Source organism: Mobula hypostoma, chromosome 16 (assembly GCF_963921235.1).
Source record: "Mobula hypostoma chromosome 16, sMobHyp1.1, whole genome shotgun sequence".
Classification (NCBI taxonomy): domain Eukaryota; kingdom Metazoa; phylum Chordata; class Chondrichthyes; order Myliobatiformes; family Myliobatidae; genus Mobula; species Mobula hypostoma.
The window spans coordinates 7,484,624-7,556,712 of record NC_086112.1 but is presented as its reverse complement, the minus strand read 5'-3'; positions in this window follow the sequence as shown (position 1 = coordinate 7,556,712).

The window sequence follows — 72,089 nt, the reverse complement described above, 5'->3', positions numbered from 1 at the left end:
TTACAACATTGGAAAGAGCTTAACGCTCCAACCACCTTTTTTTGGTTTTCTCAGACGATATTATGCTTGAATTTGGAGAAAATTAGAAGTAATCTTTATGATTCCTCACTTAAATTTGAACAGACCTGGAGATCTTTTATTCAATATTTTCATTTAATGTAATTTTTTTTTCTTCTCTTCTTTGTTCCATATTTATATACCCTTCTTGTTTTTTTTTACTGTTTTTAATGGAGGTCGGGTTTGAGGACGTGATTTTAAGTTCTTTAACTCTATTTGGTTTCAATTTAGCCCATTGCTTTGCTTTGCTTTTAGTTAGCTGCACGGTGGGTTTTTTTTGGGTTTTTTTTTTCCTTTTCTCTATTGATATATATATATAAATTAGTATACTATTATGTTACCTTAGTATGTTATGTTTAAATTACATTGTTTGTATCACTTCTTTTCTGTATTAATATTTCCTGTAATTTTATTATATTCTAACAGTGTGTTAGTGCCTATATGGCTTACCCTTTTGTATACTTATTCAATAAAGAGATTTAAAAAGAAAGAAAGATTTTATCTCCTGACTTGCACTTTTCAATGAGCTTTTTGCAGAGTTGCTTGGAGTGTTCTTTTGTCTTCATGGTGTAGTTTTTGCCAGGATACTGACTCACCAGCAGTTCGACCTTCCAGATACAGGTGTATTTTAACTACAATCAATTGAAACACCTTGACTGCACATGGTAATCTCCATTTAACTAATTACATGACTTGTAAGACCAATATGCTGCACCAGGGATGATTTATTGTGTCATACAAAAGGGATGAAAACTTATGCAATCAATTATTTTGTGTTTTATATTTGTAATTATTTCAGATCACTTTGCAGAGATCTGTTTTCACTTTGACATGAAAGAGTATTTTTCTGTTGATCAGAGTCAAAAAAGCCAAATTAAATCCTCTGTGATTTAATGCTTTAAAACAGTAAAACATGAAAACTTCCAAGTGGAGTGAATACTTTTTTGTCACGATCTACCATTGAAGTTAGAAGTTTACATACACCTTAGCCAAATACATTTAAACTCAGTCTTTCACAGTTCCTGACATTTAATCCTAGAAAACATTCCCTGTCTTAGGTCAGTTAGGATCATTACTTTATTTTAAGAATGTAAGATGTCAGAATAATAGTAGAGAGAATGATTTATTTCAGCTTTTATTTCTATCATCACTTTCCCAGTAGTTCAGAAGTTTACATACACTTTGTTAGTATTTGGTAACATTGCCTTTAAATTATTTAACTTGGTCAAACATTTTGGGTTGCCTTCCACAAGCTTCTCACAGTAAGTTGCTGGAATTTTGTTCCATTCCTCCAGACAGAACTGATGAAACTGAGTCAGGTTTGTAGGCCTCCTTGCTTGCACACACTTTTTCAGTTCTGCCCACAAATTTTCTATCGGATTGAGGTCAGGGCTTTGTGATGGCCACTCCAATACCTTGACTTTGTTGTCCTTAAGCAATTTTGCCACAACTTTGGAGGTATGCTTGGGGTCATTGGCCATTTGGAAGATCCATTTGCGACCGAGCTTTAACTTCCTGGCTGATGTCTTGAGATGTTGCTTCAATATATCCACATAATATTCCTTCCTCATGATACCATCTATTTTGTGAGGTGCACCAGTCCCTCCTGCAGCAAAGCAGCCCCACAACATGATGCTGATACCCCCCTGCTTCACGGTTGGGAGGATGTTCTTCAGCTTGCAAGCCTCACCCTTTTTCCTCCAAACATAACGATGGTCATTATGGCCAAACAGTTCAATTTTTGCTTCATCAGACCAGAGGACTTTTCTCCAAAAAGTAAGATCTTTGTCCCCATGTGCACTTGCAAACTGTAGTCTGGCTTTTTTTATGGCAGTTTTGGAGCAGTGGCTTCTTCCTTGCTGAGCGGCCTTTCAGGTTATGTCGATATAGGACTCACTTTACTGTGGATATAGATACTTGTCCACCTGTCTCCTCCAGCATCTTCACAAGGACCTTTGCTGTTGTTCTGAGATTGATTTGCACTTTTTGCGCCAAAGTATGTTCATGTCTAGGAGACAGAATGTGTCTCCTTCCTGAGCGGTATGACGGCTGCGTGGTCCCATGGTGTTTATACTTGCGTACTATTGTTTGTACAGATGAACGTGGTACCTTCAGATGTTTGGAAATTGCTCCCAAGGATGAACCAGACTTGACATCATTTTCTGACCTCAATCCGATAGAAAATTTGTGGGCAGAACTGAAAAAGCGTGTGAGAGCAAGGAGGCCTACAAACCTGATTCAGTTACACCAGTTCTTTTTCTTGCAGGGATTCACAGTAGATCAAAGAAATACAATAGTATCGGTAAATGCTATATAATCAATAAAACAATAGAATCAATAAATACAAATGATCAATAGCTTAATTAGCTTAAGGTGCAGCTGGAACAGTATAAGGCAAATCTGCTTACTCAAAAATTAATGAAAAATAGACCTATCTAATTATGGCTTTTATACTATCTAAAAATTATTGACAATATTAAATTAATTATGGCCTTTTGCTAACTTACAAAATGATAATAATTCTTGGCAAATGCCCAGTAATTACTGCTCATTTGAGCTATTTAAATCGCCAAGAGGGATTTGACCTCTTGTTAAAATTTTACAGAATAAACAATTGTGTTCAACTGTAAAAAAAACCCTCTATCATTATGTGTATTAACCTATTCAAAACAGTAAATAAATATCTGCATGACAGAAGTTTATTGTAGCTTAATGTTTTTGTAGATAAATCCTATTTATGATTTTATTGCTTCTCTATATATCAATGGACTTAAAACAGCAAAATTAAACACATCTGAACCGCATTGTTTAATCAATTAGAAGTACACATAAATATTCATTGAGAGCTTACTGTGATGGCATTTAAAAATTCTTCAACAGGGAATCTTGACATGCACTCTTTCGTTCATTCTTTGAATTATCTCTCAGAGGAAGAGGGCAGGGGCTATATTGAAAAGACGAATCGCATGGTTCTATAGAGCAGACGTACTTTGCTAATAAATGTACTTTGCATCTTGAAGTTGAAAACAATGATTACTAGAATTTCATATTTAAGCCCGGCAACGGACAAGGCAAAGTACTTGCAATATTATTCTCTGGCACATAATATCTCCGTCTAGCCCAGACCCATATCTTGCACAGATTGAATACTCTTTTCCAAAATTTCCAAAATCTGAAACTTTCCAAAGACTGAATTTTTTTGAGCGATGACATTACGTTACCAATGGAAAATTTTGTAAGTTGCTGGTGATGTGCGGGTCTCTGCACACCACAGACAGTTCTGAGAAGTGATCTCACATCTGTAGTGAACAGAAGTGAATGAAACACAGAAAAACACTGTCTAAAATGAAAAAAATGAAGATCGCTATCGTGTATTGAAAGATTCATCAGCGTCGGAGTGAACATATGCCCCTTAATGGAATGCCTACGATGAAACAAGCAAAGATCTATTACAACAGATGAAAGTTGAAGGCAATTGTTTCATGCCAAAAATTATTAAACATATTATATAAAATTAGTGCCTCCCTGATTGTGGTTGTTGTGGAATGTGTGGCTGTTTGAAATCAGTGACGGACATGAAGCCAATTGCAGCGCTGGAACCCAGTAACAGACACTGTCTTGACTGGTCGTTCCATTCTGACAGTCTGCAGAGGACCCAGCTCCATCATGTCAACCTGTGGCCTGACTGTAGATTGGTCACCCTGTGAACCTCACACCGGTTGTACATAAGCTGTATATGTAATGTAAGTGGACTTTGTGTTTAGACTTGGGTCTCATCCCCAGGGTAACTCATTACAAAGATACAGATATTCGAAAATCCTGAAAATCCAAAATCTGAAAAACTTCCAGCACCAAGGGGCACTCAACCTGTACCCTGAAGGATTCTCAGAGCTTTTCCTGTATGGTACAACATTAGAGGATTCAACTTTGATGTTCAGACAATTTCCTGAAATTATTCAAAGTGCCAGGAGTAACACAAAAAGACTAAAATAATTGTTTAATTTGAAATTTCCACCTTGTCTTTACATAGGGATGTGCCCATCTCTCCTTGATCAATTCATAATGTTTAAATGCTCCAATTTTACTCTCCCAAGTACGATGAGAGTTTAGCATTTGATAATTTACTTACTTAGAGATACAGCACAGTAACTGGTCCTTCTAGCCCAATAAGCCCGTGCTGTCCAACTACACCCATGTGAGTAAATAACCCACTAACCTGTACCTCTTTGGAATGAGGGAGGAAACCGGGGCAGCAGAGGAAACCTACACACTGATGGGCTGAACATACAAACTCATTACAGTGGCAGGGTCACTGGCGGTGTAATGTTGCACTGAATGCTAGAGTACAGGGCTGCCCCATCACAAGGTTAAATGTGGGGGAAAATCATCAATGCTACCAGACAGCAAAGAGTTAAATTGACATTATTTCTTTTGTCTTATTGGTGCAAAACATAAATAGGACAGTAAATTTTAATCCACTGCTGATGCCGGAGAAAACATTTTAAATACTATACTTACGTACTGCCTGTAAAGCCACTTGTGTGTAGGGGAGCAATGAAGGTCCTCCATCTCTGGCGATGTTCAGGGCTTCCTTCATCATGTCAGTAGCTTCCTCTCGGTTTTCAGTACTGTCAGTCATGCAAGTCCGGGTGGAGTTTCAGGAATACCGTCACACTCAGATGTAGAAGAATTCCTCATTTCTGTTTCCATTTTACCAGTCAGGTTTGTTACCCCTGAGCTGAAACCCCAAGCTTGAAGGACTGGTAGACCATTCTTAGTCTGGCCTCTACCATTTGACCTGTTTGGCATGGGTGATCGTAACAAGAGCCACAACATAAAGCCCTGACTCCACCCAATGTAGTTCTCCGGGTCACTGAGGCACGCAGGCTTCCAACCATGGCAAGATTGTTGCCCTCTCGGAGGGTTAAATACTATAGTAATACCATATTTTCACTTCAGTCTGTAGCAATCGAGTTGTGCCAAAATCCATGAGAACGTGTCAGATATTGCACATTAATTAAATACAACTAAAGAATTTGAACAATAAGGCAGGTCAAATGTACTGCATGTTGAAGGATCATTATATTCCAAAACATCCTACAATCTACTAACTCTTGTTTGCATGTTTTATTATTCAATGCTATCAATTTATTTCGTAATTGATTTAATTTTTCATCCAACCATTATGAACAGTAGATTTATGAAGTAATATATATATTTGTCAGATGTGTGTTTTTGGCAAGTCAAAAGCGTTAGTTTGCTTGTTGACTGCACAGAGAACATTTATTTATTGCTGGCAAACACTGATTCAGTGCAAAAAAAAAGCCCTACAAATTGCACTTCACTATTAGTTTTCAAGAAATGACCCATAAAACTTGCTGAAAATTGTGAGACGCTGGACCAGTCATGGTGTGAAAGCTGCAGATTGCATCAAAGATCTAATCTAAGTAAACAATCTTTCTACCCAGTGCTTTCTGTAGAATTAAAATAACTAATTGCCCAAGGATAGCAATGGCAATGTGCTCCTAATGAACAAATTAACAAATCAGGTAATGAAATTACTTGAAGCAAATATCCTCAGGTGAATGATCTGTGTTGTTAAAGGAAAATATGAAACAAGAAGAAAGGGAAAATTTTAAATTGCTTCACTTCTTAGCCTTGTTTCTATGAGATGAGATTAAATTGTGCAGAAACTCCATATCCTTGTTTTCTCCAAAACCATTTACACATTTAGATTGCCATCCAGTTTTGATTTAGTTGAGCTGCCTCTCCGACCTGGCATTTTTGCAATGTGAACTGAAGTCTCAAAGATGCAGTACATTTGCAGCGTGGCGTATATGGGCTGTAATGAGGTGGCAGCACCCAGGCCCGAGAGTGACGAATGAGCCAATGTTTGCCTATTGTTGGAACAGGCTTGGAGCCAATTCAAAGCGGTAGGTCCGAGGTGAGTCAGAGTTGAGGTGGCGGGGCCTGGGCCCGAGAGCGAGGTACAAGCTGATGTTTGACAACTTTCATCACTGGGCCAGATTGTAAAGGTCAGTTTGTGAGCCAAATCTAAGTGGTGGGCCCCAGGCCTGGGACTGTATCAAAGCAAAGGACCCAGGTCCGAGATCAAGGATCAACCGGCTGTTTGGCTGATCTAAGCACCAGGCGAGACTGAAAAGGTCAGGGTGTTGGGCCGGAGATGAGGGATGGGCCAGTGCTCAACTTGCAGCCAGTTGAGGTTTACTCATCTCTGTGCCAAACTGAGGCTGTGGTCTGAAGCTAATGGGCTCTTGGAATGGCTGCAATGATGACTGGCTTCACGGCTGTGAACTCACTTGCATCATCTTTAGTTCTGAATGTTTTTGCTTACTTCTTATTCTTTGGAAAATTTGTTCTTTTTTTCTGCACATTGCGTGTTTGATGGACTTTTTTAATGAGTTTTATTGGTTCCTTTGCTTTGTGGCTGCCTGTAAGAGATGAATCTCAAGGTTGTATATAGTATACGTACTTTGATGTGCCTTGAACTTTGAAATTTAATGGTTGAGCTTAATTTACCATTTGTGAATAAATTTCTACCAGCTTTTGGATCTAAAAATGTTTCCCAATTTCACTCTTGAGAGACCTGAGTTGAAAGCTTAGTCACGAACCAAAAACAATACAACAGAACAATAAAGCAGTTTTTTCAGGAACTGTTTTATCACATCCTTTTAAAGCCTTAAACTTTGTGTTGCACCTACTCAAACAACCAACACTGCTTAAAGACTAGGCATGGGGGCAGGGTGTGGTGGGTTAGTCCTGGTTGACACATCTTCCACAGAATCCAAAAATAATGACGTTCAAAGTATACTTCCGATCCTTTATTAAGAAACTAGCAAAATAAACAGTGTTGAAGCAATAAAACTAATAAAACCAAAACTAATGAAATGAAGCGAAGTTAAATGCAAATGGTTAAACAAAATCTAACAGTCAACAAAAAGATGGCACCCTGACCTACTCCTTAGTTCTCACCTAACCAGGGTGACTCTAAAAAACATAAATGCGTAATTAAAACTCTTCATTTCTACCACACCCCCAGCCATGTGAACAACTACCGTAATAAATATAATAAACGCAGAACGGACAATACAAAGCAAAGAGCAAACAACTGCATGGCTCCTATATTTTGAGCATATCACCCACCGACATACAAAATTCATAGAATACAATTATAGTTTAATTAATCTTTCTTTCTTATTAATTCTTGGAGTTCAATATTATTATTACAATGACTTAAAGTTAATGATGACACAAGCTGACGCAGATGCTGAAGAAACAATTCAAACTTTTTCTCTGGCAACATATAAAAAATTAATACAAGTTACAATAGAAAATAATTCCACCATGGATGGTATCAAACTCAGCTGCAAAAGAAGGAGGGTTGGACATGGGGCCAGCAACCCCATCCCTTTAAAAACCCAGAGCTACGAACCTGCCAACAGAAGCTACAAAGTCCTTATCCCTGGGAAAGAAAGGAGAAGATGGGCTACACTTGAGATAACTTGAGAGAATGGCCCAGAACAGAGGACTCTGGCAAGCTGCCGTTGGCAGCCTATGTCCCAGTAGGGGTGATGGGATTAATTAACAACCAACAACAGAAACAGGAGGAATTCTGCAGATGCTGGAATTTCAAGCAACACACATCAAAGTTGCTGGTGAACGCAGCAGGCCAGGCAGCATCTCTAGGAAGAGGTACAGTCGATGTTTTGGGCTGAGACCCTTCGTCAGGACGACAACAGATGTGGGATATCCAGGATGAACGAATGTCAGTTGTGGGACTTCCAGGAGACTTATAGCGCCCCCGATGGTCACATCTGCATTAGGTGCATCGAGATGCAGCTCCTTAGTGACCATGTTAAAGAACTGCAGCTCGATGACTTTTGGCTCGTTAGGGAAAGTGAAGTGGTGATAGACAGGAGCTACAGGGAGGTAGTCACTCCAAGGCTGCAGGAGACAGATAAATGGGTGACTGTCAGGAGAGGGAAGGGAGAACATCAGATAGTGGAGATCACCCCTGTGACCATTCCTCTCAACAATAAGTACTCCATTTTGAGTACTGTTGTGGAGACGACTTACCTGGGGGAAGCAACCGTGGCCCTGTGGCTCAGAAGGGTAGGGAAGTGAAAAGGATGGCAGCAGTAATAGAGACTCTATAGTCAGGAGGACAGATAGGTGACTCTGTGGATGTGAAAAGGAAACACGGATGGTTGTTTGCCTTTCAGGTGCCAGCGTCTGCGACGTTTCTGAACGCGTGCACAATATTCCTGAAAAGGGAGGGTGAGCAGCCAGAAGTCGTGGTACATATTGGTACCGATGACATAAGTAGAAAAAGGGAGGAGGTCCAGAAAACAGAATACAGGGAGTTAGGAAGGAAACTGAGAAGCAGGACCTCGAGGGCAGTAATCTTGGGATTGACACCTGTGCCACATGACAGTGAGTATAGAATGACGAGGTGGATAAATGTGCGGCTGAAGGATTGGAGCAGGGGGCAGGGTTTCAGATTTCTGGATCATTGGAACCTCACCTGGGGCAGGTGTGACCTGTACAAAAGGGATGCATTGTACTTTAATCCGAGAGGGACCAATATCCTTGCCGGCAGGTTTACTCGAGCTGTTAGGAGTGGTTTAAACTAACATGGCAGTGGGATGGGAACCAGTATGATAGAGCTGAGGATGAGCCAGCAAGTTTACAAATAGATGCTGTAATATGTAATATGAATGTAAGGAGAGACAAGCCAATTATTGGGTACAACAGCAGACTGAGCAAAGAGTTAGCTTGTACCACAGAGGCAAAATTCAAAAGTGCAAAGAATGCAGAACAGAAAGTGCTGTATTTAAATACACGTAGCATTCGGAATAAGGTGGACAAACTCATGGCACAATTAGAGTTTGGTCAGTATGACGTGGGCGTAACTGAGTTGTGGCTGAAACAAAGTCATAGTTGGGAGTTTAACATCAAAGGATAGATATTTTATCAAAAGGACAGGCAGGAAGGCATAAGTGGCGGTATGCCTCTGTTGGTAAGAGATGGAATTACATCTTTAGAAAGAAGTGACGTAGTGTCAGAGAATGTTGAATCTTTGTGCAAGGGTGAAAAGAACCATTAAAAAAGAATTATATATAGGACTCCAAATAGTAACCAAGATATGGGATTGAGATAGCAAAGGGAGCTGGAAAAGGCATGTAATAAGGGTAATGTCACAATTGTAATGGGGACCTCAATATGCAATGGGATTGGGAAAATCAGATTGATGTTGGATCGCAAGAGAGGGAATTCATTGAATGCTTATGAGATAGCTTTTTAGAGCAACTTGTGCTTGACCCTATTAGGGGAAAGGCTATCTTAGATTGGGAGTTGTGTAATAACCCAGATTTTATTCGTCCCTTAATGTAAAGGAACCCTTAGGGGACAGTGATCATAATATGATTGAATTTATACTGCAATCTGAGAGAGAGAAGCATGTATCAGAATCACAATAGAATAAAGGGAATTACAAACACATGAGTGAGGAGCTTGCCTAGGTGGAGTGGAGGGGGATACTGGCAGCGATGATGGCAGAACAGAGATGGCTGAAGTTTCTGGGAATAGATCACAAGGCATAGGATAGATATGTCCCACAGGTTTTTGGATACTTGGAGACTAATGATAAAATAATTCAAAGTTAGCATGATTTCTTTAAAGGCAAATCTTGCCTGACAAATCTGTTAGAGCTTTGTGAGGAAGTAACAAACAGGGTGGACAAAGGAGAGGTAGTGGACGTCATTTACTTAGATTTTCAGAAGGCATTTGATATGGTGCCTCACATGAGGCTGCTTAACAAGATAAAATCCTATGGTGTTACAGGAAAGATACTGGCAAGGATAGAGGAATGGCGGACAAGCAGGAAGCAGCGAGTGGGAATAAAGGGGACCTTTTCTGGTTGGCTGCCATTGACTAGTGGTGTTCCTCAGGGGTCAGTATTGGGACCGCTACTTTTCACATTGTTTGTCAATAATTTGGATAGTGGAATTGATGGCTTTGTGGCAAAGTTTGTGGATGATACAAAGGTAGCTGGAGGGGTAGATAGTGCTGAGGAAGCAATGCAATTACAGCAGGACTTACACAAATTGAAAGAATGGGCAAAAAATTGGCAGATGGAATACAGTGTTGGGAAATTTATGATAATGCATTTTGTCAGAAGGAACAATAGTGCAGACTATTATCTAAATGGGGAGAATATTCAAACATCTGAGGTGCAAAGGGACTTAGGAGCACTGGTGAAAGATGCCCAGAAGGTTAATTCACAGGTTGAGTCTATGGTAAAGAAGGCAAATGCAATGTTGGCATTTATTTTAAGGAGAACAGAATATAAAAACAAGGAGATAATGCTGAAGCTTTATAAGACACGAGTCAGGCTGCACTTGGAGTATTGTCAACAGTTTTGGTCCCTTATCTCAGAATGGATGTATTGTCATTGATGAGAGTACAGGGGAGGTTCACGAGGATGAAGTAGTTAACAGATGAGGAGCTTTTGGCAGTTTTGGGCCTGCGCTCATTGGAATTTAGAAGAATGCTGGGGGGATCTCATTGAATGTTGAAAAGACTAGATAAGGTGGATGTGGAGAGGATGTTTCCTCTGGTGGAAGCATTCATAACTGGAGGGCTCAGCCTCAAAACTGAGGGGTATCCTTTAAGATGTTATCATTTAAAGTTAAATTGGATAGCTATATGGACAGGGAAGGAATGGAGGGTTATGGGCTGAGTGCAGGTCGGTGGGACTAGGTGAGAGTAAACGTTCGGCATGGACTAGAAGGGCCGAGATGGCCTGTTTCCGTGCTGTAATTGTGATATGATATAAGAAGTAAAGAGGAATTTTTTTAGCCAAAGAGTAGTTGATATGTGGAATTCTCTGCTATAGACCATGGTGGAGGCCAAGTTTGTGCGTATATTTAAAGCAGAAGTTGATAGATTCCTGAGTGGTCACCTATAAAGGAATATGGTGAGAGGGCAGATGTATGGGGTTGAATTGGATTTGGGATCAGTCATGATAAAATAGTGGAGTGGACTCGACAGCCTAATTCTGCTCCTATGTCTTATGGTTTCATGGTTTAGCAGGAAATATAAACATATAAACAATAAATAAGTGGTCCAAAAAAAGAACAAATTAGTGAGGTAGTGTTCAATGTTCATGGACTCTTCAGAAGTCTGAAGGTGGGGGGCGGGGTGGTCGGAAGAAGCTGTTAACCTTGAGTGTGTGTATTCAGGGTCCTGTACTTTGTCCCTGATGGTAGCAATAAAAGAGGACACATCGTGGGTGGTGATGATCTTTTATGATGGATGTCATTTTCTTGAGTCATTGTCTTTTGAAAGTGTGCTCAGTGGCGGGGAAGCTAGTGCTCACGGTGGAGCGGGCTATGTTTGCATTCCTCTGCAGCTTTTCCAATTCCATGCATTGGTGCTGCCGTACCAGACAGTGATGCAACCAGTTAGAATGCTCTCCGTGCTACACCTGTAGAAATTGGCTCAAGTGTTTGGTGGCGTAACAAATCTCCTCAAACTGATAATGAAATATAGCCACTGATGCGCTTTCTTCATAATTTCATCAATGTGTTGGGCCCAGGATAGATCTTCAGAGATGTTAACACCCTCGAAATAGAAGCTCTCATCCTTTCCACTGCTAACCTCTCGATGAGGACCAATGGTCCTGACTTCCCCTTCTTGAAGTCCACAATGAATCCTTTGATCTTACTGACATTAGGATCCTTGTTGTGACACCACTAAACTAGAAAATTAATCTCACTCCTGGACGCCTCTCTTCACCATTTGAGATCTGTCAACAGTGGTTGTATCATCGGCAAATTTACAGATGGTGTTTGAGCTGTGCCTAGCCACACAGTCATGGATGTAGAGAGAATTGAGCAGTGGACTAAACATGCATCCTTGAGGTGCACCAGTGTTGATTGGTAGTGGAGAGGTGTTACGGTCTGTGGTCTCCTGATAAGGATGCTGTTGCAGAGAGGGGTACAGAGGCCCAGGTTTTGGAGCTTATTGGTTAATACTGAGAATATGATGGTGTCGAACGCTGAGCTGTAATCAATAAGCAGCAGCCTGACAAAGGTATCAGCGTTCTAAGGCCAAGTGGAGATTCAGTGAAACTGCATCTGCTGTAGAGCTATTGTAGCGGAAGGGAAATTGCTGCAGAATCAGGCCCTTGCTTAGGCCAAGTTAATTCTAGCTATGGCTAACCACTCAAAGTACTTCAGCAGAGCTGATGTGAGTGCAGCTGGACAATACATGCTGAGGTAGCTCACCCCTCTCTACTTGAGCTTCCAGGAACAGTGTGTAACTTTCTCAGCAGCTCACTTGCCTACCCACCTAAAATTTAACCCCTATTTTTATTCCGTTCCAGTCCTTGAAGGCAAAGCAGAAACTGATCATGATGTCGTTAAGAGTATTTTTTTAACCATTTGTTCATTTTAAATCCTTTTGAGTTGTTTCATTCAACACAGGAATTTTTCAAGTGCTTAGTTCACAAAAAAATAAGCTGTCCAATTTGACAAATATAAGTGAAGTCATCCCAGATTAATTGATCATTGCAAATTTTTTCGTGATTAGTCGAGGGTTAAATCAGGGGTTGCTGGACAGCACGGCTTGAAGGGATGGAAGGGCCTATTCCAGGCGGTATCGCTGACTAAACTACTAAATAAATAAATAATTTCATTTGTGTATGAGGTAACTCTAAGATGTCTCATTATTCTCTTAAAGAAACCTATCAACATCTTTAATGGATGAATTTTAAAATAGTTTGTCTCTGAATCTTGCATTGAAGTGGTATCTGGAGTTGCAACCTGCATTAGCCTTCGCCTCTCTCTTTGTAAAATATCATGCTGACTAAAAATAAACACTTGGAGACTGAGTTTTCAGTATGCTGACCAGCAGCGTGTAAGCGGAGTGTGATTTTGTTTTGGTTATGGGTGCAAGGTCGGCGCTAGCTGGTGTGTTCAGTCCTGCTGATAACATTCTTGGCAAAGTAGTTGCTAAGGAACATTTGTTGTTTAGTTTGTGTTTGGAGTTCTCTTTTGAAGAATGTGGAAAGAAAATAATACCGAATAAAAATGCAGTGAATGCCAAAAATCTGAAATAAAAACAGAAAGTGTTGGAAATATTTACAGTGTGATGCAGGATCGTATTAACACGCTAAAAAAAATCATGTCTTAACTACTGTATTTGTTTCAAACAGCCAAGTTACACCATGTACAGAATTTATTTTGAGCAATTTGCTCACCTAGAAAATATTTCTTCTTCACACTTTCCTGCATTTTCATGCGAAAAAAACCCACATTTTCTGAGCACTTTGTGTGAGGGAATATGAGACGAGTAATCACCATATACAGAATCAGTATCAGCTTCAATTTCACTGGCTGCCGTGTGTCAGGAAATGTTGTTTTGACGCAGCAGTACCTTTCGATACATGATAATAAAAACTGTAAATTACTGTAAGAACTATATCTATATATATATATATATAAGAGTGCAGAGACAATTCAAAAGGATGTTGCCGGGATTTGAGGACCTGTGTTATAGTGAAAGGTTAGGACTTTATTCCTTAGAACACAGAAGATTGAGAGAAGATTTAAGAGAGGTATACAAAATTATGAGGGGTATCCAATGAAAGCAGGATCTTTTTCCACTGAGACTGGGTGAGACTAGAACTACAGGTCATGAGTTAAGGATGAACAGTGAAATGTTTAAGGGGAACATGAGGAAAAGCTTCTTCACTCAGAGCATGGTGAGAGTGTGGAGTGAGCTGTCAGTTCAAGTGGTAGAGGTGGGTTCAATGTCACCATTTAAGAAAATGAATGGGAGAGTTATGGAGGGCTAGGAGCTGGGTGCAGGTCAGTGGACCTAGACAGAATAATTTACCATGGACTAGATGGGCTGAAGAGCTTATTTCTGTGCTGTAGTATTCTCTGGCTTTATGTTTTATACTGCAACTTATAATATGCAAATGATACCGATATTGAAAAGGGTTGTAATGAACATGAACAGTACCGGCCTTTTGACCCACAATGTTGTGCTGACCCTCTAATCTACTCTAAGATCAATCTAACCCTTCCCTCCTACATAGTCCTCCAGTTTTTCTATCATCCATGAGTCTATCTAAAGTTTCTTAAATGTCCGTAATGTATCTGCTTCAACTGGCGCCCATGGCAGGGTGTTCCACACACCCGCCACTCCCTGTGTAAAGAGCTTACCTCTGACTATGATTTCATCCAATCAACTTAACATTATGCACTCTTGTTTTAGCCTTTTCCACACTGGGGAAAAGAGTCTCTGGCTGCCCACTCGTACTATATCTCTTACCATCTTGTAAACCTCTGTCGAGTCATATTTTCTCCTCCAAAGAGAAAAGCCTTAGCTAGCTCAACCCATCTTCATAGAGTGTGTGCTTGCTCAGAAAGCAATGTAAAATGTCAAGAAACATCTTGCAACAAGAAGTGAAAAGCAAAGGTGTTAACTGGCTGTTGCTAAGTTTTTGTAATTCATCGTTAACTTTCTGCCCTATTTAGAGATTAATTTTATTACTCAGATAACACCAAGACAACACTGGAGGACAGTGCCTTCAAGTGCAGTTGCTGCAGCCAAGACCGTTGCTCCCGTGTGGGCCTCTACAGCCACAACAGACGCTGCTCTAATGCAGACTGAAGCAAGACTTCCCAGGTGCAGATCCATGGTCTCGCGAGACTCACGGATGACACCACATTATTATTCAGATGTACACTGAAACATACAGTGAAATATGTTGTTTGTGTCCAAGGATTGTGCTGGGGCAGCCTACAAGTGTCACCACACTTCTGGCACCAATATAGTATGCCCAAGACTCACTAACCCTAACCCATACATCTTTGGAACATGGGAGGAAACCAGGGCATCTGAAGGAAACCCCCAGGGGGAATATACAAACTCCTTATAGACTGCCGCAGGAACTGAACACAGAGAGCTGTAGATGGTGCAGCAAAGCAATGCATTACCCACTACGATACCATTTTGATGATGTGGTTCAGCAATTCAAGCCCGCCCATTTTGGCCATGACACCTGAGCCTGAAGGGGTGAGGCCAAAGCTTCCGGAAATACATGCTTCTTACCTGCCATATAGCTGCAATAACCAAAATCTGGTCTGAAACTAATATGCTTCTACAAACGCTTGGGTCCTAATATTTATTTATGTTTGAGTTTGCGGCTATATTTCATTAGGAGTTTGAGGAGATTTGGTGTGTCACCAAAGATATCAAAGACAGAATGATGCATCTACACAGAAGGTATGACAGCAGCTATATTTCATTAACAGTTTGAGGAGATTCGGTATGTCACCAAAGACACTTGCAAATTTCTACAGGTGAACTGTGGAGAGCATTCTAAATGGCTGCATACCATCTGGTATTGAGGGGTGGGGGGGGGGGTTACTGCTGCACAGGATCAAAATAAGCCATAGAGAGTTATAAATTTAGTCAGCTCCATCATGGGCACTAGCCTCCGTAGCATCCAGGTCATCTTCAGGGACACAATCCTGATTGAGAAGTTACAAAACCTGGGCCTCTGTGCCTCCCTCTGCAACTGGATCCTCAACTTCCTAGCCAAAAGACCACAATCTGTGCAGTTTGGTGATAATATCTCCTTCTTGCTGACAATCAACACTGGTACACCTCAGGGGTGTGTGTTCATCCCACTGCTCTACTCTCTGCAGTTTCAAGTTCCTGGGTACCAAGATCTCCGAGGACCTAACCTGGTCCCAACACTCAAAAACTTCTATAGATGTACCGTGGAGAGCATTCTGACAGGCTGCATCACTGTCTGGTATGGGGGGTGTGGGCTACTGCACAGGACTGAAAGAAGCTGCAGAGGGCTGTGAATCTAGTCAGCTCCATCTTGGGCACTAGCTTACAAAATACTTAGGACATCTTCAGGGAGTGGTGTCTCAGAAAGGCAGCACCCATTATTAAGGACCTCCAGCACCCAGAGCATGCCCTTTTCTCACTGTTACCATCAGATAGAAGGTACAGAAACTTAAAAGCAAACACTCGGCGATTCAGGAACAGTTTCTTCCCCTCTGCCATCCAATTCCTAAATGGACATTGAACCCGTGAACACTACCTCACTTGTTTAATTATACAATTATTTCTGTTTTTGCATGTTTTTAATCTATTCAGTGTACATATGTTGTAAATTGATTTACTCTTTTATTTATTATTATTATTTTTCTTTCTTCTTGTTCTAGATCATGTATTGCATTGAACCACTGCTGCTAAGTTAACAAATCTCACGACACATGCTGGTGATAATAAACCTGATTCTGATTAAAAAAGGTGGCATCCATCATTGAGGACCCCATCACCCGGGACGTTCCCTGTTCTCATGCTGTCACAAGGAAGGAGGTACAGGAGCCTGAAGGCACACAGTCAATGATTCAGGAACAGCTTCTTCCCCTCTGCCATCAGATTTCTGAATGGGTGTTGAACCCATAAGTGCTATTTATTTATTTAATTTAACTATTTTATATATATATATAAACTTACTGTAATTCACAGTTTTTTAATATTATGTATTGCGATGTACTGCTGCTGCAAAGACAACAAATTTCATGACATACAGTATGCTGGTGATATTAATTAAACATGATTCTGATTCTGTTTTGTTTAATTGTATAGCCACATGAAATCAGCCAAATCAAACCATGTTTCTCTGCTGTCAAGGTGTAAAACACATACCAACAGCACGCAGCAGATACAACATACATAATCATGATAGTAGACAAAGCATAGTTTGAAAAAATAATGTTAAAAATATTATAATGTAGCCCATGTCTCTGAGTGTCATGGCCTGTAGGTTGATGGTGTCTGGATGTTGTCCTGGAGTCATGTTTCTGCAAGAACATATCGCAACGGGTCCTCATATTGTGTCAGGCTGCCGCAGACGAACACGAACGAGCTTGTCTCCCACCGAGTGAGCAGTGGAGGGACCAGCCTCCAATCCAGTGTGAAATCCAGAGAGCACAGCCACCTCTGGATTGTCCTTCCCCGTGGTCCCAACAGGTGGCTCTGAGGCATGAATGCGGGCGCGGACTGTGCCACGACTGAGGCCCTCCACTGTCAGTCTCGCCAGTGAAGCTATGAATCAGACTTACAGTTTTCTACATTACCAATGTCCAGCAGGGTCTTGCAATCACAACAAAGACATCCAAGATAATCACTCACTCCATTCTTTGGGTTGCGTACTGCTGTCGTGCACCACCACCACTACTCATGGTGCCTTCTTCCCTGGTGGCTGAATCACCCTGCAGGATGGTGTGCAATGAATCCAACTCTGTCGCTATCCAGAATCTCGCTAGTGGTGTAGACCTGCAGTACTGGATGCTCTGGACAACCAGCAGTGTCTTGCGACTATGAAAAAGAAATGAAAGATGAACAATGACACCTTTTGTTGGACCCAGAGTAAATGTTGCACCCAAGCTCACCACCATCTTTCTGGAAGCCTAAGAGGTTGGTTCCAAAAGGCCTCCGCTGCAAGGTTCATTTACCTGTGTTAGGTGATGTTTGAATTATGAAATCCAGGGGTCCCAAAGTATCCTCAAAGAGATTGTTTGATAGATGTTACAATACATTTCTTGAGCCACAAGGGTTTCTCATTCAGAGATCATGAGCTTTGTTACATCTCAATTATCATGCATCTTAATAAATGGCTTAGCCAGCCGGTGGTGCAGTGGACTTCGAGGCGAGTGGTCCTGGGTTTGAATCCTGCCAGCTCCTTGCACGCTTTTCACCTGTGATGTATTGAGCGTTGAGCTAGCAATGCAGCCTTGTAAAAAACAAGACAAAAACCCTAAAGTAATGGCAAGTTTGCCGTCTGATGCGCTACAAGGTGCCGAGAGGAGAATATATATATTAATGGTTAACTTGCAAATTAAAAGTGAATACATAAGATCTGTGGATGACGCTACACAGTTTCATTTAGATACTAATAGCCAGAACATTCAGAAGTATTGTGAATTATGTATTATGATCCACTTGGCATAGATCTCTGATCTGTACTCAAATAAAATCTATTTCCAGCTCAGCATGTCACCTTGTAATATTGCTGTATAAGTGTCTCTTTTGTAGGTGGAAGATATGTCGATGAGGATTAAGGAACACACTTCGTTTAATCCTGATTAATATGTTAGACTGAAGATGAAATGTGAATGTATTTATTTTCCCTATAATCTACTTGACAATTCTCCTTCACGAGTGTTATCGCAGATGGTGAAAAATATAGCTCTTGCTTTGAAATTTACAATTCACTACAATTTTAAGCATGCAGTTATTATTTCTGGGAAGTGAGTTTATCTGCACTAGGTCCTGGAGAGCAGCCAGTTCGTATTGATGTAATGCACAGCAATAAATAGGCACAGACAGCTCAGATGAGCATTTATAAATAAGTGAACTAACCCCATGAATTTTCGGTAATAATAATTTGGACTGCTGTCAGAAGTGGGGTGACATGCTAGTGCAACGGTTAGCATAATGCTTTACAGTGGCAGCGACCCAGGTTCAATTCCCACCACTGACTGGAAGGAGTTTGTATGTCCTCGCCGTGATCTCGTGAGTTTTCCTCTGGGTGCTTCAGATTCTTCCTACATCCGCAAGACATGCAAGCTAGTAGGTTAGTTGGTCACCTGGGCTATGAAGGCTCATTCAGCCAGAAGGGCCTGTTACTGTGCTGTTTGACTAAATTAATAAATATTTAAATGAGAAGCAAGGAGAGGATGCTTCACAATTCCTTCAAGGGCAATGCCTCAAAAAGGTGGCATCCATCATTAAGGAGCCCCATTACCCAGGACATGCCCTCTTCTCATTGCTACCATCAGGGAGCAGGTACAGGAGCCTGAAGACACACACTCAATTTCTTCCCCTCTGCCATCAGATCTCTGAATGAACAATGTACCCATGGACACTACCTCACTACTCTTCTTTTCTCCTTTTGAACTATTTATTTAATTTAACTTTCTAATTATATATATACTGTAACTTACAATTTTTTAGTATTATGTATTGCCCCATACCAACAAATTTCACAACCTATGCTGATGATATTAAACCTGATTCTCCTTCTGATTCTGGATTTCAGAATACAGTAAAACACTGACAATTATGGTCCATTAACTAAATTTGCTGGAAATCCTGGTAATCAGTACCTAGTCTATCAGAACTCAGACATCCCACCTCTCTCGGAAGTTCCGGGAGTCTCCCGCAAATTAATAGTGGCTCCCTGATGCCCGCAAATTATATACAATGTCCCGGAAATTGATTTTTTTTGAGAGCGAGCGTGAGAAAACGCACGAGAGAGAGGAAGAGAGCAAGCGCAAGAGTGAGAGAGTTCAAAAAAAGGTAAGAGTGGCAGAGTGTTCCAAAAAAAGAAAATATAAAACTTACGTCACCCCAGACTACACTAAAGTGTACCCCTGCCTAATAGGGGTCAAAAATAATGACAGTGTTGCTCGCTGCACTGTTTGCCACAGTGACTTTTCTATTGCCCACGATGGGTTAAGACTGTAAAGGACATGTTGAGGTGAGTTTAACAGGTGTCATTCGTTCATTAGCGTAGCTAACGTTATTTAAACTAGCTGGCTAGCTGCTAAGGAGCTACTCTATTGCAGACATCCCACCTCTCCCGGAAGTCTCCCGCAAATTGATGGTGCTGCCTCCCTGAAATGAGTTTTTGCAGGGTGGGATGTCTGAGAACTCCTTTCCAATTCTCCTTTTAAACTTGCCAGGGCCTTATTTTCCATACTACCTAACTCCACTGTACCTTACTCCAGTGATTTGATCTGTTCTTGTTAGATACTGAACAGCCAATCAGAAAATCATCTAAAATAATAATCTCTTAACTCTTCAGTTGGCATGCAAAAGTTTACTTCGTTGCAACCACGGAGAATTAAAAATCCAAAGATAAAATACAGTGAAGGATGGGTAATTGGTATTGGTTTATTCTTGTCAAATGTACCAAGGTACAGTGATAAGTTTGAACTGCATACTGATTACACATTGCATTGCGATAGAACAATCTAAAATGATAGCAATGCAGAATAAAGTGATAACAACAGCTATAGAGGATGTGCATACAGGTCAACGATAAAGTGCAAAATAATGACTTGGGGTCAATAGTCCATCTTCTCGTATGGGGAACTATTTAATAGTCCTAATACCTTGAAACATTAGGACTGAAGCTGTCCTAAAGCCTGGTTGTATGTGCTTTCAAGCTTTGGCAACTTTTGCCCAATGAGAGCGGAGAGAAGAGAGAATGTTTGTGGTGGGTCCCATCCTTGTTCATGCTGCATGCTTTACTTAGACGTGAGAAGCATAGACCAGAGTCCATAGAAGGAAGGTTGGTTTCCGTGACGTGCTGAGCAGTGTCGATATCTCTCTGCAATTTCTTGTGGCCATGTGCAGAGCAGTTGCTGTACCAAACTGTGATACATCAAGATAAGATGCTTGCAGTAAAAATTGGTAAGGGCCAATAGGGACTTGCCATTTTTTTTTAGCCTCCTGGAGAAGTAAAGGTTTTGATCTGTAATAAAAACAGAAAACATTTGTCATCTTCAGATCTCGCCGCATCTGAGATGTTTAGAGGAAAGGTCATTAACTCAGTGACCTTCAGAAGATGTTACCTGTCCTGAGAAGAATTTCCAGCATTTTCTATTTTATTTACAGAGTAGAGAAATGAGTGAATTTATCAAGAGAGTGAACCATAGAGATCCACTTTATTGCCTCTTTGTTCATATTATCGATGTTTATTTATTATTTTGGTACTATATAAGGGATATTGTAAATATATTGTTTGACCAAGCTTCTTTGTTTGTTTCAAGAAGAATGAGTCTGTCAGGATCTGTGGTAATTTTAACATCACCATCAACCCAGTACTGAAAGTAGATCAATACCCTCTGCCCAGGATAGAGGATATCTTTGCAAACCTTTCTGGTGGAAAATACTTCAGCAAAATGGACAGTTGAGGCCTTTCTACAGATGGAGAAGGAAGAAGAGTCCTAAGTGTTTCTCACCATGAAAACTCGCAAGGGCTTTATCACTATAATAGGAGTAACATCTGCACCTGCATTCTGGCAGAAAGCTATGGACCAAGTGCCACAAGGCTGTCATGTACTCAGTGTTACCGAGATGACAACATTGTTACTGGTAAGGATGGCAAGGGATATCTCCAAAATCTCAAAGCAGCGGTAAAAAGATTAGAAGATTATGGATTCAGAGCACAACGCAACAAGTGTCAATTCTTTAAACCAGGCATCACTTAGTGTGGTCACATCATTGACACACAAGCATTACACAAGTGTACTGAGAAAGTTCAAGCAATGGCGGATTCCCCATATCACAGTTGCAGGCCTTTTTAGGATTTGTGAATTACTATAGCAGGTTCCTGCCAAACCTGGCCTTTGTGCTCCCCCCTTGAACTCTTTACTACAGATCAGGAATAAATGGCAATCTACAAAGCAGTGTGAGATGGCTTTCCAAAAGGCAAAGGAAATGGTGAAGGTAGATACATGCTAACACATTATCCAGTAAAGGTTGCCTGTGATGCCTTGTCTTATGGGATATGTGCAGTCATGTGACATGTTATAAGACCATAAGACATAGGAGCAGAATTAGGCCATTCAGCCAATCAAGTCTGCCCTGCCATTCCATCATGGCTGATCCCAGATCCCACTCAACCCCATACACTTGTCTTCTTGCAATATTCTTCGATGCCCTGACTAATCAGGAAACTATCAACTTTCCCTTTAAATATACCTATACATGGACTTAGCCTCCACCCGCAGTCTGTGGCAGAGCATTCCACAGACTCACTACTCTCTGGCTAAAGAAAATCCTCTTTACCTCTGTTCTAAAAGTTTGCCCCTCAGTTTTGAGGCTGTGCTCCCTAGTTCTGGATACCCCCCACCACAGGAAATATCCTGTCCACATCCACCCTATCTAGTTCTTTCAACATTTGGTATGTTTCAGTGAGATTCCTTCCACATTCTTCTAAGTTCCAGTCATACAGCCCCAAAGCTGCCAAACACTCCTCATATGTTAACCCCTTCATTTCCCGAATCATCCTCATGAACTTCCTCAGGACTCTTCCAATGACTCTTCCTTTCTGAGATATTTGACCCAAAACTGTTGACAATACTCCAGGGCCTGACTAGTGTCTTATAAAGCTTCAGCATTATCTTCTTGCTTTTATATTCTATTCCCCATGAAATAAATGCCAACATTGTATTTGCCTTTTTACCACAGGCTCAACCCATAAATTCACCTTTTGGGAGTCTTGCACGAGGATTCCCAAGTCCCTCTGCACCTCTGATGTTTGAATTTTCTCCCCATTTAGATAATATTCCACACTATTGTTCCTTTTACCAAAATGCTTTATCATATATTTTCCAACACTGTATTCCGTCTGCCAGTTTTTTGCCCAGTCTTCCAATTTGTCTAAGTCCTGCTCAATTCTTCCTCAGCACTACCTACCCCTCCACCTGTCTTTGTTTCCTCCACAAACCCATCAATTTCACTATCTAATCATTGACAAATCACGTGAAAAATAGTGATCCCAATACTGGCCCTTGAGGAACACCACTATTCATTGGCAGCCAACCTGAAAAGCCCCCTTTTTCCCCACTTACTGCCTTCTGCCTGCCAGCCATTTCTTAATCCATGCCAGTATCTCTGCTGAAATACCATAGGACTTTATCTTGTTAAGCAGCCTCTTGTGTGATAACTTATCAAATGCCTTCTGAAAATCCAAGAAAATGACATCGACTGCCTCGCTGCTTGTTATTTTCTTGAAGAACTCTAACAGATTTGTCAGGTAAGATTTCCCTTCACAGAAACCATGCTGATTTTGACTTATTTTATCATTAATCTACAAGTACCCTGGAACCTCAACCTTAATATTAGACTCCAACACTTCCCCAACCACTGAGGTTGGGCTAACTGGCCTCTAATTTCCCTTCTTTTGCTTTCCTCTCTTTTTAAAGAGTGGAGTGACATTTGCAATCTTCCAGTCCTCCGGGACCATGCCAGAATCAAGTGATTCTGGAAAGATGATGACCAATGCATCCGTTATCTCTTCAGCAACCTCTCTCAGGACTCTGGGATATAGTCCTTTGGGTCCTGGTGACTTATCCACCTTAAGACCTTTCAGTTTGCCAGCACTTTTTCCTTTCTAATAGCAATGGCACTCATGCCTACTCCCTGTCATTCACGGACCTCTGGCGACTGCTGGTGTCTTCCACAGTGAAGACTAATGCAAGGTACCCATTAAGTTCATCTACTATTTCTTTGTCCCCCATTACTACCTCACCAGCATCATTTTCCAGTGGTCCAATATCAACTCTCACCTCCCTTTTACCCTTTATATAACAGAAAAATCTTTCACTATCCTGCTTTATATTATTGGCTAGTTTGTCCTCATATTTCACCTTTTCCCTTCTCATAGCTTTTTTAGTTGCATTTTGTTGGATTTTAAAGGCTTCCTAATCATCCAACTTCCCACTCACTTTTTGCTACCTATATACCCTCTTCTCGACTTTTATGCAATTCTTTAACAAAGTAGACATGTTATTCCCCGCTCCATGTTTTACTTTCGATTAATTTTACATTTTGGAGTTACATGAAATAACAATTATCAAGGGATAATGAGACTGGGTCTCAGGATTAGATGTTTGTTCAGGCAGGAATCACAAAGCTCAGTTAGTCAACGGGCCTGGAGTTTGGAGTCCCACCATCGGCCCCTACCTGAGATGGCGCTGGTGAAACACAGCAACACTTGGCAGGAAGCGAGTAAGTTCATTCTGAATTTTGATACCAAAGATCAAAGCCATAGATTGATTGGAAGACCTGGAGTCAGAAACTTGTGGCTCGGAGGCTTGGTGCTGGAGTTGGAGGACAGTTCCTGTGGGTGGGTCGCAGGGACGAAAGGGGCTTGTTCTGCAGCTGTTGCTTTGTTGTTGCTTGTGTTCTGTTTTGTTGTGTTCTGTGCTGTTCTGCCAAGCATGGTGGGCATGCAATGTTAGTGCCAATATGGCAACACTCACGATCTGCTCTAAGGTAACTTTAAGGTGTACATTTCGATGTATATGTGATATTTCTGAATAAAGCTAAATCTTAAGCTGAAATCCTGAAACATTGTGAATCAGGCCTTTCATGGGTTTCAAAAGCATTTCAAATTCAAATGGTGCCCTTTGGGAATGAAGAGTAATGGACAGTGAATTAATGTACTGACAAAAATGGGGAAGCACATAAAATGTCATGCCTAGTCTTAGATGACATGGTAAAGGGTCAGATCCTCTCTGAATATCACATCTGACTTTAGATGGCCAAATAAATATGTGGTATTATATTCTTTTATCAGCAATATAGAACGTAGAACAGAGGAGGTTGTCTGCTGTGCCTGACGATGATAGGAAACCTATGCAGGAGTGTTTTTAAAGTGGAAAAGCTATTGTACTGGGGCAGTTCCACTCCCTTGACCTCAGAGGTCCAAGTCTAGTGGTATCAGTAGTCATTACAACTGGGGTCTTCCTTGGTCTCAGTGGATGACTATGACTTCTGTACCTCGCCATGCTCGTCGCTCTCCACGGTGCGTTGCAGAACTGTCTTCTGGCTTTTGGATCTCACTGTTAATCTCTTTTGCCTGGTCAGCCGGATATGGCTTCACTTGTTGGGACAGGCATGCCCTCATCTGACTGAGATGTGAAGCCCTCTGGCTACCCTCAGCTGGTTTAGCCTGCCTGTCGATGCGGTGAACCGGGATGTGGCCGCTGTTGCACGCAAACAGCTACTTGTACCCAAAGATAAGAGCTCAGTGTGTGTTGGGGATCCAAGGTGAGTGGGCTGCCCATTACAGAGCCAGACAGCACAGGTACAAACCCTTTGGCTCACAATATTGTGATCAATTGATTAAACCAGTCACTTCTGCCTGTGCATGCACATCCCTCCATTCTCTACGTCGTCGTGTGAGGATCAAAGAGCCTCTTAAATGCCTAAAATACCCCTCACAGTCAATCCTCAAGAAAAATAATTGATCAGCACCTGTCCTTTAGGGTATTCTTTACCTGCAGATAACCTGCATTTTGACTGTTCTTTGGAAATACTAAATGATTGGTGGAAGTACATTTATGAACTCAAAATTGATTTTATTGCCCATTCATCAAGTATATTTAAGCAGATGAAAATCTGCTTACAACAGCACTGTGGGCACGTAGCATCAGATTCACTTTCTCTGTGATACATAAGATAAGCTTCTTTTCTTGGTATGGAGGGGTAGAGAATGGTTAGGATAGTGTATTATACTGAATAATCTGGATAGACTCTTACAAATTTCCATAGGTATACAGCCCAGGTCATCGTGACTGGTCGCATCACATCCTGGCATGGAGGTTGTAATGTACAAGACTGCAAGAGGCTGCAGAAGGTTTCGACTCAGCCAGCTCCATCACAGGCACAACCCTCCCCACCACTGAGGACATCTGCAAGAAGGTGGCATCCTTCACAAAAGATCCTCACCACCTACAACAACAACTCTTCTCGTCACTGCCATCAGCGAGGAGGCATGAAGACCCAGACTCAGTGATTCAGACACAGCTTCCCCATCAGATTTCTGAAAAATTCACAACCTCAATATTGCTTTTCTTTGCAATATTAATGCCTGTAAATTATAGTAATTTTATATCTTTGCATTGTGCTGCAGCTGCCAAAGCAACATATTTCTTGACATATAAGTCAGTGCTGATAAATCTGATTGTGAGACCATGGCAGAGCAGAAGGCAATATCTGCTGTCTGAACAAAAAACAAGTGAAGCACTTTTTGAGCTACAGAGAGCACATTGCACATGATCGGATAAAGCTGCAGAAAGTGGTAAGCTCAGCCAGCTTCACCATGGGCACTAGCCTCCCCTGTGTGGAGGACATCGTCAAAAAGTGGTAACTCAAAAAGATGGCATTAATCATTAAGGACCCGTATCACCCAGGACATGACCTCTTCCCACTGCTACCTTCAAGAAGGAGGTATAGGAGTCTAAAAACACACATTCAATGTTTCAGGAACAGCTTCTTCCCCTCCATCATCAGATTTCTGGATGGAAAATGAATCCATCACTACAATAGTAATATTGCCTTTTCAATTATATATTTAATTTAAATTTGTAGAGTATTGATAATGGCTGGAGTCACCCATCTTCTAAAGACATTGCCCAGAAGAAGGCGATGGAAAACCATTTCTGAAGAAAAACTTGCCAAGAACAATCATGGTTATGGGAGTACGATTGCCTATCTCATATGACACGGCACATACGATGATACTGTTCCTGCAAAACAACTAATTCACGATATATGCCAACGATATGAAACCTGATTTTGATTGAATATCAAGCTTACATAATAGTAATTTAGTGATGTAATTGTCACATGACAGTGACATCGGATGCACCTGATCAAGTCAGTGATATTTCAGTGAAAGTCCCAAAGTTTGGGGATCTTTTGTTCTTGGAGCTCCTGCACCATATCTATTGAATCATAGAAAACTCACATCACGAGGATAACCCATTTTGCTCTTTGAGATCATTTTATTTGTTTAGAGATACGACATGGAATAGGGCCTTCCAGTCCTTCAAGCTGTGCTGCTAGCAACCTCCAATTTAACCGTAGACTAATGACAGAAGCACTTACAATGACCAATTAACCTACTAATCATTATGTCAGTGCAATGTGGAAGGAAACAGGAGCACCTGGAGGAAACCCAGTCAATCAATTTCTCAAATAGGATGCCGGAATTGAACTCCAAACTCTGATGCTCAAAGATGTAATAGCATCATGCTAACCACTATGCTACTGTGGTGCCCATTTCATGTCATTTCAAAAACCAAATGTTGCAGCATTTGAACAGTGGATATTTCGATGGAGTTCAAGGACACCTCAATACTCCACTTAAATATGATTCCTGTCTTTCACCCTTTTCCTAACACCTTCTTAGGTGAGATAAAAAGTCCTATTTCCTCTACCAATTATTTTAAATTCGTTGTCACTGAATTTCAATTTCACTGTTTGTTGTTCTTTCCTATTCAACCTCACAACTATTGATTTGTTCACTTTGGAGTTTTAATAAAGATGTTTCCACAAAGTACTTGCCTCTACGGGGCTTCCTTTTCCTAACTTAACATTTGAGACCATAAGACACAGAAGTCATTCCGTCCCTCACGTCTGCTCTACCATTCCATCATGGCTGATTTTTTATCCCTCTCAACCCCATTGTCCTGCATTCTCCTCGTAACCTCTAACGTCCTGAGTAATCAAGAAACTGTCAAACTCCACTTTGAATATACTCAATGGTTTCGCCTCCACACCTGTCCATGGCAATGTATTCCACAGATTCACCATCCTCTTGCAAAGGAAATTCCTCGTCCGTTCTAAATGGACCTCCTTCTATTCTGAGGCTGTGCCCCCTTGATCCAAGTCTCATCCACTATGAGAAACCATAAGTCCATAAGACATAGAAGCAGAATTTGGCCATTGGGCCCATCGAGTTTGCTCCACCATTCAATCATGGTTGATACTTTTCTTCCCCTCCTCAACCCCATTTCCTGGCCTTCTCCCAGTAACCTTTGATGTTGTATCCAATCAAGAACACATCAATCTCTGCCATAAACACACCCAATGACCTGGCCTCTACAGCTGCATGAGGTAACAAATTCCACAAACTTTCAACCCACTGGTTAAAGAAATTTCTCTGCACCTCTATTTTAAATGGACGTCCCTCTATCCTCATGTTGTGCCTTCTTGTCGTAGACTCCCCCACCATGGGAAACATCCTTTCCCCATCTACTCTGTCTAGGCCTTTCAACATTTGAGAGGTTTCAATGAGATCACTCCTCATCCTTTTAAATTCCAGCAAGTACGGACCCAAAGCTGTCAAACATTCTTCGTATGATAACTCTTTCATTCCTGGAATCATCCTTGTAAACTTCCTCTCCACATCCACTCTGTCTAGGCCTTTCAATATTTGATAGGTTTCAATCGAACCTCCCTCATTTTTCCAGACTCCAGTGACTACAGGCCCAGGGCCACCAGGAGCTGATCATATATTAACACTTTCATTCCCAGAACCATTCTTGTGAACCTCCTCTGGACCCTCTCCAAAGCCAGCACATCTTTTCAGAGATAAGAGGCCCCAAAACTGCTCAAAGTACTGTAAGTGAGTTTGACCGATGTCTTATAAAGCCTCAGCATTACGTATTTATGCATATTTTCTAGTCTTCTCAAAATGAATGCTAGCATTGCATTTGCCTTCCTTATCATCGACTCAACCTGCAAGTTAAAATGTATATTGTGGGAAAAATAAACGTACTATAGGAATGGGCAGTCCTGCAAACATTATTCATTCACCAGTACTTAAGCTCTAGCAACTTTCTACCGATATACAGTGGAGAGCGTTCTGTCTGGTTGCATCACTGCCTGATCTGAGGATTCAAATGTGCAGGATCCCAAGAGAGTCAGCCCCATCACGTCCTCCCCACCATCGGGGACATCTTCAAAAAATGGCGTCCCAAGAGTACCAAGGATCCTCACTATCTGGGACACGCCCTCTTGTCATTGCTACCATCGGGGAGGAATCTGAAGACGTCATGCTCGATGTTTTAGTAACAGGTTCTTCCCTTCCACCATCTGATTCTGAAGGGTCCTTGATCCCATGGACACCACCTCAATATTCTGCTTTTTCCGCCTTGCTCTATCTCTTTCTCTGCCTGTCTGTCATTGTTTTTATGTGTTGCGCTGTACTGCTGCCACGACACAACAAAATTTATCACATATGTCACGCCAATAAACCTGATTCTGATTAATCAACAGTTACCAAACAAGAAGACATGTCACTGCTTCATCTGTGCATTACAAGGTTTAAAAAAATACATACGTATTTCAAAAACTGAGTGAGTCTGGACAAACTTTAACAACCAGCATTCATGCCAAATGCTCCAAAATAAAAAGTACCTGTTAGTGGTAGCTTTAAGATTATTCCCAATTAAAATCCAATCCGATTCCTTCTTCTGCAGCTCTTTGCTATTTCCACCTATCACTTCCCAGCTTCTTACTTCAGTCCCCCTCCCCCACTCACCTGGCTTCACCTATCATCTTCTAGTATCTAGTTGGTCCTCCTTCCCCTCCCCACCTTCTTATTCTGGCATCCTCCCACTTCTTTCCAGTCCTGATGAAGGGTTACAGAGCAAGACATCATGTTTATTCACTTCAAGGTACAAGATTCAAGATTGTTCAATGTCATTTCCTGTACACAAGTGTAAAAGAGAACAAAATAATTGTTACTCCAGATCCAATGCACTGCAAAAAAAAACACAAAAGATAAAGAACACAATTGTATTTTTAAAACACAATGAATGTTAGTACATAGTATAGCTTATATACATAGATTTATTATATGTCCATAAAGTGACACAAGGTTGTGCATAAAGTGACTGACAGGAAATAATAAAGTAGTGGTGGAGTTAGTGGGTGGTGTGTTGATCAGCCTCACCTCTTGGGGAAAGTAAATGTTTTTGAGCCTGGATGCTACGTAGCCTCCTTTCTGATGGGAGCGGGGCGAACTGTCCATGAACAGGGTGGGTGGGATATTTCATGACGTTACTGGCCCTTTTCTGGGACCTTTCTTCCACTTATCACCTCCCAGCTTCTTACATCATCCACCCCCACCCACCTGACCACATAAATCATCTTCTAGCTTGTCCTCCTTCCCCTCCCCCACCTTTTTATTCTGGCATCTTCCCCCTACCTTTCCAGGCTTGAAGAAGGGCCTCGGCCCAGAACATCGACCATTTATTCATCTCCATAGATGCTTCCTGACCTGCTGAGTTCCTCCAGCATTTTGTGCGTGTTGCTCCGAATTTCCAGCATCTTCGAAATCTCGTGATTACAATTTCTGATTACAATTAGGACTAGTTCCACAGGGTCCACCAATTGAGAGATAAAGTGACATACTATAAATAATAGTAAATAAAACTATGGAAAATGAATACTCAGCTCAAGGATTTACTTTGCCGCTTGGAATGGCTCCCTGACACTAAGTGCAGCATTGTAAGCATGTCTAATATTGTTTAAGTTTGGTCATAAATACAGTATTAGCTCTTGAATGCTTCTTCAACATTAATCAACCTTTCATTGATTGAGACTAATAATGTCAATCAAGTTGGCAATTTCTTTGCAGCCCATTGACTCTGCAGCATTAATTTTATTCAGAGAGAACCAAGCTTATGTCTAAAAAATATAGCACAGATTTAAACTCAGTGGCTACTTTATTAGGTACACCCGTACACCTACACGATAATGTAAACATTTAATCAGTCAATCATGTGGCAGGAACTCAATTCTAAAAGCCACACAGACATGGTCAAGGGGATTCACTTGTTGTTCAGACCAAACATCAGAATGTGGATGAAATGCGATCATGAGATGATTACCGGTGCCAGATAGGGTGGTTTAAGTATTGCAGAAACTGCTGATCTCCTGGGATTTCCACACACAATAGTCTCTAAAGTTTAAAGAGAATGGTACAAAAAACAAAAGACATCCAGTGAGTGGCAGTTCTGAGAGAGGGCAGAGGAGAGTGGCCAGACTGGTTCAAGCTGACAGGAAGGCGACAGTAACTCAAATAACCACACGTTACAATAGGAGAGCATCTCTGAATACACAAAACACCGAACCTTGAAGTGGATGAGCTACAGCATCAGGGGACTATAAACGTACCACTCGGTCTCTACTTAATGGGGCACAGGAGGTATCGAATAGAGTGGCCACTGAGTGTAAGTAATAAGCAGTGTGGATAGGATATATTAAAAGCTTCTAAAACCATCTAGTATCACACATCATAACAAAAATATCATTGGTTCAGCTTCATACATTAACCACAATGTTGCTACGAATTTGACCTTTGTAGTGGTATAACCTCACACCAACATGAAGTTGGCATCCATGAGAAGTGTCAACTTTTAAGAACATTAAAATATACTGTATCAAGCTAATACTGTATGTAAAATGTAATGTTACTCTTCTTAGAGAAATCGTGCAGAATAGACCCTGCTGGTCCTTTGAGCCACACCACAGGCAACCCACCTATTTCACCCAAGCCTAATCATGGGACAATTTACAAGGCCCAGTGAACTCTGTGGACTGTTGGGGGAAACTGGAGCCTCCAGAGGAAACCCACATGTTCATCGGGATGATATACGGACTCCTTACAAGTGGTGTCGGAGTTGAACTCTGAACTCTGTCTCCCCATCTATAATAGTGTTGTGCTAACCACAGTTTTTGAAATAAGCATCTCTTTTGAAAGGATTGAGAACTTTTGATTTTGATTAAAAGTGTATGCAGAGAGCAGAAGTCTGACACTTTTTCTACTTGTGTTAATTTGAACTGCAGTTTATCAAAAAAAAACTTTTAGGTTTAGTCAATTGCTGGTTTGCATCAGTGTAACTTATAATTAAGTCTTGGATTGAGTATTCATCTATAACATCACACTTTAGGAAAGTGTAACTTCAGTAGCATGACACCTCAATGTGTCATACTGAGGGTGTGACACATCAAAAAATCACACCTTAGGACATAATGCATCCAAAGTTCATTTGTTATTTGCAAAACAAAATGCATGCCTCAAACATCCACTAATCTTGAAGTTATTGTTAAAATGCATCGTCAACATAATTAAACGTTTCAAAGTGATTAAGGGTTTGTTTGTTTCTTATCTTTCTAATGTGGCTTTTTACAATCCACCAAATGCCCATGACATTGATGGATAAAAATAATAAAAAAACAAATCAAATCTAAATTTTGGAAACACTTAACAGCTCTGGCAACATCTGTGGAAAGAAAAACTGGTACTATTGATTTGGTTTTGTGTCTGAAAATATTGAAATATGCTCAGATGCAAGATAACGTGCTGTCCCGTACTCATGCATTGGGTCTCATTATAGCAGTGCAGGAATCCACAGCAAGATCTGTACATCAGACCTGTTCATAAGGTACAATCAGCATTCTGGATTCAATATTTCATTCTACAAATTTGGGTAATTTGTTTTTCATCTCTATGCTAGTAACAGAAATATCTATGCATATTATTCAATCGCATGTACTCTCTGCTAAGAGTCTGGTCTGCTGTGCATTTCCTATAGTACAATGCAAAAGTCTTAGACACACCTACAGTATACAGTTAAGGTGCCTAAGACTTTTGCACAGTGCCGTATTTGTCAATGTGGAGTGGAGAGCGAGTGTGTTAATCTGGCAGGAGCAAAGAATGTTGGTAATGGCAAGGGTGGAGCCTCATGGGAAGGGTGTGGGACAGGCGGCAGAGAAAGAGTGCCAGTGGCGAGGGGCGATGAGGCGCGGGTACAGACACACCTAAGCCCTGAGACATTAGATAAGGTCATTTGATCCCAAGTAATTGCTTTGTTGATCATTACAGAATGTGTCTGGTGCTTCCCACTCCCTCCCCTCTCCCTGCTCCTTTCCCACTCTCAGTCCACAATAGAGACCCATATCAGAATCAGGTTTATCATCACTCACATACAGCATAAAATTTGTTTTTTTTTGTGGCAGCAGTACAGTGCAATGTGTAAAATTACTACAGTGCTGTGCAAAAGTCTGAGGCACCCTGAATATACATATGTACATAAGACTTTTGCACAGTACTTGCATGTTCCTTTCCGTTTGTCCTTTCTTTCTAATTGTTCTCCTTCACCATCAGCACAATCTTAACCATCTGTACTTCAGCCCAATAATCCTGGTGTCATTGTATCACCAATATCCCCTTTGCCCTACCCTTACCTTCTCAATAATCTTGTGATCATCCAGAAAATCAAGACGCATGGGATCCACAGTGATTTCACCATTTGGGTTCAGAATGGGCTTTCCCACAGAACACAATGCAGTGGGTGATGGGACTTATTCTGGGGGTGGGAGAATCTGGTCGTGTTCCACAAGAATTAGTACTGGAATCTCTGTGGTTTGTGGCATCACTGTCATCATCTTTATGTGCCATGTCATATGATGTGGACGATTGTGGTCTTTCCATGACCGTGATTGTTCTTGGCAAATTTTTCTACAGAAGTGGTTTGCCATTGTCTTCTTCTGGGCAGCGCCTTTACAAGACGAGTGACCACAGTCATTACCAATACTCCTCAGGGATTGTCTGCCTGATGTCAATGGTTGCATAACCAGGACTTGAGCTATGAATCAGCTGATCATACAAGCATCCACCATCTGTTCACATGGCTTCACCTGACTTTGATTGGGGGTCTGGAGCTAAGCAGGAGCTATGCCTTGCCCAAGGGTGACCTACAGGCTAGCGGAGAGAAGGACAACCTTACACCTCCTTTGGTAGAGATGTACCTCCCCCCACCCCCCACCACCCACCGTTGGTATTAGACATTTCAAACCAGGGATAAAGATATTGTCCATCTACTCTATCCATGCTTCACATAATCTTGCAAACCTCTATCAGATCTCCCCTCGGTCTCCACTGCTCCAGAGAAAATAACCCAAGTTTTTGCAGCGGATCATTATAGCACATGTCCTCTAAGACAGGAATCTTGAAGAAAAGTCATACCATCTAGAGAAACACACAAAATGCTGGAGGGACTCAGTAGGTCAGACAGCATCTCTGAAAGGCAACAAACATTCAATGGTTTATGCCACGATCCTTCATCAGTATGGGAATGGAAGGGGACAAAAGATCTAGAGAAGTTGTCAGCGTAAGTGTTCTGTTGCACACTTATTCTGGTAAACAGGGTGGAACAAAAATCTAACAGAGACCTGGATTCAAATCTGCTGCTGTCTGTAAGGAGATTGTATGTTCTCCCCATGACTGTGTGGGTTCCCTCCAGATTCCCTGCTTTCCACCCAAAGACGTGTGGGTTGGAAGGTTATTACTGTGCTGTATCTCTAAATAAATAGATAGAAGCTATTTATTTTTGTTGATAATGTTGCATTCTAATATACTCTATATTAACTGCACTTTGCACCATTGTTAATGTGTCATCACAAAGTCACTAGTGTGGACAATTTCACTCACCTCAACTTTGAACTGATCATGAGCAGGGTACCCTGCTCATGAGCTCTTCAAAGACTCTATGGACTCACTTTCAAGGACCCTACAGCTCATGTTCTCAATATTATTTAAGAATGTATTTATTGTTATAATTATTATCTTGTACTTGCACAGATTGTGTTCTCTTGCACATTGCATGCTTGTCAGTCTTTGTGTGTAGTTTTTCATTGATGTGATTATATTTCTTTGCTCTACTGTGAATGCCTGTAAGAATGCGAATGTCATGGTGACAGACACACTGCGGCCACTTTATCAGGTACACCTGCTTGTTAATGCAAATATCTAAACAGCCAATCATTTGGCAGCAACTCCATGCATAAAACATGCAGGCATCATCAAAAGGATTGGTTACTGTTCAGGCCAAAATTCAGAATGGGGAAAGAAATGTGATCCAAGTGACGTAGACAATGGAATAATTGTTGGTGCCAGATGGGGTGGTTTGAGTATCTCAGAAAATGCTGACCTCCTGGGATTTTCACACACAGCAGTCTCTAGAGTTTACAGAGGATGGTGCGAGAAACAAACAAAAATCCAGTGAGCCACAGTTCGGTGGGTGAAAGTTCCTTGTTAATGAGAGAGGTCAGAGGGGAATGGCCAGACTGATTCAAGCTGACAGGAAGGCGACAATAACTCAAATAACCATGTGTTAAAGTAGAAGAGTATCTCTAAATGCACAAGACGTTGATCCTTGAAGTAGATGAACTACATCAGCAGGAGACCACACCAGGTTCCACTTCTGCAGCCACTTTACTAGGTACACTCCTGTACTTAATAAGGTGGCCACTGAGTATATATTATTATTGCATTCTGTTTTTTGTTTCCTGAGCTAACATCAAATTTTAGCTCAGAGTTAAGCATACTGCCATTCCAACTTGAGTAACTCCCAAATACTTGAACACTCACATAGTTCTGCAAGAATCAAGTAAGGATCAAGTATGGAAGTATAAAGGAATATATCAAATACTGCCAAGAATCTGTTTCCTATTAAAGGTTGAATTGTACGATCTAGGATTTGAAAAAAAAAAATAGGAAATCTGTCAGCTTTTATAAAAACTATTTCTGGTTTGTCCTTTCTCTTCTGAGATGAACCTTTCAGACCTCCGTAGTGTGCTCCACTTGAACATCTCACCCTCCATTCTGCAGTTTATTATGGTGAGCTGAAACATCAGTCCTACGCCGACTTTCACTGACTGTTGCTCCTATCAGCATCGTAAGTTAGTTAATAGTCGCACAATTGTTGCGTTTTTGAGATTCTTGTTGTGGCACGGGTTCACTGAGTTATGGTTCATTTTGAGTCCTATCTTTGTCCTATCTCCCGGCTTCTGGCCTCATCTGTAGTTATAGGCAAGCAAACGTAACGAATTGGCTTCAAGATGCTGTATTATATTGACATGGCAATTTCGGCAGAAGACTTACGTGGAATTTTACAACAGCAGCAAGCTCAATTTGAGGTGGCCCTGAAGCTAACCAAAGCATTAATCAGCAGGTTATCAGTGAGATCAGCAACACTGGTGTCAAAAGTACAAGTAGTAAAGTACTGTAAGGCCTAATTTGGAGTATTCTGTGCAGTTTTGGTCACCTACCTAGAGGAAAGATGTCAATAAGGTTGAAGGAGTTCAGAGACATTTCACAAGGATGTTACCAGATCTGGAGGACCTGAGTTATAAGGTGAGATTAAATAGGTTAGGGCTTTATTCCTTGGAATGTAGAAGATTGAGAGGAGATTTGATAAAGGTCTACAAAATTATGAGGGGTATAAATAGGGTAAATACAAGCAGGCTTTTTCCGCTGAGGTTTGGTGGGTCTACTGCCACTACTCATGTTTAAGGGAAACACGAGGGTGAACTTCTTCACTCAGAGAGTCATGAGATTATGGAACGTACTACGAATGGAGGTGGTGGATGCGGTTTGATTTCAACATTTAAGAGAAGTTTGGATAGGTACATGGATGGCAGGAGTAAGGAGGGCAATGGTCCAGGTGCAGGTTGATGGTAGGAGGCAGTTTACGTGGCTCAGCACAGACTAGATGGGCCAAAAGGCCTGTTTCTGTGCTGTACTTTTCTTTGACTATCTGACTCTATTACTTTAGTACAGCGTTATTTGTGGTTTCTCTGTGTTTATCTAAGAGTATCTGATGAAGGTTCTCAGCACAAAATGTAGACTGTACTCTTTTTCATAGATGCTGCCTGGCTTGCTGAGTTCCTCCAGTATTTTGAGTGTGTTGCTCTGGATTTCCAGCATCTGCAGATTTTCACTTGTTTGTCTGAAAAAACTACATAACACACTAAGAATTTGCAGTAAGTACTGTCTTGTCATGGTCATTTATATCCCAGAGCAAATATGTAAAGAAAACTGTATCATCAGCAAATGGTGATTTCATTTGTCTTATGACTTTGCCCAAGTCATTTCGAAAAATGAAAAACAAAAGAAATCCCAGAACAGATTCTTGAGCACACCAGTACTCATGCCATCAATCCTAAAAATAAATTTACTCAGTCTATCTAGTTATGCTGCTGCGTTGACCACAATACTATAAGATATAGGAGCAGAATTAGGCCATTTGGCCCATCGAGTCTGCTCTATCATTTCATCCTGGTTGATCCATTTCCCTCTCAGCTCCAATCTCCTGCCTTCTCCCCATATCCCTTCATGCCCTGGCTAATCAAGAATCTATCAACCTCTGCCTTAAATATACATAAAGCCCTGGCCTCCACAGTGACCTGTTATTATTGTTATTGTCATTTCTAGTATTAATGAGTAATCTTATATTCACCAATTTTCTGTTACATGTGACCTTATTATATGGTTGAAAATCAATTTTACATCAATCTCATTTTCCTTGTATTTGTACTCTGAATCAAAGGTTATGGGGATAAGGCAGGAACTGGATACTGATTGTGGATGATCAGCCATGATCACAGTGAATGGCGGTGCTGGCTTGAAGGGCCGAATGGCCTACTCCTACACCTATTGTCTATTTTCTATTATCTATTGTCTATTGATTGCCTTAAATTTGTCTTTTTTTCTGATAAAACCTCTTTTGAATTTACAGAATTTTCATCTACTTTCTAATTCATAGAACAGTGCAGCAGAGTACAGGCCCTTCAGATCATGCTGTTGTCCTGACCCTTTGGCCTACTCCATATCAGTTTAACCCATCCCCTCCCCCACATAGCCCTCCATATTCCTATCATCCATGTGCCTACCTAAGAGTTGTCGTATCTTATAATTTCTAACAAGTTGTCCACAAGTGAGACCAGTCAGACAGCCATACATCACTTTACAAAATCCTTTCTCACAAATTGTTATGGAAGTATATAATTGCACAACCCCTCTGCTGAATTGAGTACAAGTTAGCAGAGGAGTCTGGGACTCTTGCATGTTGAAATCATTCTAGATGAATGGATATAGAGCTCTTTGAAGAGCTCATGAGCAGGGTAGACCATGGGGAACTAAAAGATGTAGTGTTTACTTCTTTACTTAGAGATGCAGTGCGGAGTAGGTCCTTCTGACCCTTTGAGATGCATCACCTGCGACTGCCGGTCTAACCCTAGCCTAATCACGGAACAGTTGACGATGACCATTTAACCTTCTAACTGGTGTGTGGACTGTAGGAGAGAACTGGATCACACGGAGGGAACCTATGCGCTCCATGGAAAGAATGTACAAACTCCTTGCAGATTATGTCGGGGTTGGTCTCCGAGCTCTGATCCCCCAAGCTGTAATCGCGTTGTGCTAACCGCTACTCTACCGTGGCACCCCTATGGTGTATTTGGACTTTCAAAAGGTAATCCATAAGGTAGCCTACATTTTGGCTGGAGTCACTTCATCAAGACAGGAAAGGAAACAGGAACAAGTAGAGTAGATGCTTTATTTGTTGTATTTCTGACCAACACTGATGAAAAATGTAGAATTTTTAAAGTTACAGTACTATGCAAAAGATTCAGGAAAACATCTATAGCTAAGGTGCCTAGGTCTTTTGCATAGTACTGTAGTAATTTTATGTATTACATTGTACTGCTGTCACCAAAAAACAAACTTCCTGACATACGTGAGCGATGATAAACTTGATTCTGATGTGGTTCTCTATTGTGGACTGAGAGTGGGAAGGGGGCAGGGAGAGAAGAATTGTTGTTGGGAAATGGGAAAGGAGAGGGGAAGCAGTGCGAAACACCAGAGATATTCTGAAAATGATCAATCAATCAATTGTTTGGAATCAAGTGACCTTGCCTGGTGTCTAGGGGCTGAGTGTTTCTGCGCCCGTGCCACACCACCCCTGCCCCTGGCAGCCTTTCTCTGCCACCTGTCCCACACCCCTCCTGCGGCACTCCACCCTCACCATTCTCAATGTTCTTTGTGCCAGTCAGATTTTACAAACTCACTCTCCACTCCTTGTGCCCGAGACTTTTCCACGGTACTCTCTCTCACAGTAACCCATTAGTTTCTTTCCAGTCGCGATGAAGCGTCTCAGCCCGAGTCACCGACCGTTTACTCTTTTCCATAGATGCTGCCCGGCCTAGTGAGTTCCTCCAGCATTTTGTGCGTACTGCTTTGATTTCCAGCATCTGCAGATTTTCTCTGATGTGAGCTTTTAGCTAGAGTAATGGACAAATATCAGGAAAGCAGGGATGTTAAATTAATATATCACCCATTGATTCTTTTACATTAAGAAAATTGACATCACATTTTCCCTACCATTGCTGTTGCACAATGGCAGAGTAACTACTGGGGAAATACACTAATTCAAATGAAAACGATAAAACAAAGAGCATCCGGGTCATGCTCTCTTCTCACTGCTGCCATCAGGAAGGAGTTACAGGAGCTTTAGAATTCACACCCCCTCAACCATCAGGCTCTTGAACCAGAGGGGATAACTTTACTCACCTCAAAACTGAACTGTTCCTATAACCTAGTGACTCACTTTCAAGGACTTTTCATCTCATGTTCTCAATATTTATTGCTTATTTACTGTTATTATTATGTTCTTATTTGATCTCAGCTCAAGCTGGTAAAACCTGAGGTACGGGCATAGCTAAGCACACTCATTTCTTAATTGCTAGTAACTTTCAGATTATTCTAGTGGTGTTTAGTATTGTGGCTTTCTGAAGACTTACACAGATATTGCTGTGTAGGTCTAATCATTTAATGCTATTGTGTAATACCTTTGGGATGATACCAGTTGTAGATATTACTATTGGGACAATATATACCCTGTTCATGTTCTATAGTCTTTCAATTTCCTCTTTTAATTCAGCATATTTCTGGTGTTTTTCACTTATTGATTTCTGTATGTTATGTGTTTTTGGAATGGCTAAATCTATTAAGTAAGTTGTCCTTGCTTGTTTATCCTTCATTATTATATCTGAATGGTTATTATGGATTGTCCTATTTGGTAATAACTGATCAGTCATAATATAGCTTGCCGTGTTCTGACTCTAAAATTGGATCAGGTTTGTATTTATAGTAAGGTGTGATTTCATTTATGAGATTGTATTTTAAAGCAAGATCTTAATGAATGATGTTTGCTACTTGATTGAGCCTGTGTAAATAATAAGATTGTGTTAAACTGTTACAGGATCCTGTATTGTGCTGTAGGTTTCCTATGTTTCTATGTTTACAGTTTGTTGACCTTTGTGCATTGGTTATTTGTCCATCCTGTTAGGTGCAATTTTTTATTGATTCATTGGTATCCCCTGGATGTGGGGGTAGAAGGGTGGGTTGGCAAGTTTGCAGACGATACAAAGGTTGGTGGTGTTGTAGCTGGTGTAGAGGATTGTCGAAGATTGGAGAGGGACATTGATAGGATGCAGAACTGGGCCGAGAAGTGGCAGATGGAGTTCAACCTGGAGAAGTGTGAGGTGGTACACTTTGGAAGGACAAGCTCCAAGGCAGAGTACAAAGTAAATGGCAGGATACTTGGAAGTGTGGAGGAGCAGAGGGATCGGGGGTACATGTCCACAGATCCCACAGGTAGATAGGGTAGTTAAGAAAGCTTATGGAGTGTTAGCTTTCATAATTTGAGGGATAGAGTTTAAGAGTCGCGGGATAATGATACAGCTCTATAAAACTCTGATTAGGCCACAATTGGAGTATTTTGTCCAGTTCTGGTCGCCTCACTATAGGAAGGATGTGGAAGCATTGGAAAGGGTACAGAGGAGATTTACCAGGATGCTGCCTGGCTTAGAGAGTATGCATTATGATCAGAGTTTAAGGGAGCTAGGGCCTTACTCTTTGGAGAGAAGGAGGATGAGAGGAGACATGATAGAGGTGTACAAGATATTAAGAGGAATAGATAGAGTGGATAGCCAGCACCTCTTCCCCAGGGCACCACTGCTCAATACAAGAGGACATGGCTTTAAGGTAAGGGGTGGGAAGTTCAAGGGGGACATTAGAGGAATGTTTTTTACTCAGAGAGTGGTTTGTGTGTGGAATGCACTGCCTGAGTCAGTGGTGGAGGCAGATACACTAGTGAAGTTTAAGAGACTACTAGACAGGTATATGGAGGAATTTAAGGTGAATGGTTATATGGGAGGCAGGGTTTAAGGGTCGGTACAACATTGTAGGCCGAAGGGTCTGTACTGTGATGTACTATTCTATGTTCAATTGTGTTTCTTGTATTTACTGTGAATGCCTGAAAGAAAACAAATTTCAGGGTTGTATTCGGTTACCTATATGTACTTGGATAATAAATTTACTTAGATCTTTGAACTTTGATTGAGTATTGATAATATATTCTCAAAGCCAGGTGAAATGTGGTATTGCAGTATAATTCTGAAACACAGGGTATCATAAAAAAAGGATTAGTCACTGCACTGAATATTCAATTAATGAACCTATTATCTGGCCCTGAAATGATTTTCATATTAGATTCTATCAATTTATCACAAATCTGTCCAGTCTGCAGGTTTCTTTCTCTGGTCTTCATGTCTGCTCATTGTATAACTCCTGTAATTCACCATAAATTATACATCATCTTTCGTTATTCACTCGAGTGTAGTGATCATCCGATTCATTGCTCTTTGAATCAGATTATGATTTTCTTTGCCAAGCTCTAGAGGGAAGGACTGACTGAAATAGCAGTTGATCCCTCACTGTTGAGTTCCCTCTATAGCAGGGGTTCCCAACGTGGGGTCTACAGATCCCTCAGTTAATGGTATTTGTCCATGGCATTAAAAAGTTTGGGAAGCCTTGCTCTATAGGAACCCTGAGATGAATGGTCTAGGCAGCCTGTAAATAAGACTTCACTATTAACGTGCATAAGAATGATGATCCAAATGCCAATCTTCTGCCCGATGGAGAGGGGAGAAGAGAGATTGCTGTTAGCTTTATCTGTTGCATGTACATTGAAGCTTCAAAACACAATGAAATGTATTGTCTGCATCAATGACAAAACACAGCCTGAGATGTTCTGGGGGCAGCCAGCAAGTGTTGCCATGCTGCTGGCACCAACATAACATGCCCACAGCTCACTAACCCTACTCTGTATGCCTTTTGAATGTGGGAACAATCCAGAACATCTAGAGAATACCCACATAGTGACAAGGAGAACGTACAAACTCAAAATAATCTGCAGATGCTGGGGTCAAAGCAACAATCACAACACGCTGGAGGAACTCAGCAGGTCGGGCAACATCTGTGGAAATGATGGGTTGACATTTCGGGCCGGAACCCTTCGTCAGGACTGTAGGGGGAAGGGGCAGAGGCCCTATCAAGAAGGTGGGGGGAGGGTGGGAAGGAGAAGGCTGGTAAGTTCCAGGTGAAAAACCAGTAAGGGGAAAGATAAAGGGGTGGGGGAAGGGAGGCAGGGAGGTGATAGGCAGGAAAGGTGAAGAAAGAATAGGGGAAAACACAATGGGTAGTAGAAGGAGGTGGGACCATGAGGGAGGTGGTAGGCAGCTGGGGGAGGGGGCAGAGTGACATAGGGATAGGGGAAGGGATGGGGAGGGAATTACCGGAAGTTGGAGAATTCTATGTTCATAACAAGGGGCTGGAGACTACCTAGACGGTATATGAGGTGTTGCTCCTCCAACCTGAGTGAACGTACAAACTCGTTACTGGCCGCAGCGGAAACTGAACCACGATCTAATGGTTACATTACCATGCTGCCTCCATGGAGGAGAGGCTGGATTCTGTGATGCCCAGTATGAATACAGAGTTATATTGTCATCATACTTTGCCCCACTGATATGAAAGGAGACAAAATTCTCAGCAAATAAATTGAATCAAATCAAGATAACTTGTTAGGCTTGAAATTTAGTCAATATTTCAATGATTGAGAATAGTCAAAAGGACCTTTGGATCTTTTCTACTGTTGAGAAGATTTAAAATGATATAATAGCAACAAAATGTAAGTACAGTTAGTCTCAAACTAAGAAATGCAGTATTCCTTAGCACATAGAGGATTGGGAGGAGATTTGATAGAAGTGTACAAAATTATGAGTGGTACAGATATGGTAAATGCAAGCTGGCTTTTTCCACTGAGGTTGGGTGGAACTATAACCAAAGGTCATAGTTTAAGGGTTAAAGGTGAAAAGTTTAAGGGGAACATGAGGGAAACTTCTTCACTCAGAGGATTGTGAGAGTGTGGAACGAGCTGCCAGCACTTGCATACAAGCTCAATTTTAACACAAGTCTGGATAGGACATGAATGGTAGGGGTATGGAGGGCTATGGTCCCGGAGCAAGTTGATGGCAGTAAGCAGCTTAAATGCTTCGGCATGGGCTAGATGGCCCAAAGAGCCTGTTTCTGTGCTGCACTTTTCTATGATTCTATGACTCAAGACTGAAGATGGTTTATTTTCATTCTTCAGTGCATGAGAGTAAAGGAGAACAAAATGATTGTTACTTCCGATCCCTGCCAAAAATAAAAAAATACAAAATAAGCATAAAGGACACAACAAAAAATATTGTTTGAGCAGCAATAAGGGCTTCTGCTTGTGGACTAATTCTCTAATTCTGCTGGGACAAAGCCAAGCGCCTGCACGGAGAGCGTGTCGTAATGTTGTGATACAAAGGCAGGTCTGTGTGTTCTTGTATTGTTGCTCTCGTTCACCAATGCAAAGATTGTTTGTTCTTAGAAAGGTTCAGTATAAGTGTTTGCGACTAGGACTGATGCAAATTCATTTCCCTACAGATTATGAGCAAACTTTGAATATATCTTACATTATACAGTATATGTATTGAAGATCTTATCATACCTCTTGCTTTCTACAAATTAAAAATTCCTCAGTCCATTTTGATGGTAAAAACTAACTTGAAAAATCTCCCAGGCCTGAGTATTTACAAAGCGGAGACAGAGTTCAGGCACACAAAATCCTTGCTTTCGTAAATGTGACCTGGCAATTACAAAGGAGTGAAATTGTCTGATTTACTTTGACAAGCTGTCAGCCACTGCAATGATAAAAGTGTTAACAAATACTAATACTCTAACTTGGTAGTCCTATGACAACTAAAGAACTCAGTGGACCTCCATGGCTTTAAAACTCATGATGGAACAAGAACATTTCCTGGCTGTATTTGTTTGCAAAATGTGGAAATGGACAATTGCCTTCAAGGGGCTGAAGATTCTGAAGGACTTGTATTGTGGCAGCGGTGGTTGTCCGTCATATCCAATGACAACAGGACACCTGTGAGAGAGAGTTTTTTAAGTGTAAAAGCCATTGCACTGGGGCAGTTCCACTCTCTCGACCTAGGTAGTCCGGATCCAGTGGTTACAAGTAGTCGTCACAACTGCGGTCTTCCTTGGTTGCAGTGGATGGCCATGGATTATTCTGTGCCCTGTCATAGCCTTCACTCTCCGTACAGCATGACAGAACTGCCTTATTGGCTGACGAATCTCACTATTGATCTCATCCACACAGTTGACTTCACATGCTTGGATGGGCATGTCCTTACCTCACTGAAGTATGAGGCCAACCAACTACTCTCAACTAGTTTAGCCGACTTGTCAAATAAGAGTACCAGGGTGTGGCCGCTGCTACATACAGACAGCTACTTGGAGCCACAGGTGAGAGCTGAGTACCCGGTGGGGACCAAAGGTGAGTGAACTGCGCTGAATGGACACAACAAGCCCCTTCACCAGAGGTGCTACCTTCCCCTGGACACTCCAGTGCTATTTTGTAACTGCAAAAAAAATACCAATTGAAAGGAAAACAAGGGAGCGTCGAATACATTTTTGTCTATCTACATTTTTGCGTTAAGTGAGGTGCATGCGAATGACGTGGTGGTTTGATGATGTATGCCATTTACGTTCTTCTTAATCAGACAATATATTGTCCTGACGAAGGGTCTCGGCCTGAAACGTCAACTGTACCTCTTCCTATAGATGCTGTCTGGCCTGCTGCGTTCACCAGCATTTTGTGTGTGTTGCTTGAAATTCCAGCATCTGCAGATTTCCTGGTGTTTGCAATATATTTACTATATTACTCAAATATTACTGAAATTTTAAATACACAGCAGTCCTCTCTGCTTAGCTGAAAACTCCAACTCAATATAGAATGCATCTCAACTATATACACAGTATACTGTATAATACAACTACCACACAGACATCCACAGTAAATTTTAAATTGTCCCATTCAGGCCTAAAGATTTAATCGCTGGGGAGGATTTCTTACTCTTGTGGTATACCGTCTTCCCTGACAAGGGAGAGGTCACTCTGCTTGGCAGGAGAGACTAATGGCTGTGAAACAATCTCAGGTTCTGTGGCCTCTTCCATGGTAGTTGTTGGAGTTGACCGTGGGGCTGCAGGAAGTGGTTCTGACAGCTCTGGATGCCTTTCTTCTGGACGCGTTGGCATCCCGAACAGTGCATGGCAAGGTTCACTGGATGAAGTGGATCATAATGTGTGAGTACAGTGTCTGACATCGCCATTGCCTTTACCTTTTTGAAAGTCACCTCACACTGCTTTGTCCATTGCCATTTCTTTCAAGGGGTGGAGCACAGTTGCTAGGTTTAGTCAGAAACTGTCATAGCAATTGACAAAAAGGACCACAATTTTGACACGTCGTTTGGGCTCAGGGCATCCACCACTGCTTGTATTTTCTCAGCACACTCGGGTAATTCTGGTGTGTCAACAGTGTGACCACATTAAATGATGCTTAGTTTAAAGAATTCGCACTTGTTGTGTCATACTCTAAGCCCATAATTTTCTAATATTTTCAGCAGTGTCTTGAGATTTTGGAGAAGTTCCATGTCATCCTCACTGGTAACACTGCTGTTATGCAAGTTACACTACGTGCCTGGACAGACTTGCAGTACCTGTTCCAAAGCTCTCTACCAGAGTGCAGGTGCAGATATTACACCAAAAATAAGTTGATTATAGCAATGAAAACCTTCATGATTTCAATGCAGCCATGGAGGCCTCTGCACTCTCCCACCCCACCTCGGCACCTTCTTCCTTAGGCAGCGACAAAAGTTTAAAGGTCACTTGTTGACATTCAGCTCTAGCTTTCCTAATGATGTTCACATTTTGAAACATGAGCAATTATGCCATCATGTTGAAGCTTTAAAGTTCTGCATCATCTGACTCAATTCATTCCAGTTCCTTGTTTATCAAGCAACACACATCAAAGTTGCTGGTGAACGCGGCAGGCCAGGCGGCATCTCTAGGAAGAGGTACAGTCGACGTTTCGGGCTGAGAGCCTTCGTCAGGGCTAACTGAAGGAAGAGTGAGTAAGAGATTTGAAAGTGGGAGGGGGAGGGGGAGATCCAAAATGATAGGAGAAGACAGGAGGGGGAGGGATGGAGCCAAGAGCTGGACAGGTGATTGGCAAAGGGGATACGAGAAGATCATGGGACAGGAGGTCCGGGAAGAAAGACAAGGGGGGGAGGGAACCCAGAGGACGGGCAAGGGGTATAGTCAGAGGAACAGAGGGAGAAAAAGGAGAGTGAGAGAAAGAATGTGTGCATAAAAATAAATAACAGATGGGGTACGAGGGGGAGGTGGGGCATTAGCGGAAGTTAGAGAAGTCGATGTTCATGCCATCAGGTTGGAGGCTACCCAGACGGAATATAAGGTGTTGTTCCTCCAGCCTGAGTGTGGCTTCATCTTTACAGTAGAGGAGGCCGTGGATAGACATGTCAGAATGGGAATGGGATGTGGAATTAAAATGTGTGGCCACTGGGAGATCCTGCTTTCTCTGGCGGACAGAGCGTAGGTGTTCAGCAAAGCAGTCTCCCAGTCTGCGTCGGGTCTCGCCAATGTATAGAAGGTCACACCGGGAGCACCGGACGCAGTATATCACCCCAGCCGACTCACAGGTGAAGTGTCGCCTCACCTGGAAGGACTGTTTGGGGCCCTGAATGGTGGTAAGGGAGGAAGTGTAAAGGCATGTGTAGCACTTGTTCCGCTTACACGGATAAGTGCCAGGAGGGAGATCCTGTCTCTTGCAAAAATGCCATCCCCTTCTCGCAATTCCTCCGTCTCCGCCGCATCTGCTCTCAGGATGAGGCTTTTCATTCTAGGACGAGGGAGATGTCTTCCTTTTTTAAAGAAAGGGGCTTCCCTTCTTCCACTATCAACTCTGCTCTCAAAGGCATCTCCCCCATTTCACGTACATCTGCACTCACTCCATCCTCCCGCCACCCCACTAGGAATAGGGTTCCCCTGGTCCTCACCTACCACCCCACCAGCCTCCAGGTCCAACATATTATTCTCCGTAACTTCCGCCGCCTCCAACGGGATCCCACCACTAAGCACATCTTCCCTCCCTCCCCTCTCTGCTTTCATCCTCCCCACTGATCTCCCTCCTGGCACTTATCCCTGTAAGCGGAACAAGTGCTACACATGCCCTTACACTTCCTCCCTTACCACCATTCAGGGCCCCAAACAGTCCTTCCAGGTGAGGCGACACTTCACTTGTGAGTTGGCTGGGGTGATATACTGCGTCCGGTGCTCCTGATGTGGCCTTCTATATACTGGCGAGACCCGACGCAGACTGGGAGACTGCTTTGCTGAACACCTACGCTCTGTCCGCCAGAGAAAGCAGGATCTCCCAGTGGCCACACATTTTAATTCCACATCCCATTCCCATTCTGACATGTCTATCCACGGCCTCCTCTACTGTAAAGATGAAGCCACACTCAGGTTGGAGGAACAACACCTTATATTCCGTCTGGGTAGCCTCCAACCTGATGGCATGAACATCGACTTCTCTAACTTCCGCTAATGCCCCACCTCCCCCTCGTACCCCATCTGTTATTTATTTTTATACACACATTCTTTCTCTCACTCCTTTTTCTCCCTCTGTCCCTCTGACTATACCCCTTGCCCATCCTCTGGGTTCCTCCCTCCCCCTTGTCTTTCTTCCCGGACCTCCAGTCCCATGATCCTCTCATATCCCTTTTGCCAATCACCTGTCCAGCTCTTGGGTCCATCCCTTCCCCTCCTGTCTTCTCTTATCATTTTGGATCTCCCCCTCCCCCTCCCACTTTCAAATCTCTTACTAACTCTTCCTTCAGTTAGTCCTGACGAAGGGTCTCGGCCTGAAACGTCGACTGTACCTCTTCCTAGAGATGCTGCCTGGCCTGCTGCGTTCACCAGCAACTTTGATGTGTGTTGTTTGAATTTCCAGCATCTGCAGAATTCCTGTTGTTTGTTGTTCCTTGTTTATCAAGTTATTTATTAACAGTTTCTTTGAAATTATGTGTGTGCTATTATGTTAATAAAAAACCTGAGTTCACTCGAGATTAAATAAAAAGAGGGGGAACTCATTGAAAACCGATCAGATATTGAAACACCTCGATACGCTGTACCTATTCAGGGTATTTCCAATAGTGGGGGAGTCTAGGACCAGAGGGTACAGCCTCAGAATACAAGGACATCCCTATAGAAAAGAAATTAGGAGGAATTTCTTTACCCAGAGAGTGCTGAACGTGTGAAGTTCATTGCCATAGATGACTGTAGAGGTTAAGATATGGGATATATTTAAAATGAAAGTTGATAGGCAGTTAATTAGTAAGGGAGTTAAATATGATGGGAGAAAGAATGGGGTTGAGAGGAAAAATAAATCAACCATGATTGAATGGCGGAGTAAACTCAATGAGCCAAATAGCCGAATTCTGCTCCTACAGGTTGTCTCATGGTCTTAACATATTATTGTAGCTGAGGATGTGCTGTGTGCAATTTGGCTGCAGCATTTCATAATGGTCCATGTTCATTTGTTCATTATGTGTCGTGTTGTATAATGCAACTTTTTCTACATAAATTGTTTGCCATTGCCTTCTTCTGAGCAGTGTCTTTACAAGACGGGTGACCGCAGCCATTGTCAATACTCTTCAGAGTTGTCTATCTCATGCCAATGGTCGCATAACCAGGACTTGTGATATTGGTCCCATGGAGACAACTGTATATTTTAAAGACATTTCATTTTATGGAGTGTGAAGCTGAGGAAGATGCGATGTAATTGCATGTTTTGTTTCGCTTTGACTTCTGCCAATCTGTCAGATGTTTTGGAGATCATACCCTTTGGCGAGCTTTGAGAACCCCATTCATAATTAATTTTTACATTTTTTTGTGCAGGCTCATTCTGTGTCTGAATGTCATCCTGAATGAACAGACCTGCCCAATTTTTCAGAATCATCACAATGGTTTCAGTCCATTTTGCCATGTTCTGACTCTTTCCATTTATAGGAAGGCTCGATAATGGATAGTCAAAACTGCCCACTGCATCCACAGCACCAGTCTAAATGCCATCAAGGATATATATATACAGAAAGGTGCCTGAAAACGGCAGTAACATCATAAAGGATCCTACCCACCCTGCTCACAGACTCTTTGTCCCACTGCCATCAGGGAGGAGTCTATGTAGCATCCACACCAGGACCAGCAGACTCAAAACAGTTACATACTTTCCCCAAGCAGTAAGGCTGATCAACACTGCCACAACTTTATCATTTCCTGTCAGTCACCTTATGTGCAGCCTCGTGTTACTCTGTGGACATATAGTATATGTATACAAGCTATCTTATGTATTTATATTTATTGCATTTTTAAAAATTATTTTTGTGTTCTTTATCTTTATATTTTTATGTGTTGCATCGGACCCAGAGTAACAATTATCTGGTTCTGCTTTAGGCTTGTGTACAGGAAATTACATTAAATGATCTTGAATCTTGAATTTCCATTCAAGATATTGTCCAAAGATCAGCACTTGAGGATTCTTGACAGCTTCAACAATTTCCATTTAGATAATATTTTTATTAAAAGAAAATGGCCGAAATGCCCGTTGAGTTGAACCAACAAGAAACAGTGAGGCAGATTAGGGGAAAGCCCAGTTATACTGAAAATCCCACAGGGAAAGGTTTTACGTAGCATGGCGCAGGAATCAGAGAACTGGGCTCCTGATGGAGGACTGAAAGGGAAAGGAAACTTCAGAGACCACAGTCACTCTCCCCTATTTGTGACATTTACTGGGAGCGTTGCAGACAAAGGGCCCGACACATTGTTGAGGATCCCTACCACCCATCCCACAATCTCTTTGACCCACCACCTTCAGGAAAGAGGTACAGGAGCATCAGTACGAGGACGGCCAGAATGGGGAACAGCTTCTTCCCTCTGGCTGTGAGACCAATGAATACCCTGTCACCACTGAGGTCTAGTCACAAGGATAGCAAGCTAGGCACTGCGCTACGCTTCACCACATGCATTTTGAATTATATTTTATTAAATTATTTTTACTATAGTATTTTGGTTAATGTGCTGTGTGTGATATATTTTGAGTGGGTGCATCATGGTCCAGAGGAACATTGTTTCATTTGGTTGTATATATGTACAGTCAGATGACAATAAACTTGAACTTGAACTTAATACAGGATGGAATGTTTAAGAAATATGGGGGGGGGGGTCAGAAATTGTTGAAAAAAAGTTGAACATTTTAATTATGACGTTTTAGAGGGTTGAAAGCCAAGGTACTGATGATAAATGGCTGAAGAGGTATGGGAAATAGAGTTTTGAATGACTTCCAGTCTTTTGAGTACAATGGGTATGATGCATGATAGAGAAGTAAAAATGGGGATATATTCGTGCTGGAAAAGGTTGTGGAATCAAAAGTTTGGGTTGAGATTGATTGGAATGCTGATGTGAACGTTGTAGTTCATCCTGAACTAGTCTCCACAGGCTGGGATCTAGCAGCAAATAGGGAGATATCTAATGTTCATCCATTCCCTTTTTCTACTGCACTGCCAATCCAATGAATAATTCTTTCATTCAATTATTAAGCCCACCACTCCCACTGGGGCATGGGCCGCTGACATCAGCACCCCAGGCTTCTTCAGTGTGCTGGATGAGCTCAGCAGGTCGGGCAGCATCAGTCAGAAATGATGAGTCGACGTTTCGGGCCGGAACCCTTCGACAGGACTGAAGAATGAAAGATGGGGAAGAATTTGAAGAATGCTTGTAGCTTCAGTTGAAAGACCAGTAATTTGAAAGACAAAGGGGTGGGGGAGGGGAAGCAATGACATTATAGCCCTTGAAAACAATGGGTAGTAGAAGAAGGAGGCGGAACCATGAGGGAGGTTATAGGCAGCTGGGGGAGGAGGCAGAGTGAAATAGGGATAGAATCCTTCCCCACCTTTCATTCTTCAGTCCTGACGAAGGGTTCTGGCCTGAAACGTCGACTCATCATTTCTAACTGATGCTGCCCGACCTGCTGAGTTCATCCAGCGTACTGAAAGTGTTACTTTGATCACAGCATCTGCAGATTATTTTGTGTCCAGGGTTCTTCATCCTCCCCACTTTCAAATTGTTTGAATCAGAATCAAGTTTAATCACTGGCATTTGTCATAAAATCTGTTGTTTTGTAGCAGAGGTACATTGCAATACATAATTTTAAAAATATTATTGTAATTTAAAAATATATATATATTGCAATACACTGAGTGATATAAATATAAAATTAGATTACTTAAGTGATGTAAAGGAGAGCAAAACACCAACTCCAATAGAAGCTTTAAAGACCTCACCCCAGGGAGAGAAAGGATCTGACACCAAGGCAATGGGCTACATGTAGTGAATAGTATCAAATTCCTGGGTGGCAACAGCTCTGAAGATCTATCCTGGATCCAAAATATTCCAAGGAAGGCACGGCAGTGGCTATATTTCATTCAGAGTTTGAGGAGGATTGGAATATCACCAAAGACACTCGCAGATTGCTGCAGATGTACTGTGTAGAGCATTCTTACTGTTTACATGATCATCTGGTATGGAGGGGCCACCCCACAGCATCAGAAAATGCTGCAGAAAAAATATATATCTACTTACTGCAATTTATAATTTTTATTATTATATATTGCGATGTTCTGCTGCTACATAGCAACAAATTTCATGAGATAAGCCGGTGATATTAAACCTGATTCTGACTTTGGTTTGCATTGACACCAGAAGGACAACTATTCCACTGTTAGTCTGTAACTTCAGTTTGAAACGTTTTTTCACTGTTTGCTAATGTTATGAAAGAAAAGTCATTGTCAGCGTAAATTGGTGTAAACATATCGTTTAGAGAGAAAGAAAGGGAATTAGTTAAAAACAAATTAAAATGGTTCCAGTGAGAGGACGTTCTAAATTCATGAAGGTGCCTGGAAAGATAGCGTTGGTCTAAGATCCTCCACACTCCCTTTGTACGTACCATCTCCCCCAGAGTGGCAGGTAATACTGGCTCACCCTGAAGAACGTGCTGGGCCCTGGCGGAAGGAAGGACAGCTGCTCGCAACCCCCCCCCCCCACCCGCCACTGCCAGCCTGGTCCTTCCACTCTGCCAGGCCTGGGCTCCGACAAGTCTGAGGCCCTGACTAGCCTGCAGCCTCGGTCCCAACCTGGGTCCCAAGCCGCCGGTCAGACACCACCCACTAGCCCCACCCCAGGTGTCTGGAGTCCCGATGATGGGTGTCTGCCTGAAACATCGACTCTTTATTCTTCTCAATAGATGCTGCCTGACCTGCTGAGATCCCCCAACATTTTGTGTGTGTTACCCTGCTAAAGCTTAACTCTGGCTCCGTATACAACAAAAAAAATTAGAAATCCCAAAATGCCTTATATTTTAAGTTATAGCCTAGTGGGGACATGAAGGTTAGATCATAGAAATATTTACTTCTATATTAAGCACCCAGCTGCTGTTCTCATTTAAGCTACCAATTACGGTTTATTGCTGTGCTCTCCGGTGTTCTGTCCGCACAAGACAAGCTAGATTGCGTTCGTTTGTGGCTGCACTAGCTCGTGATGAGGAACTGCTGTGTGTTTGTTCTTGTAGTAACGTGGCTCCAGGACAATATCCCCAGCACTATTAATCTTCAGGCCTTGACAGTTAGGGACTTGTGCCAATAATTTGTGTGATTGCATGCACTAGCGTAACTATATGTGCTGTGTGTGACTGTACATACAGTACTGTGTTTTGCACCGTGGCCCTGAAGGAATGCTGTTTCATTTAGCTGTGTACATGTGTATGGTTGAATGGCAATTTAACCTGAACTCGCAGATTACTCACATGTTAAACTAATCATGCCAAAATTACATCTTATTTTAACTGTGACATTCAAACTCGCATTGGTAGGTTACAACTGGTGTAGCAGTGATAGATGATGTCATTCTACTGGAACGCGACTTTGCCTTTTCAGTTTCATTACTCATTTGTTTCAATGGAATGCAAGGAGCCCGCAATTTATTTATACTTTATTTTATGATTTCACTGGTTGCATTTGTGTGACTCGCCAGAATATCTATTCTAAGCCAAGTGTCCATCATCAAGGACCCAGACCATCCAGGCCGCGCTCTCTTCTTGTTGCTGCCTTTGGGAAAGAGGTGCAGGAGCCTTGGGTCCGACATCACCGGGTTCAGCTTCAGGACCAGTTATTACCCTTCAGCTATCAGGCTCCTGTACCAGGATGGATGTCTTCATTCACCTCGACACCGAATTGATTCCACAACCCGTGGGCTTGCTTGACAACTCACGTTCTCAGCAATATTGATTTATTACTGCTTTGTGTTTTCACAGTTTGTCTACCTTTGCACATTAGTTGTTTGTCAGTCTGTGTGTGTAGTTTTTTATTGATTCCATTGTATTTATTTGTTCTACAGCGAATGCCGCAAGGAATGAATCGTATATGGCGATATATACATACAGGGGTAGTGGTTAGTGTGATGCCATTACAGTTTGGGGGTCAAATTCCAATTCTGATGCCACTTGTAATGAGTCCATATGTTCTCCCTATGGAATACGTGGTTTTTCCCTGGGTGCTTCGGTATACTCCTACTGTCCAAAGTCGTACTGGGTAGGATAATTGGTCATTGTAAATTATCCCGTGGTTAGGTTAGGGTTAAATCGGGGTTGTCGGGAGTGTCTGAGTGGCACGGCTCAAGGGGGTGGTAGGGCCTATTCTGTGCTGTATTTCTGAATAAGTAAATAACTCTGTAAAAAAGTCAAATCATCATAAACTTTAGTCGTTTTTATCAACTACCAAAGAATCAGAATGTTGAGATCACATTTTAAGGAGCAGATATTTAGCTCATATTACAATTTCAGCTCAGTTCCAAAAAGGTAGCATTAAGGCTAGGATGTCCTTCAGTAGATCACATCCTTAAAAGGTGTAGATGTCTGGATGTCCAATGACCATTCTTCTGCTGATTATTCTTAAGGGCCCTCAACGCGCCTTTGTGTTTTCAGTATTTTTGCTGACCTCTAGTCCAAAACAAATGGTAGCGTAGAGGTTAACATGACACTACTACAGCTTGGGATGTCAGAGTTCAGAATTCAAATCCGGTGTTCTCTGTACGCAGTTTGTACGCCCTCCCCATGGGATGAGTGAGTTTTCTCCAGGTGCTCCAGTTTCCTCCCACAATCCAAAGATGTATTGGTTAGTGGGTTAATTGGTCATTGTAAATAGTCCTGTGATTAGGAGGGTTAAATCTGTGGGTTGCTGGGCAGTGTGTCTCGTGGGCCCAGAAGGGCCTGTACCGCAATGTATCTCTAAATAGTAAATAAATAAATAAAGCTGGTCTCTGAAAGTGCCCCTGTTTCGCACTGAACCGTTATCTCCTGAAACAGAATTTTTGACATTGACATTTCTTATTTTGGGTGGTTTGTTCTTTATCTCCTTTCCACATCTTGCTGCTCATTTTAAGAACTAATCGTGTTTCTTTTTCCCTGTCATTCATTCCTTTCTCACCATCATTAACCTATCTTGTTTTGTTTATTTTGGAACTATCTTTCTCTCTAGACAATTTTTACTTCCTTTCTATGTCTTGTTCTATCCCAACCTGTTATTTTGAGTCTTACCAAACTTTATCTTCTAACTTCCTTGCCTCCCGTGTTATGTGCTTCCCTCACTCAGTCCTTATCCAATTTGAACACAGAACATTACAATGCATTACAAGCTCTTCAGCCCACAATGTTGTGCTGACCCTCTAACCTACTCTAAGATCAATCTAACCTTTCCCCCCTACATAGCCCTCCATTTTTCTATCATCCATGTCCTACCTAAGAGTTTTTTCAAATGCCCGCATTTCACATACCCATCACTCTTTGTGTAAAAATACTTACCTTTGTCAGTCCCCCCTATATTTTGCTGTAATAATCTTAAAAATATGCCCATCCTCCCGGAATTAGCCATTTCTGCCCTGTGAAAAAGTCTCTTGCTGTCCACTCTGTCCGTGCCTCTTATCATCTTGTACACCTCTATCAAGTCACCTCTCATCCTCCTTCACTCCAAAGAGAATTTCTATTTCTCCTTTTCTACTAAAGATTAAAGATTAGCTTTATTAGCCACAAGTACATCGAAACTTTGAAACATGCTGTGAAATACGTTATTTTACGTCAATAACCACACATTCTGAATATGTGCTGAGGGGCAGACGGCCTGTCAGTGTCGCCATGTTTCCAGCACCAACAGAGCATGTCCACAAATTCCCACCCTGAACCCCTACATCTTTGAAATGTGGGGGGAAAGCGGAGCACCCATGCAGTCATGGGGAGAACGCAAGTTGTGTGCAGAGGACAGCTGTTGATTAGGACAGTCGGGTGGGGCTGCGGTTAGCAAAACACTATTGCAGGACCAGCAACCCAGGTTCAGTCCTGCTGCCTCTCCTAAGGAGTTTGTATGTTCTCCCGAAACTGTGTGGGTGCTCCAGTTTCGTCCCACATTCCAAAAACACATGAGTCAATTGGTCAGATGGGTGTGATTGGGTGCTGTAGGCTTGTTAGGTTGAAAAGGCCTGCTAACCTGCTGTATCTCTAAATAAATTAAAATATAATGAGAAAGAAAGCAAAGGAGTATTTACTTTTCATGAGTAAAACCATGTGAAGCAAAATCAGAATCAGATTTACTTTCACTGACATATGTTGTGAAATTTATTGTACTGTGACTGCAGTACAGTGCAGTACATAAAAATGACTGTAAGTTATAATAAGAGATATATAAAAAAAAAACAGCGTAAAAGAGAGCAAACTAGTGTTTATGCACCGATTTGAAATCTGATAGCCAAAGGGATTGCCAACAGTGGCAGGAATTGAACCCCTGATCACTGGCACTGTAAAATGCTACCATGCTGCCTCATTTTTTTTTCCCTTTTCAAGTTTTCGCCTTTTAAATACCTGCCTTTCTTCCAAGCTTCATTTGCCCAGGCAAAGCTGAAGCAAATAATCTGGAACTTTATACTTCATTCTGGCCCGCCGTCCGCAGCCAAGCGAACAGCTGAACCAACTCTACTGCAGAACTCCAGACATGAATGGTGATGGCAGCAGACACAGAGAGGGGCCCGGCATTCCACTCAGCCGGCACGAATTACATCACAGAATTCCACCACAGTATAATCCACCAGCCATCCTCCTACCACGCCAAAAATAAACTATATTTCACTTTGTAAAGGCATCAACCTAATCTTAAATGTATATAATAACATTGATGTGTAGGGCAAATATGATACAGAAATCAAGAGCAGCGGCTTATCTAAAAATAAGCCACTTCTTGATATCGGTCTGCGTAATCCACTTGACAATGCGGTTTACGGTTTATGTGGCCTGATGTCACTTGGAATATTTTTAGAGAATCTGCCTCACTCCCTTCAGCATCCTAGCTTTCTAGACACATCATGCCCAGTCTGAAAATGCCAGACCAAAACGCGAGAACATGGTACGAAGTTTTGATGAATCAGATTCAGTTTCAGATAGGTTTATTTATCACATGTACCCCAGATATACCATGAAATGGGTCATTTGCAACACCCAACACAACCTAAGGATGTGCTGAGGGCAGCCCGCAAGTGTTGCCACACATTCTGGATCCAACATAGCATACCCACAATGCTTGACAGAACAATACAGAACACAACAAGCAATAAAACAGCAAGAACCTGGTTTCCTATGCACTGAGCAAAAGTCTTGGACACACAGATATATATCTAGTGTGCTGAAGACTTTGCATAGTATCGTAGTGGCTTTTGGATTAAGGTGGCGCTAGTGATGTCCAGTGAATACTTATTGGCAGCAAAATACAAAAGAAAGAAAACTACTCAACACCTTATTGGTAACGATCTCCGCTAACAATGGAGGGGCGTGCAGACGCCAGGCTAGCTGAATGGAGTGGGTGGAGGGGGAGGCGGAGGCAGGGTCAAAGCAGAGTCGAGGCAGAGTTGTGGCATCTCCTAGAGTGAGGAAAGGCCCGATGTCTGATCGTTTCAAGTGCCAGGCTGAATTGGAAAGGTCGCGAATAGGCTGAATCATGGGGGGTGGGGGGGTCCAGGCACCACAGCTGTCTGAGAGCAAGGTACGACCCGATGGTTGGAAGATTTAAGTGCTAGGCCTGATTAAAATGGTCAGCATGTCGGGACCAGAGGTGAAGAATGGGTCAGTTTTGTCTGGTTCTGCTTGGTTCTGCTCGCTGCTCCATGATCTTTACTCAGCTCGGCACTGAACTGAGGCAGTGGCTGTGGCCTGCTCCAGCTGCAGTAATAACTTTGTAAAATTTCAGTTCTGAATGCTATTTTCTTACTTTTATTGGTTGCACGATTTTTTTTCTCTCTACGCATTGGGTGTTTGACTGTCTTTTTTTAATGATTTCCTTTGGGGTTTCTTTGTTTTCTGGTTGCCTGTAAAGAGATGAATATCAACAATGGTACACTTTGGAAGGACAAACTCCAAGGCAGAGTACAAAGTAAATGGCAGGATACTTGGTAGTGTGGAGGAGCAGAGGGAGCTCGGGGTACATGTCCACAGATTCCTAAAGTTGCCTCACAGGTGGATAGGGTAGTTAAGAAAGCTTATGGGGTGTTAGCTTTCATAAGTCGAGGGATAGAGTTTAAGAGTCGCGATGTAATGATGCAGCTCTATAAAACTCTGGTTAGGCCACACTTGGAATATTTTGTCCATTTTTGGTCGCCTCACTATAGGAAGGATGTGGAAGCATTGGAAAGGGTACAGAGGAGATCTACCAGGATGCTGCCTGGTTTAGAGAGTATGCATTATGATCAGAGATTAAGGGAGCTAGGGCTTTACTCTTTGGAGAGAAGGAGGATGAGAGGAGACATGATAGAGGTATACAAGATATTAAGAGGAATAGATAGAGTGGATAGCCAGCGCCTCTTCCCCAGGGCACCACTGCTCAATACAAGAGGACATGGTTTTAAGGTGAGGGGTGGGAAGTTCATGGAGGATATTAGAGGAAGGTTTTTCACTCAGAGAGTGGTTGGTGGGTGGAATGCACTGCCTGAGTCCATGGTGGAGGCAGATACATTAGTGAAATTTGAGAAATTACTAGACAGGTATATGGAGGAATTTAAGGTAGGGGTTTATATGGGAGGCAGAGTTTGAGGGTCGGCACAACATTGTGGGCCAAAGGGCCTGTGCTGTGCTGTACTATTCTTTGTTCTATGTTCTATGTTCTAATATATAATGTGTATAGACTTTGATAATAAATGTACTTTGAATTATAGTAATTTAAAAATTTGCACTGTACTGTCTCTGCAAAAAAAAAACAAATTTCATGCATATGATGATAAACCTGATTCTGATATGGATCTCTATTGTGGACTGAGAGTGGGAAGGGGGCAGAGACATTTGGGAAAAAGGGAAGGGAGAGGGGAGGAGGCAGGAAGAACTGATGAGACACTCTGTAATGATCAATAAACCAATTGTTTGGAATCAAATGACCTTGCCTAGTGACTCAGGGGTGGGTTTGTCTGCACTGGCATCAGCCCCCATTCTGACACTCCTTCTCTGCCACCTGTCCCACACATCTCCTGTGGCACTCCACTATCGCCATTTCCAACATCCTTTGCACCCATCAGATTTACAAGCTCACTCTCCACTCCATGTTGAGTACAGTACTGGGAAAAAGTGTTAGTGACATATATAGCTCGGGTGCATAGTACTGTTCGACTCAGCACTCTACTGCACATCCACACAGTCAGCCCTTGAACCCCACTACAAGCCTCCGTGCCTCCAGCAGACCTGTGGACAACAGGCCTCCAGCTTCCTCAGGCTCACAGGCACATTGCTTATGGGGCATCAACGCCTGGACTTCTGATCACCCTTCAGGTGTCAGCCTTCGGTGTCAACTTCAGGAAAACTAACACATTAAAAACACACAGAAAGTCATGGACGACCCTCTATTTTGAGGTTGTGCCCCCTGGTACTAGACTGACTCACTATAGAAATGGAGGTACTCGACAAAGTGGTCTCCTAATCGACATCGGGTCTCACCAATGTGGAGGAGGCTGTATTGGAATTAGCGGATACAGTAAACGACTCCAAATGGTTAGCAGTTGAGGTGTTGCCGCAGCTGGAAGGACTGTTTGCAGCTCTGAAGAGGGGTGACGGTCTTATAAATTTTCAGCATTACATCCTTGCTTTTATATTCTAGTTCTCTCAAAACGAATGAGAACATTGTGTTCAACTTCCCTTGCACCAACTCAAATTGAAAGTTAACCTTCAGGGAATCCTGCACGAGGGACTCTCAAGTCCCTTTGCACCTCTGATTTTTGAATTTTCTCCCCATTTATAAAAATGTCTGCATCGTGTGGATAGTCAGAAGCTTTTCCCCAGGGCTGAAATGGCTAGCATGAGAGGGCATAGTTTTAAGGTGCCTGGAAGTAGGTACAGAGGAGATTTCACAGGTAAGTTTTTTAAGTGCATGGAATGGGCTGCTGGTGGCGGTGGTGGAGGCGGATATGATAGGGTCTTTTAAGTGTTACGTACCCCGTAACTGGGTTGCCAAACCAGCAGAAATGGATCACTCAGTTGGAGTCTGGATTACTAGAACTAAGAAAGTTTTATTGAAGAAACAAGCAACACAGTAATCGAAAGGATAATAAATGCAACAGTTCAGCAATGATAAACACATATGTGCACAGAATTAAGATAACAGCATCAATCAAGCTCTATCGTTGTCTAGGGGTAAATGACAAACTTCAAAGTGACACAAAGTTCAGTCCAATTTAGTTCAGTTCACAGTAATCGTTGCCATGGCGATGGACAACGTGGGGGGGGGGAGAGAGAGAACGAGAACGACTGATCATTCAGACACGGCTTCCACTCACAGACCGGCGATATTGCTCACAAGCAGCTTTCGGGCGGGTCCTTTATGATGTCACCTGAGGTCACCGACTGTGACCCCTCCTCCAGACGCGGTCGATCCTCTGCAGTGAACCAGGCACCCAAGCGAGGGTGGACACACACCGGGTTCCCACTGATCGTACCTTTCCACCCTGTGCATTTAAGGCTGATCCCCCGATCAGCCCTCCAAGAGCTTCCCACCGACTTGTGAGAGGCGCACCGCTTCCAGGGTCTCGTTACCTCGAGTGTCGTGTGTGTCCTGCCTTAGCGAACCTGTCCCTTTTTATCCCCCTGCTGGGGTATCGCCTGTCCATCACTTCAAACAGTTCAGGGTTCAAAGGGGGAGCTGCTCTAGACAGCTCTCTCTCCCGTCCCTTCATTACACATCTCCCAAATGCTGCTCCATTGTCTTCCTCATCTCTCTCTCTCCCGAAGACAGGTGGCAGACCAACTGCTGATCACACAGGACAGCTAACATCTATGTGTATTCTTGTCACATAAGAGACTCCTGGATGGCTACATGGAGCTTAGGAAGATAGAGGGCCATGGGTAAAACCTACGCAGTTCTAAGGTAGGCACATGTTTGGCACAGCTTTGTGGGCTGAAAGGCCTGTATTGTGCTGTAGGTTTTCTATGTTTCTATGTTTTATTAGCTTTTCCAAAGTGCATTTCCCGACACTACATTGCATCCTCCACTTCTTTGCCCATTCTCCTAACCTGTCTAAGTCACTTTGCAGATCCCCTGCTTCCTCAACATTGCCTGCCCCTCCACCTATCTTGGCCAAAACACCATCAATTCCATCATTCAAATCATAGACATACAAGGTAAAAAGAAGTGGTCCCAACACCAACTCCTGCGGAACGCCAGTAGCCACCGACAACCAACCCGATAAGACTATACAACATAGGAGCAGAATTGGGCCATTCAGCCCATCAAGCCTGCTCTGCTCTTCCATCATGGCCGATCTGAGATTCCACTCAACATCATACACCTGCCTTCTCGCCATATCCTTTGATGCCCTGACCGATCAGGAAACGATTAGCTTCTGCCTTAAATATGCCCATGGCCTTGGCCTCCACCACAGTCTGTGGCAGAGTATTCCACAAATTTACTACTCTCTGGCTAAAAATAATCCTCCTTACCTCTGTTCTAAAGGGTCACTTTTCAGTTTTGAAGCTGTGCCCTCTAGTTCTGGATACTCCCACCAGAGGAAACATCCTCTCCACATCCACCCTATCTAGTTCCTTCAACATTCCTTAGATTTCAATGAGATCCCCTCACATTCTTCTAAATTCCAGTGAGTACAGGCCCGAAGCTGCCAAACGCTTCTCATATGTTAACCCCTTCATTCCTGGAATCATCCTCGTGAACCTCCTCTGGACTCTCTCCAAATGACAACACATACTTTCTGAGATATGGGGCCCAAAACTGTTCACAGTACTCCAGGCGCAGCCTGTCTAGTGTTTTCTAAAGGCTCAGTATTATCTCCTTCCTTTTATATTCTATTCCGCTTGAAATAAATGCCAACATTGCATTTGCCTTATTTACCACAGACTCAGCCTGTAAATGAACTTTCTGGGAGTCTTGCATGAGGACTCCTAAGTCCCTCTGCACCTCTGATGTTATATCTCTCCATTTAGATAATGTCTTCACTATTGTGCCTTTTACCAAAATGCATTCCCCAACATTTCCCAACACTGTATTCCATCTGCTGCTTTTTTGCCCATTCTTCCAATTTGTCTTAGTCCTGCTGTAAACACATTACTTCCTCAGCACCACCTACCCCTCCACCTATCTTTGCATCACCTGTAAACTTTGCCACAAAGCCATCAATTCCATTATCCAAATCATTGACAAACAATGTGAAAAGTAGCAGTCCCAATACTGACGCCTGAGAAACACCACCAGTCACTGGCAGCCAACCTGAAAAGGCCCTCCTTATTCCCACTCACTGCCTCCTGCCTGTCAGCCATTCTGCTATCCATGTTAGTATCTTTCCTGTAATGCCATGGCATTTTATCTTGTTAAGCAGCCTCATGTGTGACACCATATCAAAAGCCTTCTGAAACTTCAAGTAAATGGCATCTACTGCCTCTCCTTTGTCCACTCTGCTTGTTATTTCCTTGAAGAACACCAACAGATTTTTCAAGCAAGATTTCCCTTTACAGAAACCATGATGGCTTTGGTTTATTTTATTAGTAGTCTCCAAGTATCCCGAAACCTCATCTTTCATAATAAGCTCTAACACTTTTCCAACCATTGAGGTTAGACTAACTGACCTATGATATCCTTTCTTTTGCCTTCATCCCTCTTGAAGTATGGATTGACATTTCCAGTCTTCCAATCTTCCGGGACCATGCCAGAATCAAGTGATTCTTGAAAGATCATTACCAATTTATCTATTATCTCTTCAGCAACATCTTTCAGAACTCTGGGATGTAGTCCATCTACCTTAAGACCTTTTAGTCTGCCCTGCACCTTTTCATTTAGCAAAGGCACTGCTAGTGTCTTCCACAGTGAAGACTGATGCAAGGTACCCATTAAGTTCACCTACCATTTCTTTGTCTCCCATTACTACCTCACCAGCATCATTTTCCAGTATCAACTCTCACCTTCCTTTTACGCTTCACATAACTGAAAAAGTGTTTGGTATCCTGTGTTATATTATTGGCTAGTCTGCCTTCATGTTTCATCTTTTCCCTTCTTATAGCTTTTTTAGTTGCCTTTTGTTGGATTTTAAAAGCTTCCCAATCATCCAATTTCCCACTCACTTTTGCTACCTTAAATGCTCTTTCCTTGGCTTTTATGCAGACCTTAACTTCTTTCGTCAGCCATGGTTGCCTACCTCTGCCATTTAAGGACCTTCTTCGTCTATGGAACATATCTATCCTGTGCCTTATGCAGAAACTTCACCCATCTCTGCTCTGCCATCATCCCCACCAGTATCCTCCTCCAATCCACCTGGGCAAGCTCCTCACTCATGCCCTTTAAATTCCTTTTATTCCATTGTGATATCCATACATGTGAGTTATGCTTCTTCCTCTTAGATTGCAGTAAGAATTCAATCATATTATGATCACTGTCTTCTTAGGGTTCCTTTACGTTAAGCTCCCTAATGTTAAACTCCCTTTATTTCCACTCTTTGCTTCCTGCTAATTAGCCAATGCTCTATCCATGCTAACATCTTTCCTTTAGTTATGATTTATATAATTAAATATTCTTTTGCTCCCTTTCTCATAGCTTTCTTTTCTTCCAAATGACTGTGCTCATAACTTGTGTACGACTCCTATTCTGTGCAAGCTCCCCCTTGTCATGAGGATATACTGTATATTCATTGTGATTTATCTAGGAATAATGTGTGGAAGTTTAGAAGAGTTGAGTGTGGAGCTATTTCATTATCAGTTGGAAATATCATCGATCTATTATGGATATATTTAATTTAAATATGCACATATATTTAATTTAAATGCATATATGTAAAAAGGAGCTGAGGTGACCTTGAAATTTCAACTGATCTAACATATCATATAGTCACATGGCTTCTTTAGAGTTTATTTAGCATTGGTAATTTTCTACATAGCAGTAAGTCAAAGAAATTTAAATTAGATTTCAATCTTGGCCATTGAGAAGGTTCTTGATATTAAACTACATGTGTAAGCACACTATGTTATATGGTATTGAGAAACAAACTGAAATGGAGGTAAAGATTTTTCAAGTTCAGGTGCAGGCTGAATTGAGGCAGCTGGATCCAGGCCCTGGGCCCCAGAGTGTATCGAAGTGACTGAACCTGATGTATGCACGACAATTTAAGCATCAGGGCAAATTGGAAATTTGGGGTGCAGGCCAAATTGAGGCTGCAGGTTCCAGGTCCTGGAGTGCACCAAAGTGACTGAACCTGATATTTGGATGGTGATTTAAGTGCTGGGCTGAAATGGAAAAGTCGCGTACAGGTCAAACTGAGGCAGAAGGGTCCAGACGCCAGTGCATTTCGAAGTGACTGAACCAGATTTTCCACGACTATTTAGACGCCAGGTCAGATTGAAAAGGTTAGGGTGCTGGGGCCAGAGATGAGGGACAGTCCAGTTCAGCCCTGTTGCTCCACAACGTTTACTCAGCTCTGCACTGAACTAAGGGTCTGGGAATGGACTTTCTTTTTGGACCAGTTCAGAATGCTACTTGCTTGCACTTATTGTTTGTATGATTTGTTTTTTCTCCTCTACAGATTGGGTGTTTGATGGTCTTCTTTAATGAGTTCGTTTGGGTTTCTTTGTTTGTGGCTACCAGTAAGGTAACAAATCTTAAGGTTTTATAATTTATACATACTTTGATAATAAATGTACTTGAACTTTGAACTTTGATTAGCGGTTGACCATACTCAGTGCTGGGTCTACTGATTTCAGGCTCAACAATTGCTTACAAAGCTCTATGTTCAATAAGGGTAAAAATCAGATCCGGTTTCATTTCTGGAAAGTGTGCAGACTGGACATGATCAATCTGGGGTTCAGTCATTTTGCTGCACTTACATGCACTCTGTCCCTACCTACACGGAAAAAAATGGACATTAGTGTGACCTGCTGAGGATTCAGACTGTGAACCTAAATCTAGCTTGATGCTCTATTTACAGAATCATAGAGTAATATAACACTACAGCACAGGAAAAGGCCCTTCAGCCCATCTAATCTGTGCTGAAGTATTATTCTGCCCAGTCACATCAAGCTACACCTGAACCATAGCCCTCCCACCCACGTACTTATCTAAACGTTCTTTACATGTTGCAACTGAACCCACATTCTCCACTTCCACTGGCAATTCATTCTATGCTCACACCATTCTCTGGATAAAGAAGTTCCCCTTCTGGTTGCCCTTAAGTATTTCACCTTTCAACCTTAACCTATGACCTCTAGTTCTAATGTCACCCCAGCTCAGTGGTAAAAGCCTGCTCGTAATTTTGTATACGTCGATCAAATCTCCTCTCATTCTTCCGTGCTCCAGGGAATGAAGTCCTAATATATTCAAGCTTTCCTTTTTACGGAAGTCCTTAAGTCCTGGCAACATCCTTGTAAATTGTTGGTTATTTTTACAGAGCCTGAACAAGTTAACATAAGAGCAAATTACCTCAACCTGTGTGGAACTTTTTTCTCTATCTCCAAGCACAGTATCAGGTCACTGATAAAGGTTTATTGGCTAGGAATCTCTATGAATGCTAATTGCACCAATAGAGAGCTGATAGAGGCTGAAATAGCTCTTCCCATATCTGTACAGTCACCAGAACCTGCTTCCTGGGAGGATTTAAGACTGATACCTGTAAGTCTTCAACTGATAACAGGCTTCCTGTCAACTAATCCACTGCAAAAGCTTTTCATACAGAGAACAGAATTCTTTCTGATTAATCAAGTTTGCCCTGCATTGGAAAGAGCAAAACAAAGGGACAATTCCATTGCTGGAATCTTACTGCTGAGAGTGTATTAAAGGTCTTCAAATAGTCACAAACACAAATATATAGACACATTCCTGAAGTTTATTTATTTAGGGATACAGCATGGGATAGGCCTTTCTGGCCCTTTGAACCATGCTATCCAGCAACCCTTGACAACATCTGACTTATCCCTAGCCAAAATACGGGACAATTTACAATGACCAATTAACCTACCAACCAGTACATTGTTGGACAGTGGGAGGAAACTCCAGCACTGGGAAAAATCTACATATTCCATAGCAAAACGACGTACAAGCTCGTTACAGAGAAAGCCAAGATTGAACTGCAGTGCCCCGGGTTGCAATAGTGTCATGCTAACCACTACACTACCATTCTTATGACAGTTTTCAGATTGTTATTTAAGAATAACAAGGCAGTAATAGTAAGGGATATGATTACCTTAAACTAAACCAGGATAGTGGCATAATGAAGAGTGTAGAAGGACCCACGTTCTGGACACACATTCAAGAGATTTGGAGCTTAGAAAAATAGAGGGCCATGGGTAACCTTAGGTAATTTCTAAAATAAGTACCTGTTCGGCACAGCATTGTGCTGTAGGTTTTCTAGGTTTCTAGATTTTTTTCCAATGCAATAAAAGTATACGAGATGCAGAACTCAATGTTAGAGCACGTGAGTTTTTGAGCACAACTTTATTTTGGGAATCCATGCAGTGGCAGAAATGACCTTGAGACCTCAACACAAGAGATTCTGCAGATGCTGGAACTCAGCAGGTCAGGCAGCATCTATGGAGAGGTCGAAATAGTCGAAGTTTCAGGCTGAGTCTTTTCATCAGGACTCATAGAATTGGCTAGGAGCAATGTCAAGAGGAACACCAGTTCTTGGATCAATATCATCGAAGCATGTTATCTGCTCATTTACTTCAATGCCATTTCATAGCAGCTTGCAATTTCACAATTTTTCTGCCGTAGTTTGTACATTACCATAATAGCATGTTAAATGTATTTCACTGACTGTGAAGGGAATTGGAAGATCTGAAGGTTACTAAGTTCAATGAATGCAAATACATTCTTTCTTTCAATCAGTCATTCAGCAGAAGATCTGACAAAGGGTCACTGACCTGAAACTTAACTCTGTTCATCTCTCTTCTGGATTACTATCCCATTAATTAAACCGCCACACTCATGTACCACTAATCAGTCAGTGCATATTTTTCAAATGTATTTTTTAAAAATGATTTCTCAGTATGAAAAACTTATTTTCTCTTCAGCCTGAAATTAAATATTTCTCTTTCCACAAATGCTGCCTAATCCACTGAGTGTCTCAGCTCAAAATATGGACTTGTTAATTCCCCTCTGTAGATGCTGTTTGACCTGCTGAGTTCCTCCAGCATTTTGTGTGTGTTGCTCAGGGTTTCTTGCATCTACAGGACCTTTTGTGTGAGTGTTTCCATTGCTTTCATTCCAGTTGCTTCACCCATTTCCAAGATGATTAACAGGTTTTAATGTCATGAAACGTAGAAGAGACTTGACCCACACGCAGAGCAGTGGAGACGATTAAGTAGTGAGGAATAATTTAAATAATAAACCGCAAAATTGCAAGCCACAAAGGGCCACAAAACAAGAGAGCACAGATACTAAACACAACAAGGGAACAAGGTAACTGAAGGCTAGGAGCAACTGATTGAGTCCAGCTGATTTGATGGGTGAACAAAGACTGTGAGTGAGAGTTGAGTTTAAATAGGTTGCAGGTGATTGATGAGTTGGAAATGAGTGGCAGGTGACTCCTTTCAGCTGGATGGAGACTGGGAGATGCCTGCCTGGGCAGGCCTGACAGATAAAGGATCATTGACCTGAAGTGTTTACTGTTTCTCTCTCCACAGATGCTTCCTGATCTGTAGAGTTGATTTTTCAACATACTTTCTTGTGCCCCAGCACCTAGGTTTCCATCAATCAAATTTGTTTTCAGTATTCCAGAGGAACAATTCAGAAAGCAGAGTTCAAAGGCAGAGTACAAGGATAATGGGATAATGGAAGGATTCTTAGTGGTGTGCAGGAAAACATAAAATGCTGGAGGAACTTAGCAGGCTAGGAGCATCAATGGAGAGGAATAAACTGTCAAAGTTTTGTGCCAAGACCCTTCAATTAGGACTGGGAAGGAAGGGGAATGATGTCACAATAAGCAAATAGGCTGAGGGAAAGGAGGACAAGCTGGAAGCTGATATGTGAAACACACACAAAATGCTGGAGGAACTCAGCAGGCCAGGCAGCATTTAGGAAAAGCGAAGAGTCGACGTTTCGGGTTAAAACTGTAGGTAATACGTGAGGCTAGATGTGTGGGTTTCAGGGATGAAGCAAGTTGGGAGATGATAGGTGGAAAAGATAAAGGGCTGGGGAAGAAGGTATCTGTTAAGAGAGGAAAGTGAACTATGGGAGAAAAAGGAGGGGCAACAGGAGGAGATGATAGGCAGGTGAGGAGAAGAGGTAAGAGCCCAGAGTTGGGAACTGAAGGAGAGAGAAGTGGAAGGAAAAGATTACTTTTAGTTGGAGAAATTAATGTTAATACCATCAGGCTAGATGTAATATGAGGTTTTGCTCCTCCAAACTGAGAAAGGGCTCATCATGGCAGAAGAGGAGGACAAGAACTGACATGTTGGAATGGGAATGGAGATAGAAATTGAAATGATTGGCCATTGGGAAAAGATCAAAATTGATGAGTTATTTATATTTGGTATTAATCATTATAATCATCAATCATTTTGCTATCTGTAGATTTGTCATTAATTTCAAAAGAGTTTCTAACTAAACTTTAAGTATTTCATCATTACTAAATTGATTTGTACCTGAATTCACAAGTTACGTTTTAAGTGATGTGATGGATATTCACTGTCCAGGGCCAGACAGCCTTTTGGCCAAGTTCAGCTTTCTTATAGCAGTTAATACTTCCAGAGATCAAAGTGCTATTTATGCTAAGTTAAACTTCCAGCCAATATGCTTTGTGTTGCTTCTTATCATAAACTGCAGCCAGTTTTAGTTCTTAATGGAAGTGGCAAGTAATAATCAGTCTCAAGTTAAAAGGACAGCTTTGCAAACAAATAGCACTGTCTTTGGAGCACAGACTGATGGGCCACAGCATGGGACTGATTGCTCATGGGATGTAGTGTAAGACAATGGAGTTATGTTAATTGAGCTTGTATCAAAGCAGACAACACTGGCTATGTTATGTAGTTCGAAGAAGTTTGCAGACCAGATTAATACCATCACTCATCACATCAAATAGCTGATCTGTTGGTGTTGTAGACATTTGTGTGCTCAGGGAGTCAGCGTCACAGCATTAATTCTAGGTACCTGCGAACTCTGTCGCTAAAAGCTTTTGGACCATCTGTGGAAAAAGATACCTGAAAAAAATATCACATGCATGTGAAGTTATCCAAGTGCCAAAACACCAGTATAAATGTAAAAGAGCATTCATGCTTCTTAGGAATGGTCAAGCAACAAAAAGAAGAATGATAGATAGATGAGGTGACTAGAATCCATTCCTCTGCCTTTGATTTCTGTGACAGGCGATTCATTCATCTGCAACTCGTCGGTGTGCCTTTTTAGCTGATTGGAACTGTACTTGTGTTTCGAAAATCCTTTGTGTTTTAGAAATCATTTATAGGTCAGAAATGTTTCATAAGATAGAAATCATTGGTGAGATTTAAATGAGTTTTAAGGATTTTGTTTAAACTTAAACCCTTATCACTAAAATTAAGTGCCTATTTTAAACAGAATCAACTCTGCAGATGCTGGAAATCCAGAGCAACACACAAAATGCTGGAAGAAATCAGCAGGTCAGGTAGGATCTATGGAGGACTCCGTTCAGAACTATTTCAACTACTTTGACAGCTGAAAGTATCTCCTTGGTAGAAAGGGAGAGACCGCTACTCAAAGAGTAGGTATCGGCAGTGAAACTTGCTGTGGAGAATAAACAGGGATGTGATCTAGTCAGTGGCTACGGTATAACCTTCCTTTAGTGAAGTACCTATAGCAATTTATATTGGATAGGGCTTAAGATTTTCATTTAAGTTCAGAACTTCATGGACAACAAAACCAATATTGTTACATCATATTAGCCATTTCCACCCTGGCAAAAAGGTGCTGGCGGTCCACTCTATGTATGCCTCTTACCATATACAATTCTATCAAATCACGTCATTGTTGTGTATTTAATATTTGACTAATCTTGTAAATGCATTGTATGATTAAGCATTCCACAGGGAGGACTTTGAGGAGAGGGCTCTGAACTCATTGCCCTTACACCCCAAATGCTTCTTCAGATATGTTGATGACACCTTTGTAGTGTGGCCTCATGGACTCCAGACACTCTAACGACCATCTGAACAGAGTACATCCATATATTCAATTTACGATGGAGGTAGAGGAGAATGGCTGCCTTCCATTTCCTGGACATTCTAACATGATGGAAACCGGATGGTAGCCTCGGACATGGTGTCCCCAGGAAACCCCCTCACACAGACTTATACCTCAACAATAACAGCCACCATCACACGTCCCAATGTAGATCGATTCTTTCTAATTTGATTAACTGTGCGAAACATTTTTCAGACCCGGAGAGTGTCCATGAGGAAATAAGACGACGACATACAGTGTTCCTATAGAATGGCTACAAGATGAAGGAGATCAATCAATTGGGCCCTTAAAATGGCTGACAGAAAAATTAAGAGCAAGGAGGAATCCATCGCTGCTGCCTGTCTTCCCTATATTTTCCTAGTTTCTGGAAGAATTTCCAGGATCCTGAACAAATATTGGATTAATACCATCCACAAGCCCATAAGGAAGCTCAAGTCACAGCTTATACCGGTCAAAGGTGACCTCTGGGACTCAGGTGGCTGATATTTACAGGACTCCCTGTGAATGCGGAGCCACGTATGTCGGCCAGATGGGGTGCACCGTGGAAACCTACATCACGGAGCACAGGAGGCGTATCCATTGCTTGAAATGGCCATTCAAAATGGCACAAAACTACAAATGGCTTTTGGGACTCCCCAGTGAAGGAAACCATTGAAATAAAACTAGAGGAAAGGAATTTTTAACAAAGACAAAGCTCTCACTAAGAACTAGAATTCGATTGTAAACAAGGTGGGAGAGCAGAAACCTGATTTGGATGAGGATTTACCAATCAGGAGGGACGGAACACAGGAGTATAAATACTGCCAGACTAGACATGACCAGACATCATCCCTGAAGAAGACGGCAGATTTTGTCTGATACCTGTACCCGGCTTGAAGCCTAAGAAATGTTTATTCATCATACACACCAGGGAAGCACTAGATCCTTTTTTTAATGCATTCTTTTTTGTTTAAATAATTAATTACAGATTAGATGTATAAATACTTGAATTGCATATGCCATCACACTGCCACATGGTACAAGCGCACTTTGCTTAAAGTAAACCTGAAGTTGGACTCACATTTTGTACTCGCGTGTATTTCTTTAAATTAATTCAATATTTTGAAGTCACAGGACAGAACAGTCATCACTCCAAAGAGAAAAGCACAGAACACTGAACAATACAGCACAGTACAGGCCCATCAGCCTATATGGTGTTAGTTATTTATTGAGATACTGTGTGGAAGAGCCCATCCCGGTCCTCCTGGCCCTTTGAGCTTCACCACCAAGCAACCTACCTATTTAACCCTAGCCTAATCATGGGGCAATTTACAATGACCAATTAACATACCAACCAGTAGGTCTTTGGACTGTGGGAGGAAACTAGAACACCCAGAGGAAGACGCATGCAGTCACAGGGAGAACGTACAAACTCCTTACATACACTGGTGGTTGTGCTGACCTTTTAAAGATCTTTGTTTGAGTTTAATACTTTGCGGTCAGAAGACCCAATATCCTCACAATGATATGTTCTACTTTGTAAATCAACATTTCAATAGACATTGCTATCACTAAGGCCAGCACGTTGAGCTGCTATAAGTAATGTAACGACTGAGCTGGAGGTTTTTTTTTCCAGTTTGTTCCTCAATGACATGCCATCAATCAAACCTAGATTTGCTGTTACTATAATTCTAAATGTTGAAATAAAAATGAATGCAGCAAAAAAATGATAGTCTTTGCAGGAAATGTATCTTTGAGGAAGTTGTGCCAAAGTAAAGAGAAGGAAAAGACATCCACAAGATACGTTCCTTTAAAAAAATAATCCTGCATATCAACCACTTCTGACGCACACCCAACTAGCTGAGGAAAGCAAAAATTATGTCTATTTAAAAATTATTTAATTTATGTGTGGCGGGCTGGAGATGGGTCTCTACCAAAGGAGGTGTAAGGCGCTCCTTTCCTCCGCTAGCCTCCAGGTCAAGGTGTAGCACCTGCTTAGCCCCCCGAGCAGGGTCATGTGAAGCCATGAGAGCAGGTTGTATGAGCAGCTGGTGCATATCACAAGTCCTGGTTATGTGACTCCTGGCACCAAGAGGACAATCTCTGAGTATTGATTATGTTTGGGGTCACCCATCTTGGAAAGACACTGCCCAGAAGAAGGCAATGGCAAACCATTTCTGTAGGACCATGATCATTCATGTCATACAACATAGCACATAATGATGCTGTCATATGTCATGGCACATAATAATGATAATGACGATGATTAAATTGAAGAGTAATTAAATTTCCCTAGAACACATAATTCCAGCTCTAAGCAGAAATAGAATTTAGTATTCAGGCAATGAGCCACGCTGCCCAGCAAACCAACTATTTAACACTAGCTTGACCACAGCACAATTTACAACAGCCATTAACCTACTAACCAGAACATGGGAGGAAACCGGAGCACCCAGAGGAAACCCATGCGTATCATGGAGCTG